This window comes from Lithobates pipiens, unplaced genomic scaffold (assembly GCF_037356315.1).
Source record: "Lithobates pipiens isolate NorthernLeopardFrog02 unplaced genomic scaffold, aLitPip1_a1.2 Scaffold_18, whole genome shotgun sequence".
Classification (NCBI taxonomy): Eukaryota; Metazoa; Chordata; class Amphibia; order Anura; family Ranidae; genus Lithobates; species Lithobates pipiens.
Genome location: NW_027507758.1, coordinates 583,085,369 through 583,157,457, shown reverse-complemented (window position 1 = coordinate 583,157,457; position 72,089 = coordinate 583,085,369). Strand labels below are relative to the sequence as shown.

At 40.9% G+C, this 72,089-nt stretch overlaps 1 long non-coding RNA gene across 1 annotated transcript; it reads right to left on the bottom strand.

The window, feature by feature from the left end:
• Window positions 1-22,774: 22,774 nt before the first annotated feature.
• On the bottom strand, window positions 22,775-47,837 carry LOC143989106 (uncharacterized). The gene is made up of 2 exons (XR_013276977.1): window positions 47,715-47,837; window positions 22,775-29,834 (listed from the first exon to the last, which is right to left on the bottom strand). It is a non-coding gene; the product is annotated as an uncharacterized LOC143989106 (long non-coding RNA).
• Between the last annotated feature and the right edge of the window lie 24,252 nt (window positions 47,838-72,089).

Below are 72,089 nucleotides of genomic sequence, written 5' to 3'. Positions count from 1 at the left end.
GGCAGCGGTCAGCAGTAGTGCACGTCAACCCTATGTATTGTGGACCGATAGCGGTCCTTACAGAACAGCAGACTGTACTGCACTCAGGCCTATGTACCGTAGCACCCTATACCAAGTTACCAGTCCTTATAAAAACTTTTGTGGACCAAGCAGGTTGTGTGTTAGTGATTAGCAGACTGTACGTCAGTCCCTATACCAATGAAGGACTGCTGCAGTATAGGGCAGCGGTCAGCAGTAGTGCACGGCAACCCTATGTATTGTGGACCGATAGCGGTCCTTACAGAACAGCAGACTGTACTGCACTCAGGCCTATGTACCGTAGCACCCTATACCAAGTTACCAGTCCTTATAAGAACTTTTGTGGACCAAGCAGGTTGTGTGTTAGTGATTAGCAGACTGTACGTCAGTCCCTATACCAATGAAGGACTGCTGCAGTATAGGGCAGCGGTCAGCAGTAGTGCACGGCAACCCTATGTATTGTGGACCGATAGCGGTCCTTACAGAACAGCAGACTGTACTGCACTCAGGCCTATGTACCGTAGCACCCTATACCAAGTTACCAGTCCTTATAAAAACTTTTGTGGACCAAGCAGGTTGTGTGTTAGTGATTAGCAGACTGTACGTCAGTCCCTATACCAATGAAGGACTGCTGCAGTATAGGGCAGCGGTCAGCAGTAGTGCACGGCAACCCTATGTATTGTGGACCGATAGCGGTCCTTACAGAACAGCAGACTGTACTGCACTCAGGCCTATGTACCGTAGCACCCTATACCAAGTTACCAGTCCTTATAAGAACTTTTGTGGACCAAGCAGGTTGTGTGTTAGTGATTAGCAGACTGTACGTCAGTCCCTATACCAATGAAGGACTGCTGCAGTATAGGGCAGCGGTCAGCAGTAGTGCACGGCAACCCTATGTATTGTGGACCGATAGCGGTCCTTACAGAACAGCAGACTGTACTGCACTCAGGCCTATGTACCGTAGCACCCTATACCAAGTTACCAGTCCTTATAAGAACTTTTGTGGACCAAGCAGGTTGTGTGTTAGTGTTTAGCAGACTGTGCGTCAGTCCCTATACCGCTGAAGGACTGCTGCAGTATAGGGCAGCGGTCAGCAGTAGTGCACGGCAACCCTATGTATTGTGGACCGATAGCGGTCCTTACAGAACAGCAGACTGTAACGCACTCAGGCCTATGTACCGTAGCACCCTATACCAAGTTACCAGTCCTTATAAGAACTTTTGTGGACCAAGCAGGTTGTGTGTTAGTGATTAGCAGACTGTACGTCAGTCCCTATACCAATGAAGGACTGCTGCAGTATAGGGCAGCGGTCAGCAGTAGTGCACGGCAACCCTATGTATTGTGGACCGATAGCGGTCCTTACAGAACAGCAGACTGTAACGCACTCAGGCCTATGTACCGTAGCACCCTATACCAAGTTACCAGTCCTTATAAGAACTTTTGTGGACCAAGCAGGTTGTGTGTTAGTGATTAGCAGACTGTACGTCAGTCCCTATACCAATGAAGGACTGCTGCAGTATAGGGCAGCGGTCAGCAGTAGTGCACGGCAACCCTATGTATTGTGGACCGATAGCGGTCCTTACAGAACAGCAGACTGTACTGCACTCAGGCCTATGTACCGTAGCACCCTATACCAAGTTACCAGTCCTTATAAAAACTTTTGTGGACCAAGCAGGTTGTGTGTTAGTGTTTAGCAGACTGTGCGTCAGTCCCTATACCGCTGAAGGACTGCTGCAGTATAGGGCAGCGGTCAGCAGTAGTGCACGGCAACCCTATGTATTGTGGACCGATAGCGGTCCTTACAGAACAGCAGACTGTAACGCACTCAGGCCTATGTACCGTAGCACCCTATACCAAGTTACCAGTCCTTATAAGAACTTTTGTGGACCAAGCAGGTTGTGTGTTAGTGATTAGCAGACTGTACGTCAGTCCCTATACCAATGAAGGACTGCTGCAGTATAGGGCAGCGGTCAGCAGTAGTGCACGGCAACCCTATGTATTGTGGACCGATAGCGGTCCTTACAGAACAGCAGACTGTACTGCACTCAGGCCTATGTACCGTAGCACCCTATACCAAGTTACCAGTCCTTATAAGAACTTTTGTGGACCAAGCAGGTTGTGTATTAGTGTTTAGCAGACTGTGCGTCAGTCCCTATACCGCTGAAGGACTGCTGCAGTATAGGGCAGCGGTCAGCAGTAGTGCACGGCAACCCTATGTATTGTGGACCGATAGCAGTCCTTACAGAACAGCAGACTGTACTGCACTCAGGCCTATGTACCGTAGCACCCTATACCAAGTTACCAGTCCTTATAAGAACTTTTGTGGACCAAGCAGGTTGTGTGTTAGTGTTTAGCAGACTGTGCGTCAGTCCCTATACCGCTGAAGGACTGCTGCAGTATAGGGCAGCGGTCAGCAGTAGTGCACGTCAACCCTATGTATTGTGGACCGATAGCGGTCCTTACAGAACAGCAGACTGTAACGCACTCAGGCCTATGTACCGTAGCACCCTATACCAAGTTACCAGTCCTTATAAGAACTTTTGTGGACCAAGCAGGTTGTGTATTAGTGTTTAGCAGACTGTGCGTCAGTCCCTATACCGCTGAAGGACTGCTGCAGTATAGGGCAGCGGTCAGCAGTAGTGCACGGCAACCCTATCTATTGTGGACCGATAGCGGTCCTTACAGAACAGCAGACTGTACCGCACCCAAGCCTATGTACCGTAGCACCCTAGACAGACCAAGTTACCAGTCCTGATAAAGAGCTTTGTGGAACAAGTGAGTTGTGAATGATTAGCAGACTGCAGCAGAAGGGCAGCAGTCAAGTATAATATTCTTTCTATATTTGGAAGAAAGAATATTATACGTGTACAAGCCTATTACCGTACCACTGATACCAGTCCTGAAAAGAACCTTTGTGGAACTAATAGTAACAGCAAGTCTTTAAAATTATCCTCACTGCCTGACACACTGCTTCCTGCCTGTCCCTATACAAATTGGCAAAAAAGAGTAGGCTGGAACGATTAGCTGGAACAGCTCTTTTGTGGACCTGATAGTAACAGCTAATGATGATGATGATGATGATGATGAAGAAAGACTAATCTGGCTGAGCTGTCCCTAAAATAGCAGCATACAGCGCTCTGTCCCTTTATCTAAACTGACAAAAGAAACTCAGGCTGCTGACCTAACACCTATACCAGTCCTGAAAAGAACTTTTGTGTACCAAATAGCTAGCGTTTTCTCTGTCCCTACTCCACACAGGATCCTTTCCCTACAGTGACAGAAGAAAGAATGTAAAATGGCCACCGGATCGGGTGTATTTATAGGTTAGGGGGAATGTCCAAGTGTCCATGAGCTGTCATGTCTCAATTGGTTGTCCTGTAACACATGATAAACGTGTCACGAAAGGTTAAAGTTCTTGTATACATTAAACACGTAAGTCCGCCGGGGCGAACGACGGAAAAAGGCGTTCGAACCCGCGGACGGCGAAAGTCGGAAATTCGCCGCGAAACGACCGCCGGGCGAACCGTTCGGCCATCACTATCCAGGAACGTTTTGAGTTCTGAAAAATAATAGTTCATAAGCAATACTAATGAAACTTAAAGTCCATATATTACTATCACTTCTGACAACATAGGCAAACTGAACTGCTATAAAACAATATGACTAAAACTTCCGGAAAAAGCAGGACCAATCAAAAGAAAAAACATCTAGCTGATCAGTTAATACATAGTTTTCCCATAGCCATTCTACTTTACGTGTGCTCGGTTTTTCATCTCATGCTTTCCATGCTTTTTTTTCTGAAAAACACTGAGAAAAAGTGGACCAGAATAGGTTTACACTTACCAAAGAGGAACAAAAGTTTCAATGTGTTTTTCAGGAGTATCTGCTATTTAAGAGATCTATAAAAGAAATCCAAAAAAGAAAAAAAACGTCCCTTTCCCACCCAGATCATCATTTCATCTATCACACATTGGGGAAATGTCAAAGTGTATCCTACTGTATGCAGGAGCAAAAAGAAAAATCTTACAAGTTGATCGCCTAAAATAAAGAAAATTGGAAAAAAAAAAGCACAACACACAGAAATAGGACATTATACAGTCACATAGTTACAAATCAAATACATAAAACTGAACTATACATCATGGCTAACAATGAGAAGACAGGGCCAATTTAATAAAAAGGAAAATCATCCGTTTATTCATACTACACAATATATTGATGTCAAAATGGTAACTATACCGCCTCATCAACAACATGCATAGTGGCATTACAGAAATATGATGACTGAACCATAAAGATGCTAAGTCTTTATCAGGGTGCTGAGATTTTTTACACACAATACATTTTACGATCAAAAATCTGTTGAAATTAATCCAGAAAAGCACCCAAACAACCTCCAAATTACAATTCATTAAACAGGGATATTCCATAAACCATCTGTTGTGCTTACTTGTCTGTGTGGTTAACGCTTTATGTCACATTTATTACAATGGCTTGAATACTTCACAAGGCATTCTGAAAAACCTGGAGAAAAAAATGGGGACAATACCCGTAAACTCACTCAAACTGAAGAACAAATCAGGAGTCCAACTTATTCAATAACTTCGGCTAGTAAATACATCTGTAAAGAAATCCAGAAAGCAGATCGTCCTTTCCCCATCCAGAAATTATTTGCCATCACTTGCCAATGTATTAACAAGGTTTATCCAAGAGAACAATATACAGATATGTTGCTGGAGATGAAACATTTTACGATAATGGTGAATATACCAGAGGGGGTTCAAATTTGTTTCTAAACTCTGAAAAATAAGGAAAAAAAAAGGCGGCATAGAAACAAATAGGGCATCCAAAGACTAATCACTTCAGACAATATAACTAAACTGCTATAAACAGCACAGTTAAAGCATCAAGAAAAGACAAGACCACTTTAGAAATGTAAAACATCTACCCGACTACTTGAAAAAAAAATACATAGAACTTCTCTATATAGCATCTGCCATTGTACTTGTGCTCTACAATATGCTTCACTCATGTTTGTGATAATTTCCCTGTTGGATTATTCAATTATTTTGAATATTTTTAAAAAAGCATTCTGAAAATCTGGACAAGAATACCCGACAACGCACTTACCAAGAAACTCCTCGATGTGTTTTTTCAGGAACAGCTGTTATAGCAGAGATATCTGAAGAAATCCAAAAAAGAAGAGACTGTCCTATTCCACCCAAAATCTAATTTAATTTGCCATCAAAAGTCTAGGAAATGTTGAAGTATATCCCAACGTAGACAAGTGGAAAAAGAAAATCCTTACATATAAGGGACATATTGAGAGGACTAGAAGAGATTCTCCAACCCCTACAAAAGAAAGATTGGGGAAAGAAAACAAAAAAAGGCAGACACAGAACTAGGACATATTACCAAATCATTTATTACAGACAAACTGAACTTCTGTATAAAGCATCATGGCTAAAACAAAATGAAAAGGCAAGACCAATTTAGTAAAAAAAGCATCCAATTAGTCATACTAAACTACATATTGATATGCGAAAAAGGCAACTATAATTATATATAAAGTATCAATTAAATTCTGGAATTCTGGAAATATGGAGATTGTCTGAGCCTCAGAAGTCCTCTGCAGGGGTGCCGAGATTTTCACGGATAATCTATTTTACGATCCTCAAGAATCTGTTGAAATGAATCCAGAAAAATATCCCAAAAACTCCCAAACAATTCTTTCATCCAGGCTACTCCATAAAGCGTCTGCCAGTGTACTGCAAGTGGTGTCAATTATCTACAGTAAAATAAGAACTCTGAGAAGAAACACAATGCATGCTGAAAAACTGAGAACAAAATTAAAAAATAAAAATCAAACAAGATAGTCTTTTCCCTCCTGCAGGTTCTTTCATTTGCCATCACTTGTCAAGTTAATGTTTATATCATTGAAAACATGAGGTGCATTTCAGAAGATAAAACATTTTATAGATAATGGTGGCTATACAGAAGGGGCTCCAGGAATTATTCTGAAAAAGCAGCAACGTAGAAGAAAAAAACAAAAAACAAACAGGACATACTAAGATCAACATCACTTAAGACAATATTGACTGCTATAAAAAGCACGGCTGAGGCATTAGAAAAGTAAAACATCTACCTGACCAGTTGCAAAAATAATTACATAGGACTATAAAAAGCATCTGTCATTGTACTTGCATGTTACGCGTGTTCCATTCCCTATCTCATGCTTTACAACGCATTCTGAAATAAACACTGAAAAATTGGACCAGAATATCTAGCAATTCAAAGCTAAAAAGAACAATGTTCCTAATGTGCCTTTCTGGAAGTACTGCCAGTAGAGAGAGTTGAAAATCCAAAAGACTGCCTTTTCACAAATGTTTTTCATTTAAACTCACAGGGAAGTGTTGAAGTATATTTCACAAGAAATCCTTACAATTACGGTGAACATATTGGGAGGGCTTGAAGACTTTTAACACCTAAAAAAAGAGGCAAGATGGGAAAAAAGGAACATGCACAGAAATAGGACATCATATTATTAAAATCAGACAATACAAACAGATTTTCTGTATACATCATGGGTAAAAGAACTATGTAGATGACATTTTAAAAATCCATCTAATCCATTGCACTAAACTACTTAATATGCTAAAATGGCAATTGATGAAAGCTTATATAATTATATGCTGGAATTACAGAAATATGGAGTGCGAGCCTCAGAAGTATTCTGCAGGTATACTGAGATTTTCTCTAATGGGATGCTGAGAAAATCAGTCTTTGTACTGGCAAGGGATCTGTTTTAAATCAATCCAAAAAAAAAAAAACCACCATTCAAATGACAATCCTTTCAAACAGGGCCATTCCATATAGAATCTGCCATTGTACTTGCAGTCTGTGCTGTCAGTGCTTCATCTCACACTTTTTTCTACTGCAGTTAATAGATTCCACAATGCATTCTGAAAAACACTGGAGAAAAAGGGGACACCATACCGGGAAACTACAATGTAATTTAACAAACCAGATCCCAAATGGGTTATCTAAAACTTCCACCAACAAAGACATTTGAAGAAACATAAAAAAATAACAAGTCATGAAGGTCATTTGCCATCAGTTGTCAAGGTAATAAGGTTTGTAGCGGTGACCATAAAAAAAGTGCATTTCAGGAAATTGTTAATAAGATTTTTATGATCATGGCAAATATACTGAAGGGGCTCTAGGAATGATTTTGAAGTCTGAAAAGGGAAAGAAAAAGGCACAGACACAAATTGGACATCCTAAGACAAACATCACTTTAGGCAATATAGGCAAAACTGAACTGTTAAAAACAGTATTGGCTGAAGAATTAAAGAAAAGAAAAAAAAAAACAGAACATAATTTTTTTTCTATCTACCTGTTCAGTTGTAAATAAAAACTACATGGGACTTCTCTATAAAGAATCTTCTTTCCATCTCATGCTTTCCAAGGCATCCTGAAAAGCACTGAAAAATTGGACCAGGATATCTAGCAACTCAAAGCTGAAGAACAAAAGTTCTCAAAAGCTATCTTTCAGGAACATTTGCTGGTAGAAATATCTGAAGAGAAAAAAAAAAAAAGGAAAGAAGTCCATCCTTACAATGATGGGCATACTGAAGGTGCTTCGTGAAGGTTTCCGATATCTTTAAACAGTAAAATTGGATGTCCGATTCCCATGTCTCTGCCTTGTTCCTAAGATTATATGGGGACTCAAGCTTCTTAAGGGGTTGTGAGATTTTCATGTATAACCCATCTTGTAGTGGCCAGGTACTGTTGAGATCAAGCAAGAATAAAATATTCCAACAGCCCCCAAATGACAACTCATTCAATACTCCATTTTCACACCCAAAAATCATTTAATTTGCCATCACGTGTCAAGGTATTAAATATTTAATCAAGGGAACAATATTAAGATATATTGCAGGAGACAATGTTTATGATAAAGGGAGGACACACTGGAAAGACCCAAGAATGTTTCAAATGTCTGAAAAAGATGCGAGGTGGAAAAAAAAGGGTACAAATGGGGTATCCTGAAATGATCACTTCAGACAATATAGACAAACTGAACTGCCATGAACAGCATTGTTAAAGCATCATGAAAGGGTGGGACCAACATAAACAGCCCTACCTGATCAGTTGCAAAGAAAAACAAATAGGGGGGTTCTCTATAAAGCATCTATCATTGCACGTCTGCTTTTACGTGCGCTCCACTTCTCATTGATTGCTGCCTGACGCATTCTGAAAAAACACTGAGGAAAAAAAGTGGACCAGAATGCCTGGCAACTCACCTAAGCTAGAGAACAAGCAAGTTTCCAATGTATCTTTCAGGAATTTCTGTTCGTGTAGAGATCTCAAAATATCTAAAGAAAAAAAAAGGGGGGGGGGACCATTCAAAATAATTTCCCACCCAAATTTTTTTTAATTTGCAATTACAAGTCAAAGGGAAAAAAAAAGTAAAAAAAGGGACATATTTAGCTTTAATAAGTTTTTGAACACCTAAAATGGTAGGAGGATGGAAAAAAAAAAAAAGGAACAAGCACAGAAATGGGACACATTATCAGATCAGACAGTTCAGGCAAACAACTTCTGCATCTTTTTTGATAAAATGAAAAAGCAACACCAATAAAATGGTAAAAAAAATCCATCTGAGCAGGCCTACTAAACTACATATTGATTTGATAAAATTACAAATATAATAAAGTAGCTCCCATGCAATTACATGGTGGTCCTCAAAGGTAATCCCTATGCAATCCTTATAGCTGGAAATAAATGAATTGACACTAACCATACAATTTTTTTTGTAATGCCTTGGCTGGAGATATATAGTATAAGGTGAGTTTCCAAATTTCAGTCTTTTGCAGAGGTGCTAAGATTTTCACAATATATCCATCTATCGGTCAAGATCTGTTGAAGCAATCCAGAAAAATATCCCAACAAACCAACATATGACAATTCATTATAAAAAAACAAAGAAAAACGCATCTACCATTGTACTTGTATCTCATGTGTCTTACATTAATCATCTTCCCAATGCATTCAAGTGCTCCCCAATGCATTCTAAAAGTGCATATAAAAAAGGGGACAGGATAATTGGAAACTCACCAAAACTGAACAAAAAGGAGTTCCCAACTTGTCTCAGAAAAAGCGCATATTAAAAAACATCTATAAAATAAATCCAAAGCGGACTATCCTTTTCCACCCAAAATTTTTATTTGAGTTCCCCACCACTTGTCAAGACAATGCTAATGGTTATCTCAGTGAATAGAAGAGTGCAGTGGAAAAGAAAATGTATAAAATAGTGGTGGATAACATACTGAAGCAACTTCAAGAATGGTTCAAAAGTCTGATAGATAAATAAGGTGGGAAAAAAAAACAGAAGACACAGAAATCGGGCATCCCAAGATCATCATTGCATCAAAAAAAATATAGGGAAAACTAAACATGGGTAGTAAAAAAATTGTGAGTGGCCTCTAAACCAGATATTGATAAATATATAAGGTCAGTTAGAAGTTTTATCATCCAGAACTTTTTAGAAATAAAAAGGGTTGGGAGTCTGATGCCCACCGAGGAACTGGGGGCGGGTTGGACTATCTCAGTACAATGCAATGAAAGTAAATTCCAGTACTTACGCCCTGTGTGTTGTCCATTCCTCATCTCACAGTTGTTCTTCATTGTGGTTCAAATGCTTCTAAAAGCATTCTAAAAAAAACTGAGAAAATGCAAAGAATACATGGCAGCTGACAGGAAAGTGAGGGACAAGCCTGTTCCCAACTAGACTTTTAGAAAATTCTACTAGTAAAAGACATCTGAAGAAATCCACAATGCATGCTGTCCTTTTCATAGCTAGAAATTTAGTTTGTTATCACGTCAAGGTAATATTAACATTTATCCAAGTGAATAATATTAAGGTATGTTGCAAGAGATAATGTTTATGATAAATAGGACACGCTGGAAGCCCCCAATGATGTTTCCAATGTCTGAAAAAGGTAGAAAAAAGGGCACAAGAGACATAGGGTATCCTGAGATGATGATCACTTCAGACAATATAGAGAAACTGAACTGCTGTGAGCAGCATTGTTCAAGCATGATCAAAGGGCAGGACAAGCTTAAAAAAAAATAAAAGAATACATATGGGTTCTCCATAAAGCATCTGCCATTGCACTTCCGCAACTTTGTGTATGCTCTATTTCTCATTGATTGCTGTCCGATGCATTCTGGAAAACACTGAAAGAAGTGGGCCAGAATACAAGTGGGCAACTCACCCAACCTAAAGAACAAGCAAGTTTCCAATTCGTCATTCAGGAATTTCTGCTAATGTATACCTGTTGCGATGCATACTAGCACATTATGCCTTTACCTTGCAAGGAGAAGATATTCATTCTTTTGTAGTTACGTGTATGGCCGCTTCAGGGGGGGGGGGGGGGGGACAAAAGAACAAAACAAACATACACCCATCTAAAAACAGTCTTACTAAATTACATAGCTATGTGATAAAATGGCAACTATAATGATAAACAAAGTACCTCCTCAGCAATTACGTGGTGGCCTTCACAAGTAATCCCTATGCTATCCTTGTAGCAGGAAATAAAGAATTGTTGACACTAATAATTTACAGACTATATATCTTTGGCCAAGGCACTCAAAAAAAAAAGGTGACTTTCCTGTCTTCAGAAGTCTTCTACAGAGGTGTTGAGATTTTTATGGAAATCCCATTTATCGGCCAAGATCTGTTGAAGCAATCCAGAAAAGTTGACAATTTATTCAGCATCATCATGCCAAAACAGCATCTGCTTGTGCCTATCAATGCATTCTGAAAAAAAAAAAGAAAAAAAAAAAAAGGGGGGGGGACAGAATTCTTGGAAACTCACCAAAATTTAACAAAAGGAGTTTCCAAATGGTCTCAGAAAAAGCTCCAACTGTCCTTTCCCAACCCAAAAATGTATTTTCCATCACTGGTCAAAACAATGCGAATGGTTATCCCAGTGAATATAAGGGTGTATTGCGAGAGATAAAATGTTTGAAAATAATGGACATACTGAAATAACTTCAAGAATGTTTCAAAGTCTGAAAAATAAAGGAGGTGGAAAAAAAAAAAATAGAACAGACACAGAAATGGGGCCTTCTAAGATAGTCACATTGAAATATATAGAGAAACGAAATGTGAGAAACATCATGGATAAAAGGTAAAAGTCAGAACCAACTTAGAAAAATAAAACATCTATCTGATCAGTTGTACAAAAGTACATATTGATTTGCAAGAATAGGAACTATAATTTTAAAAAGGACTCCCTGGTCAACTACAATGTTGGCATCCATAGGTGATAATATTTGGCCAGCTGTATATGAAGTATATGAATAATTGACACAAACCATGCAGATAAACGGTTTATCTTCTGTGGGTTTTATAAAAGTGTGTAGATTGTTCAAGCATCAGAAGTCTTCTGCAGGGGTGCTGTGCCATGAACTGTTGAAATCCATACAGAAAAATATCCCAACAACTTCCACATACCAAATAAAAAAAACAAAAAAAAAAAAACATAAAATTAGATATATTGAACCAGAATACCCACGCTGAAGAAAAAGATGTTCTCAACTTATCTTTCAGAAACGTTTGCTAGTTGAGATATCTTCAACTAATCTAGAAAACAAGACTTTCCTTTTCCCACCCAGAATTTCATTGGCCACCACAAGTCAAGGAAATGGTGAAGAATAACCGATCATACAGAAGAGAAACAAGAAAATCCTTACGGTCATGAAGGACATACTGGACGGGTATCTGGAATGTTTTGAATGACAAAAAAAAAACAATAAAATGAGGGAAAAATAAAAGACAGAAAAAGGACATCCAAATATGGGACTGTCCAAGCTTCAAACGTCTTCTGCAAGGGTACTGAGATTTTCATGGGTAAACCATCTTGATAGTGGCCAGATACTGTTGAGAAATAAGAAAAATATTCCAACAGCTCCCAAATGAAAATGTGTTCTAGCCTAAACCATCTACCATCGTACTTGCGCCCTGTGTGTCTTGTCCATTCCTCATATCACAGTTGTGTGGTGGAGATGCTTCCTGAATCTCTGCAGACATCCAAAACAGTAGATGTAGTAGAGTAGCAGATATAGCCAAGTAGATGGTCCTTTACCACCTAGAAATAATTTTAATGGTCAAGGTAATATTGTTTATCCCAGTGAACAAAATGGTGCACTAAGATAAAAATAAAATAAGGGTGGACAAAGCAGACACCACAGGAACTTAAAAAACTTCCCTGAAAACTGGAAAATAGTTATGGGATGATGGAAAGAATATAACATTACACAAATATAATTAGCACCTCCAAAAGGGTGAATCACCCCATTAGACATTGCAGGTAAACAATATAAAAGCAATTAACCACTTCCCGACCAGCGCACGACGATGTACGTCGACAGAATGGCACGGGCAGGCATATTGGCGTACATGTACGTCCAATATTCGTTGCCGCCGTGCCATCGGGAGCGCGCCGCCGGCGGCGCGCTCCCACGCTGGTCGGGGCCCCCGTGAGTCCGGTCGCGGGACCCGCGGACTCGATCGCCGCGGGCATCCCCGCGATCGTCTCACGGAGCGGCCAAATGGAGGAAATGCTGTATAAACAACATTTTCCCATTCTGCCTAGCAACTAGTGACGCTGATCTCTGCTCCATGTGATTGGAGCAGAGATCAGTGTACACTAAATGAAAGCCCAACCCCCCCCCCACAGTTAGTAACACACCCCTAGGAACACTTAACCCCTACACTGCCACCCACTGGTTAACCCTTTCACTGCCAGTGTCATTTACACAGGAATCACTGCATTTATATAGCAGTGATTACTGTATAAATGACAATGGTCCCAAAAATGTGTCAAAAATGTCCGATGGGTCCCCGACAATGTCGCAGTCACAATAAAAATCGCAATTCGCCGCCATTACTAGTAAAAAAAAAAAAAAAAAAAAATTATTAATAAAAATGCTATAAAACTATCCCTATTTTGTAAACGCTATAACTTTTGCGCAAACCAATCAATAATCGCTTATTGCGATTTTTTTTACCAAAAATATGTAGAAGAATACGTATCGGCCTAAATTGAGGGAAAAAAATGTTTTTTTATATATTTTTGGGGGATATTTATTATAACAAAAAGTAAAAAATAATGCGTTTTTTTCAAAATTGTCGCTCTATTTTTGTTTATAGCGCAAAAAATAAAAACCGCAGGGGTGATTAAATACCACCAAAAGAAAGCTCTATTTGTGGGAAAAAAAGGACGTCAATTTTGTTTGGGAGCCACGTCGCACGACCGCGCAATTGTCAGTTAAAGCGACGCAGTGCCGAATCGCAAAAAGTGGTCTGGTCTTTGACCAGCAAATTGGTCCGGTCTGAAAGTGGTTAAAATGTCAAAGGAAAAAGCACTGACCAGGATTATAAAAATAAAAAAAATCACATGCACATGATAGATCACCTGTAATTCTAAACAAAGCACTTTGTCATTCAGGGAATGAAGGTCTCCAAAAGGTTGCCACTGCATCTTTATGGTAGCTGTAGAATAATGTAAAGATGCAATAGAAATATACTGTACATATCAAACTTGGTTCCTTCTTCCAACAGGGCTCATTAAAGTCTTTTTCTCAGTTAAGTAATGAATTACAGCTTCCGAATTCTGAGCGATCTACATATATTCAAATAGAAAAGTGTCTGCTACACAATCCACAACTCAGAGCTTCAATCCCGGTTAAAATATGGTCTTTCCTCAATAACCATGCCACATCACAGAAAGGAGTAGCTACAATATACCCAATTCTAGGGGAAAAAAACATACCCAGCAAACTACCTTCCTTCCTTAAATGGGAACAAGATTTGGGGCAAGACTTTTCAATTAAACAATGGATGGCTTCTCTACGAAGCATATATAGGGCCACTGCATGTGTTACACTATGGGAACTGGCACAAAAAATTGTTCAAAGACAATACCTGACTCCACATATCCTAGCAAAATTCAAGGGGAACTCGTCACCTAATTGCTGGAGAAATTGTACCCAATTGGGGACCCTATTTCATATTATGTGGGACTGCCCAAGCTTACATAACTACTGGCAGGCAATCTCCCATTTACTCACTTCCGTAACAGGTATTGTCCTTCAACTTTCACCAGAACTAGCCATTCTGAATATGAATTTACATACGATTCCCAAACAATATCGTAAAGTAGTAACACATATACTTTTAGCTGCGAGACTATCCATAACTAGAAAATGGAAAACTGACTCTCTTCCTACTATGACAGAAGTTATAGAATTAACCCAACTCCACCACTCCTATGAATTGTTATTTCCTAATGACAAATCCCTATATATTAAGGAACAACAACTATGGGAACCTTGGAGTACATGGTACAAAAATTATACTTCCACAATTTAGATAATGCTGATTCTTTAATCATATAGAAGAAAGAACTCCTGTGCGTTTTAATATTTTTTTTTTGGATGGCTTTAAAAATAATTTCATAGCAAAGTGACAAATATATCACATATTTGTTTATCTGAATTGAGCTGCGGAGTAAGAATAGATCTTTATTTTCCTTCATAAAAGATAACTACTGTGTTTGAATTTCCTTTAGGATGTTGGCCTAGGTACTCCAAGACACAGATAGATCCCTGTGAGGGGTGTCTTGGGGTCCAGAAGTGGCCATTATCCATATCGCTATTTATAAATCTTACAATAATTATATTACGGACTTTATTATACAAATTCTAAGAGACTTACTCTTGTTCGAGTCCCTTTATGACTATGAATATTAGATACTTAGGAATACTACTTTATTCTTTATTGTGGATTATTTGTTTCTATGCTATATTATGCTGAGAAAACCCTGTCACTACATTATACTGTGTTATGTTACTTTTATTACTATATATTATTTTTTTTTGTTTTGTAACCCTTGTTGTAACTAACTCTGCTAAAAATCTCAATAAAAACATTTGAAAAGAAAAGAAATATACTGTACATTTCCTTTGACATTACAGAACTAGAGTTTACTGGCTTTAAGAGTCTTCTGTAAGAATTTAAGTTTCTTACGAATAATCCATCTATCTGCATCAAACTGATGAGATCTATCCATAAAATGTCCTAATAACCCCTAAATATCACAAACCATCTGACATGTGCCAGTGTACTGGCGCTCTGTGTGATCCATTAATTTTTATTTTAATGTAGACCATGCAGACCAGATGCAAACTTTCCTACACCCATCACAAAACATTTCATTTGCAATCACTTGTCAAAGTGTTTACCTATCTCAGTGTACATGTTGATGTAAATTGTAGGGAATTTGAAATATTTTAAATGGCAGCGATACCAAGTGCTCATTTAACAATGACATTGAAATCTATGTTTTTTCTAATGTGCTGTGCTGAATTCCTCCTTCAATCATCTTGTGAGCAGATTACCTTTAAAGCCAATTGGCCAGTGAAGTGCAGTGTTCTTATTGCGTTGTTGAGCATGCCATGTTTTTTGGCATTGCACTTCTTCAAACCTGATGTAATCTTCCACCAACATATTTATGGTTTGGTATGAGATTTCCCAGTGGTTAAAAAAAACAATCAAAACTTGTATTTCCTGACGCATCATGGCAGCACACACACTGGGTTGTGACTCCGCCTCCACAACCTGATAGGACTGGTTAGCTATAAGATCTGAAGAGGAGTCCACCGTTGCATTCTCCTTTTTTTCCTCACCTGAATAGGACATCACGTTTGCGATCGGTTAGCAATGGAGCCCCTTACCGCACTACCCCAGCTAGGTTCGGCCTCTCCTACCTGGAAGCCCCTGTCCGTACGGTCTCTAAATGAGCTATAATGCAGGGGGCCCCACTCTGGTGGTCTCAGGGGCAAGACAACAAAATCAACATACAAGATCTTTAAAAGACAAAACCTTAAAAAGGTTTTAATAGTTTGCAGCGGCCTCCCCCCCTATCTGTTTTGGTTCCTACTTACTTCCCAGGCATGCCTCTCTTTCTGCTTGTTTTTCGTTTTTCTCCTTTCTTCACTTTTTTTTCCTTTCTTGTCGCTCTGGGCACGCTGAGCCCTGTAGTTCCACAGCGCTGTGACCTCTCCATCATGGCGGCCGCGTTCGGCCGCTCAGGAAGTGATGTTTTCCCCTTGCCCTCTGCATTTGCCAGCATCCAAGATGGCGCGGGGCGGTGACGTCACTCCTCCGGCGACGGCGGGCTATTTAAAAACGGACTTTTTCGTTCTAAAGTGCTGCTTGTGCTTTCTACACCATCTACCACCCTGGTCTCTGCACACAGCCTGCTGCCTTGCAAGACAAGTCCTCCTTGATCTCTGGTAAGCCTTTTTCCATCATATTTATGTTACTTTAGCATTTATTTCTGTGTCAGCACCTTCTGCCCATACTCTGCATTGGCTCTTACACTGAAAACCTCTGTTCACAGGTGTACTCTATTCTTCCCTATGGAGACCGCTGCCTTAGTAGACCATCCCAGAACTACAAGGTAAGGGGACGTATGGATTGGTAAGTAGTGAAGAGGAGAAAAAGAGAGCACTGCCATTAATACCTTTCATTTTGGTAGCTCTGGCAGGTCATCGGGGTCATTCCATTCTAAAAGAAAGGAACGTTCCCCCTCAAGACACTCTCACTCTCGGCGTAGTCGGTCAAGGTCTTCCCGTCATCGCAGAGAAGCGTCATCCTCACACCGAGAGGAACACCATACCCGTCCTGCGGTTAATACCTGCTGGGTCTGTGGAGCGCAAGCATTACCTAGTAAGCTTGTTTGCCAAATCTGTCTGGAGGAAGCAACTCGAGACAAAGAAGCTGACGCTAGAGAAGCTTCCAATATTATAAGAGACTCGGTTAAAGAATCAATTTTGCAGGTGACAGCATATGATCCAATCAGGTCATCTAACTCAGCCTCAACTTCTCACACCCCTCAGGATCCAGATGACTCCCCAGAAGATGAGGAACCCCTGGCCCCTACAGTTTTCGACTTCGCATTAATAAACCCATTTGCGAAATCAGTTAAGGAGGCGATTGGTTGGGAAGAAGAGAGAGACGTCCCACCTAAGTTACGGAAATATTTCCCTAACCTAAAAAAAGACCCTGAGGTCTTCCCCTTTATTGAAGAGCCAGAGGAGCTCATAAAAGATGAATGGCAAAAACCAGAAAAGAAGTCTGGCTTGAATAACAGATTAGCAAAGCTCTATCCCCTAAAAGAGCCAGCAGTGAACCCTCTTATCTCCGCTCCCGTGGTAGACTCCTCACTGATGCGTTTAGCGCGCCATGTAACCCTACCAATAGAAGATGCCGTAACTTTTAAAGATGTGATGGATCGCAAGATCGATCTCGACCTTAAGAAAGCCTATTCAGCATCGGGGGGGGCCTGTAGGCCAGCAATTGCTCTAGCAGCGGTCGGTAGAGCCATCACCTCCTGGACGTCTGGCGTTGAAAAATTAATTGTAGAAGCAGCAGACCAAGACAAGATTATTTCATGGCAGCACACACACTGGGTTGTGACTCCGCCTCCACAACCTGATAGGACTGGTTAGCTATAAGATCTGAAGAGGAGTCCACCGTTGCATTCTCCTTTTTTTCCTCACCTGAATAGGACATCACGTTTGCGATCGGTTAGCAATGGAGCCCCTTACCGCACTACCCCAGCTAGGTTCGGCCTCTCCTACCTGGAAGCCCCTGTCCGTACGGTCTCTAAATGAGCTATAACGCAGGGGGCCCCACTCTGGTGGTCTCAGGGGCAAGACAACAAAATCAACATACAAGATCTTTAAAAGACAAAACCTTAAAAAGGTTTTAATAGTTTGCAGCGGTCTCCCCCCCTATCTGTTTTGGTTCCTACTTACTTCCCAGGCATGCCTCTCTTTCTGCTTGTTTTTCGTTTTTCTCCTTTCTTCACTTTTTTTTCCTTTCTTGTCGCTCTGGGCACGCTGAGCCCTGTAGTTCCACAGCGCTGTGACCTCTCCATCATGTCGGCCGCGTTCGGCCGCTCAGGAAGTGATGTTTTCCCCTTGCCCTCTGCATTTGCCAGCATCCAAGATGGCGCGGGGTGGCGCGGCCGGCCAGTGCGCATGCACGGCGGTGACGTCACTCCTCCGGCGACGGCGGGCTATTTAAAAACTGACTTTTTCGTTCTAAAGTGCTGCTACCGCTCCATTCAGGAAGTCAGAAAACCTCCTGGTCATTCCGCACGGCGCCAAAAAAGGTCAAGCGGCTTCTTCAAGGACAATATCTTCATGGCTGATTAAAGCCATCAAGAAAGCATATCTAGAACACCTTCCGATACCGGAAAACCTGAAAGCGCATTCAACGAGGGCGATGGCGACCTCATGGGCAGCGTACAGTAGAGTATCACCAGAGACTATTTGCAAGGCAGCAACTTGGTCATCAAAAACCACATTCATGTCGCACTATAGAATAGACCCGGCTCAATTAACTACGGTTGAGTTTGGGAGATCAATTATTCAATCAAATCCATCCATATCTTGTACTTGAGTAAATAAAAAACTTCTGAAAGGCACCCTCCCATGTAGCGAGTTATTTCCCAGTGTGTGTGCTGCCATGATGCGTCAGGAAAACTGAAAATTGCATACTCACCTTTCCGTAACTTTCCTTTCCTGACGCATCCCATGGCAGCACACTGAATCCCACCCCTCTAAGGTGATAGTTACTGAGAATGCAACGGTGGACTCCTCTTCAAATCTTATAGCTAACCAGTCCTATCAGGTTGTGGAGGCGGAGTCACAACCCAGTGTGTGTGCTGCCATGGGATGCGTCAGGAAAGGAAAATTACGGAAAGGTGAGTATACAATTTTCCGTTTTTTAGCATAACCATTTCTTGTTACCATTTTGACGATAATGTGTTTAATATTTTTTTGCAGTTGAACTTCAGACAAGATGAAAAAAATTAAATCAAATTAAGCATTGTATGCATCAATACAATCTTCTATATATTTTTGTCTAAAGAATCTGACTAAAATCAGACCTGCTGTCAAAATTGTGCAGTCCCTGGACAGCAGAGCTCAGCCTGAGAGGGAAAAAACAGCCCAAGGAGCCAATTGGTTGTGCTGCAGCACAAGAAACATGACAAAATGGGGGAGAACTCAGTGTAAGAGAAACTCAAGTCTGCTGCTTCTCCTCTCCCTGGCTAGGGGAGACCTTTAAACATTAGAGATGCAGAGAATAATCAGGTCTTCTCTGTTACCAAGCAGGGCTATGCAAAGGCACAGAGTTGTATACATTTAAAGACTGGATGGACAGAAATACAACCCTTTGGCATGCAAAATAGACCCCCAACAGGTATATATCTGCATGTTTAAATAGTTTATCTAGAGTTCAGATTTAACTAAATTTGCTATTTAGTCAGCTAGACTACACACATTGCAATCGGTTTCATAAGCACCAGTTTTTGATAAATATTCACCGTATATCACATTTTCATGTCACAATTACTGTAATGATCCAAGTCATGTTTTTTGTTGTAGATTGCCATTATTTTTTAAGATGTGTAACAAAGTAGACCCCTATTTATCCTGTGTATAAATTAGTGCAAACAAAAGATCACATTTTTGGCAAGGTACACAACTTTAGACAGCCTTCCCTTCTGTTTTTGTACCCATTTGCACAGAAGAGCTGGAGGTGAAACTAACCAATGTTCTTATATAGCAGGATCTCTCATATATGCATGCTGTAGATTGGGATCATCATATTACAATTATAACCTAAGTTTATTTATGAAGACTTCCATCCAAGGTTAACACTTTTTAATTGGGATAATGTGTAAACTCTGAATAAAAATGGAGTGGAAAGACCCCTTATGACTTAAAATGGAAGGTATTAAAATCAATGAGCATTTCTAATCCTTACACTGTTAGCATTAGTAAATGGATAGGAAGGAATTTCTCATATGCTTGTTAATTTTTATTTTATTCTTTACATTTGTCCAGTTTATTCCTGGTCTCCATGCCTAGGCAAATTATGTTTGACATCCCAGAAGTCTTCAGGTAAGGAGGAGGGGCTTTCTCAGGGGCTTTCTCAGCCAAGCACAACCTCTCCTGCTTACGTGCCTGAGCTAAGGACAGGTGGATTCCAGGAAGTAAATGCCACATAAATCATCTGCCCTAACTCAAGATGGCCACAGCCAGAAATGCCAGGGGAGTGTTTTTCAAAGCGATTTCTCAACAAAATAAAAATTAATTAAATCACATTTTTTGGTTTGTGGTGCTCAGATGAAGTGCAGTTCCACTTTAAGAAGAGACCTGCCTAAGTGCACGTTCCACAGGAAACAGGCTTATAATTTGTCAGAAAAACACTTTAGCCACATGCCAACATGATGGAATCAAATCTATACAACCCATCAGCATATTCAGGCATAAACAAGAAGCCGGTTTATAATTAAGAGATTTTTGAATGTTTATCCACATACTTATCTATACACTGAATGGTTAGCACTTCCTCCATTGGGCCTGCATTGTTTTTTTTTTTTACTATGGCCAGTTATAGTAGCAGGAAAGGGCCTAGTGCAATAGACAGCCTGCTACAATATTATCAATGCACTTTATATCTAAAACCCTCTATAGCATGAGGTCATTTTGCATGCAGAAGTGGTTACCATATATTGTAATCTGGTTTTGATGGGTTTCCCCCCTACTTTGGAGGTACCTACATACATTGGACTTTCCATAACAAACTGAAATCTTGTTTGCCATGTTTGAGACAGCTTTTTCGCTTCAAGCAACCCAGTAGGAAGGCTACTTAAAAGTATCATCACTTTGGGTAAACTGAAATGTAAAGAGTAGACCGACTAAAGATTAGGCTGAACTGCCCAGTTACATTGCTTGCAACAGTAGGCAACCTCTAAAAAAAGGGACCACCAACAAGAAGGCACTACAGTATTAAAATCCCCAACATGCATTAAAATGTCGTTACTTCAAAATAGTCTTTACAATAAAAGAAAATGATTTTGTTCTATTTGGTTTTTGAAAAATTGCAGTCTAGAAATGATTGGTGCATAGGTTTAATTTTGTAACACAATGATGGCAGTAGAGTCAATACATGTGGGGTACATGCCTAATCAGCCTTCATTACAATACACTCCCTTCACCATAGGGTTCGCTTCCCCAAGAAACATCGAGAAAGAATGTCTGAAATGGCATCCAATTAGTTAAGTGTTACCATAGTAGCCTATAGAACTTATCCTTGATGGCCACATGATTTAGTGCACAACGTCCTGGCAGCCAGACTGCCCGAGCACATATGTTACAGTTTGTCAAAAAGCCATGTAAATCGCTCACTACTTTTAGGTTTACATGCAGTTTAGCAACCATTAAAGTACTTACTGATTTTGAATTGACAACACCTTCCTATCTTTATAGTCCTGTAGCACCATGATATTAATTTACTGGATTCTCACTTTGAAATGCTCTAAATAGCCTTTTATCTTGGCAGGAAGTGTTCTGCCCTCCCACTTCAGTGCTTTATATTGGCATAGACCTTCAACACACTCTTAGCATTGCTGAGGAATGGAGGTCCAACCGGGTCAGTTGAGTACATACTGGATGGCAGTTTTATCTTTAGACACTGCAAACATGAAAATAGAGGCGACACAATGAAAATGGACACTTAGTGTCCGAATTATTTGTAATTTAATTTGTGTGAAACCAATATACCAAAGTTGGTGCAATGTTGCTGTGTAATTGAGCAAAGTTTATAGTGGTGTCATTGTTGATTTACCTGTTGATCCTGCCAGTTTCAGGCAACACCACTATCCCAGAAGCTCCCAATGCTGCAGGAGCATGATCTCCTTTCTATGCGAAGCTCAGGAAGCAGTGATCCATCCAGTGACACTGTGCTGGTTTCCTGACAGCTGATCTGACCAACTGCCAAGACAGGGCCATTTTGCTTTAGTAAAGTCATCGAAATCCTCAAGTAGCTTCTCCCCTGAGGGCAGGGATGGTATTACTAATAGCAAGTAAAAATAGATTTTTATTTTTCATTACAAAACCAGAAAAGTAATTGTTGTGTTGCTTACTCATCTCACGCAAACTATTTTTAGATTCCAGGTGTTTTTTTCCCACCATGATTAGTGTCTAGTCAGGCATGAATTACTACATTAGAAGCTGAAAAGCACACGTCATTGTACATCAGGGTCATAAGTGCCAGATCCACAACCAGGTTACAGTATCCAGTTACATTGTATTTTTAATTATATTATGTTGAATTGCCTTTGAGGCGGTGTGATTTGATTTACTGAATCATTTAATTCACTCAGGGGATGAAAGACCCAAGATAAAAAGTGTTCACACACATTACATTACTGTTTGCAGACAGTCTTTGAGACAGTTACGTTCGTTGATCTTTTAGTACACTCATCTGCCAGAGAAGCTGATAATACCCTTGTTCTCTTCTCCTTGAGATTGAGTAACCTGTCCTACAAAATAAAACCAGAAGTTTTCAGAAGTAAATGTCCTCACTTTGAGGAAATAGAATATGCAGAGTAAAGTCTGTCCACAAAAGCAAGGTTCACAGTCTTGTTGATAAGTTTGTCATTATAAATGAAACGCTGTACTTAACACAATCTTTTGCAGAATACAGTACTCCGGGGTTCAGGAACACACTGCAGTTTTTTCCGGCCCACTTCAATGTCTGACAAACACCTCTGAGCACAATGCACATGACCTTTAACAAAGATGCTGAAACAAGACATTCATCTGTAAAAATTTTAATTCAGAAAAATGTATTTGTACAATCACATAATATAGCAATATGATGAATCATATGGGTTACAAATTACAAAACCAGCAAAGAAAGATCTGACTTGAAAACCTCTCAGAACATTTTCTTTAGAGGCACCAGAAAACCACACAGATAAATGCCTGCAAAGACATTTAAAAGAAATTCCAAATGTTTTTGAATTAAGAAGCTTAGAAGGACTTAAAAGGTTCACTAGTGGGTGGTAACAGTACAAGTTAACTAGTGACCCAGGCAAATAAAGCAACGCTGAGTTAAGGATACCATTCACTGATAACTTGGAAAGTCTACAGGTTATGTAACCATCTAGAATAGTGCCCAGCACATAAATAAAATGCATCACATTTCTCAAGGGCAGTTTGTGTTGACATAGCATATAATATGAGGTTAACTTCCCGCAGAAGCATTAAGACTAATGGCCATCAGTCCTGAAATTTTTTTAACTTGGATTTACTACATAAAATAAATATGACTTCAAAAAATATAGTTCAATGTAATATTGAATTACAGAACACTGAGGATTTATACCGAGATTCTATATTACTTATTATATAGAGGGCAGTTGCTTTTTCATTTTTTACAAGGGAGGCAACTTCAATATTCTTACCAGATAGAGAATGCTTGGCTATTTCTTGACACCCAAAAACACTGGGATCGCTCTCCTGCTTATCAAAAAGCTGTGTCTGGCCATTTAAGAGTGCAGTATCTTCCCCAGGATGTGATATGAAGTATAGGAAGCTATAAGTTGACAGGAATAAACATACAAATATTTGCATGTTACCAGACTCCAGAACAACTTGCAACAAGGGTGTCTGGTGTAAGGTGGAGGCCTAGGGTTGGAATGAGTTACAATCACGAACATATAATGTAGGGAAAAGATCATGAAAAAGACCTAATTTACATAAACTCCCCATAATCGTATCTGCATAATTATTTTAACAAGATCTTTAATATATTAATAGTAAAAAACTGGAATAAGTCTTTACAACCTACAAAAAACACAATCATGCAACGAGTTACATACATTGGATTCTCAACACCCCACAATTGGTTAAAGCATAGGTTGGTCTCCAAAACGTCTGCCTGTAGATCTTCCACACGATCAGTCCTTTATGAAGGTATAGTCCATTTTTTCTCCATAAGTACGTTGATTCAACAAGCAATAGATCTTCCAAGTATAACACATGATCAGCCATCTTATTCCTGAATAAGAATCTTGCATTCACAGATATTGCTCACAAAATGGAAGTTGATGTGTAAAACTGCAATTTTACAAACTACTATAGATTCTGGACAAAACTATCAACTGTGTAAAGCTGGCTTGGATATTAACTTAGTAATACAGCCTCTTTACACCAAAACAGCTGTACTCAGCCTAAAATATTAGATTTCCTACTAAACATCTAGTGTCCTTTTTCCTGTGCCTTATTTCCTAGATGTACTGTTCATAAAAACTAGGATATCATCATTTACAAATCAGGAAATACAGGCAAACTGAACTAAATATACTGTAGTTCCTCTGTAAAGGCATTACAAAAATATGGACACTGTTCAAGTTTCAAAAGTCTTCTGCAGGAGTGCTGAGATTTTCATGGAAAATTCATCTTATGATCAGCAAGAATCTGTTGAAATCAATCCAGAAAAACATCCCAACCCCTAAATGACAACTCATTGCTGTTGTTGTACTTGCGGTCTTTGTGTGTTGTCCGTAGTGCTCAGTTGTATTTTGCCACAGTTGAAATATTTCACAACGCAATCTGAAAAATGAGAAAAAGACAGAATACCTGGAAACTTGCTGCAACTGAAGAACAAATCGGTTCCCAAATTGTCTATCCGAGACTTCTAGTGAAGGCATCTGTCAAGGAATCCAAGAAGCAGACTTTCCCTCCAATGAGTACTTTATTTGGAGCCATCACTCATCAAGGTAATATTAATGGAAATAAAAAAGGTGCAGTACAGCAGAACATTGTTAAATGTTTATGTGGACAACATACAGAAGGGGCTCCAGGAATGTTTCAAAGTCTGAATAATAAGGTGAAAAAAAAAGGCATAAACACAAAGAACATCCTAAGATCAAAATCACTTCAGACAATATAGGAAAACTTAACTGCCATAAAACAGAATGGCTAAAGCATCAAGAAAAAAGCAGGACCAAATAAAAACCTCTAACAGATAAGTAAAAAAATATATATACATAGGACTTCTCTATATAGCACATACCATTGTACTTTACATGTTCTCCATTTCTCATCTTGTGCTTTACAACGCATTGTGAAAAACACAGAAAAAGTGGACCAGAATACAAGTTGACTCACCAGAGCTGAACAGAGAAGTTCCCATGTGTTTTTCCAGTAGCATCTGCTATTCAAGACATCTGTAAAGAACTTCAAAAAGGAAAAACGGTCCTTTCCCATGCAAATATAATTTCATCTGCCATCACATGTTGGGGAAATGTTGAAGTATATCCCAATGTACACAGGAGTAAAAATAAAAATTCTTAAAATAATGGCAGAATATTGAGAGGGCTTCAATAAGTTTTCCATTGCCTAAATTAATACTGGAACAAAAAGCACAAACACAGAAATGACATTATACAATAACATTGTTCCCAAATCAGACAATATAGGCAAACAGAACTTCTCTATACATCATAATTAAAATATAATGAAAAGGCAGGACCACTTTAGCAAAGCAAAGGACATCCATCTGATCAGTTGTGCCAAAATGGCAACTCTAATTATGAAAGTACAATTTCATCAATAACACTGTGGTCATAAGGGGAGATAACTTTGCTTTCCGGGTAGCTTTATGAAAACTTTACATCAACTGACATTAAATTGACTGTATAGCCAAAAATATGGAAGCTTTTCAAGTTTCAGAAGTGTTTTACAGGGGTGCAGAGATTTTCTTGGACAATCCCAATTCATGATTGGCAAAGATCTGTTGAAATCAATCCAGAAAATATCTCGACTCCAAAAATGACAAGTCATCTAAACCGGGCATCTGCCATTGTACATTTAGTCTCTGTGCTGTCAGCTCTTCATCTCACAGTTGTATTTACCGTAGCTAAAATATTTCACACTGCATTCTGAACACTGAGAAAAAGGGAGACACAATACCTGGAAACTCACTACAACTAAAGAACCAACCAGCTCCCAAATGGTCTATCGAAAACTACTGGTGAACACATCTGAAATCCAAAACGGGCTTTTCCCTCCCAAATATATTATTGATGTTTATCCAAGAGAATATAAAAAAGGGTGCATTTCAGGAGATAAACATTTTTATAATAAGGAAATACTAAAGCGGCTCTAGGAATGTTTCTAATTCTGAAAAAAGAAAACACAGGCAACAAATGGAACACCCCAAGATCAAATTCACTTCAAACAATATAGACAAACTGAATCGCTATAAACAGCATGTCTAAAGCATCAAGAAAAAAAAAGCAGGACCAACTAAAATAAAAACCATCTCCAAGATCAATTATACAAAAAACACTACATAGGACTCCTCTATATAGCATCTGCCATTGTACTTGCACTTCTATGCACCTCCAAATGACAATTAAACAGGGCCATTCCATAAACCATTGTGTGTGGTTAATGCCTCATCTCAGTTATTACCTTAATGCAAATACTTCACAAGGCATTCTGAAAAACAGAAAAATTGGGACCGGATACCTTGAAATGCACTGAAACTGAAGAGCAAACCTGTTCCCAAATTGTCTTTCAGAAACTTCTGCTAGTAAAGACATCTGTAATGAACTCCAAAAAGCAGACTGTCCTTTTCCCACCCAGAAATGATTTCCATGTCATCATATTACTAAGGTTTACCCAAGAAAATACTAACGCATGTTACTGGGGATGAAAACATTTAGGATAATGGTGGATATACTGGAGGAGTTTCATAAGTTTCTAAAGTCTGAAAAAATAAGTAGGTGGGTGGAAAAACAATTACACACAAAACAGCACATATAAAAATTATCAACACTTTAGACAATATAGGCAAACTGAAATGCTATAAACATCATGGCTAAAACATCATGAAAAGGCAGGCCAGCGTTAGAAACATTACAAAAACTACCCAATTGAAAAAATGACATAGGACCACTCTATATAGAATCTGCCATTGTACTTGTGCCCTACATATGCTTCATTTCAATCATCTTCTAAAAAACTGAGAAAAAGTGGACAAGAATGCCTGGCAACTCACCAAAGCTGAAGAACAAAAAATTAATATTTCTTTTAGGAACACATCTGTGAAGAAATCCAAAAAAAAAAAAGACTGTCCTTTCCTACCCAAAACTCATTTGCCATCGCAAGTCTAGGAAATGTTGAAGTATATCCCAATGTACACAAGAGAAAAGAAAAGTCCTTACAAATTATGGTGGACTTATCGAGAGGGCTTGAAGATATTCTCCAACACCTACAAAAGAAGAAAGGTGGGAAAAAGGAACAGACACAAATAGGACATCATAACATCAAATCAGACAATACAAACTAAACTTCTGCATACATCAAGGCTAAAACATAACAGGCAGGAGCAATTTAGAAAGAAAAAAAAATTACATCTGATCAGTCGCACTAAACTACTTATTGATATGCTAAAATTACAATTATATTCAAAGTAAATTTTCATCAATTACATGCTGGAATCACAGAAATATAGAGACTGACCGAGCCTCAGAAGTCTTCTGCAGGAGCGCTTAGATTCACGGGTAATCCATTTTAGGTTTGTCAAGAATCTGTTAAAATCAATCCAGAAAAATATCCCAAAACTCCCAAATGACAATCCATTCAACAGGGTCATTCCATAAAACCATCTGCCATTGTAGTTGTGGTCTCTGTCTTGTCAGTTCTTCATCTCAGTCGTTTGTCTACTACATCTAAAACATTCTGCATTCTGAAAAAACACAGGAAAAGGGCACAAAGTACCTGGACACTCACTGCTACTGAAGAACAAACCAACTTCCAAATGGTTTTAGCCAAAGATCCAACTAGTGAAGACATCTGTGAAGAAATACAAATCTCAAAAGGTACATTCATTTGCTAGCACTTGCCAAGGTAATAACGTATTTCCCAGGGAATATTAAAAAATAAAAATGGATAGTGGTGGACATACTGAAGGGGATCAAGGAATGTTTCTAAAAAAGAATAAGATGGAAAAAAGAGACAAAAATAAGACATCCTATCATCACATCAGACAATATAGGCAAACTGAACTGCTGCTATAAGGATTATGGTTAAAACATCAAGAAAAAAAGCATCAAGTTGTACTAAACTACATAATGAAATGTTAAAATGGCAACTATAATTATAAACATAGTACCTCCTCATCAGTTACATGGTGGTCATAATGGATGATCACTATACTTACTATCCAGGTAGCTTTATATGAAAGTGTATTTGTATGGTTAGTGCCAACAATTCTTTGTCATCTGTGAAGGCATTGCAAAAATATGGAAACTGTCCAAACTTCAGAAGTCTTCTGCAGCAAAACTAACATTTTTGCAGAGAATTCATCTTCATAATCAGCAAGAATCTGTTGAAAGTAACACAGGAAAAAAAAAAAAAAAACATCCCAACTCCTTGCAAATGACTACCAATTTAAAATGGGCATTCTGTAAACTATCTGCTGTTGTACTTGCGGTTTGTGTGTGTTGTGAGTAATACTTCACACTGCATTCTGAAAAAACACAGAGGAAAGGGGACAGAATATCTGCAAACTCACTGTAACAGAACAAATCAACTCCCAAAAGGTTTATCCAAAATTTCTATTAGTGAAGACATCTTGAAGAAATTCAAACAGACTTTCCCCTCCTCCCAATGGTACATTTGCCATCACTCGCCAAGGTAATAAGGTTATCCCAGGGAACAATGTAAAAGGTGCATTACAGAAGATAAATATTTTTGATAGTGGTGGACATACTGAAGAGGCTCCAGGAAGGTTTCTGAAAAAATAAGGGGGGGAAAAAAAATGCATAGACAAAAATAGGACATCGAAAGATCAACACCACTTTAGACAATATAGGCAAACTGAACTACTATAAGCACCATGCCTAAAGCATCAAAAGGTGGGACCAGTTTTGCAAACAAAAACATCTGACGAGTTGTACTAAACTACATAGTGTGCTAAAATGGCTATTATAAACAAAGTACCTCCTCATCAATTACGCTGAGAGGCATAATGGTTGATTGCTATACTATTTGGGTAGCTTTACATTAAAAAATGTTGGCACTAACCATACAAACACACTATGTCCTGAGGGCATTACAAAAATATGGAAAATATTTCATGGATAATTCATCTTACAATCGGCAAGAAATTGTTGAAATCAATCCATAAAAATATCCCAACTCCAAATTGACAACTCATTTAAAATGGGTATTCCATAAACCACCTACTGTTGTACTTGTGGGTCTGTGTGTTGTCAGTTCGTCTCAGTTGTATTTTATCACAGTTATCATATTTCACAACGCAATCTAAAAAACACAGAGGGAAAAAAAAAGGGATAGCACACCTGGAAACTCACTGCAACTGAAGAACAAATCAGTTGCCAAATGGTTGATCCAAAACTTCTACTAATGAAGACATCTGTGAAGAAATCCAAAAAGACGACTGTCTTGTGCCTTTCAAAAAGTACTTTGCCATAAATTATCAAGGCAGTATTGAGGTTTATCCAAGAGAATATAAAAGGCACATTTCAGGAGATCAAAAATGTGATAATGGTGGATATACTGAACAGGCTCCAGGAAGGTTTTTAAATCTGAAAAAAATGTAAGGTAGAAGACACAGGCACAAATAGGACATCCTATGATCAAATACACTTCAGACAACATAAGCAAACTGAACTGCTATAAACAGCATGGCTAAAGCATAAAAAAACAAAAAAAAAAATTACATGACATCTCTATATAGTATTGGTCATTGTGCTTGATCTTGGCATGTGCCCCATTTCTCCTCTTACACTTGACAATGCATTCGAAAAACATTGAAAAAAGCAAAACTAGAAAACCTGCCAAATTACTGAAGTAGAAGAACATACATGTTCCCAATGTGTTTTTCAGGAAGGTCTGCTAGTAGAGATATCTGTGAAGAAATCCAAAAATGACTACCCCTTTCCCACTGAAAAGTTATTTTATTTATAATCACGGGCAAGTGTTGACACATATCCCACAAGAAAAAAAAATCCTTACAATTATAGTGGACAGATTGAAAGGGTTTAAAAGATGTTTTCTAACACCTACAAAAGTAGTGATATGGAGAAAAAAAAAAAGGAAGAAGCACAGAAATAGGGCATCATAACATTATCAAATCAGACAATACAGGCAAACAACTACATCATGGCTAAAGAATAAAGATGAATTTAGTAAAAAGGAAAAACTTCCATCTTATCAGTCCCACAAAATTATATATTGATATGATAATATGATAACTATACCTCATGGTGTCATTACAGAAATATGGTGATGATCCAAACTTTAAAGGTCTTTAGCAGGGGTGCTGAGATTTCTATGGATAATCCATTTTACAATTTCGAGATCTGTTGAAATCAATCCCAAAATGTATCCCAACAACCTCCAAATTACAATTTATTAAACAGGGCCATTTTCATTAATGCCTCATCTCAGTTATTACCGCAACCAAATGCTTCTCATTGTTTTTCAGAATACCTTGTGAAAAGGGGGGACAAAATACCTGGAAAACACAATGAAACTATACAAACCGGTTCCCAAATGGGCTTTCAGAAACTTTTGCTAGCAAAAACATCTCTAAAGAAATCCAAAAAGCAGGCTGTCCTTTCCCACCCAGAAATCATTTAATTTGCCAACACTTGGGTTTGTATTAAGGTTTATCCAAGAGAATATTACTAAACGTATTACCAGAGATAAAGAAGTTTATGATGGCGGATATAGCAGAGGAGCTTCAAATAAGTTTCTAAAGTCTGAAACATAAGTAGGTGGAACAAAAAACAGACACAAAATAGGACATCGAAAGATCATCACTTTAGACAACATAGGCAAACTTAAATATATATACGTCACAAAAAGGCAGGACCATGTTAGAAAAGTTAAAACTAGCACCAGATTAATTGAACAAAATGACATACAAGATTTCTCTATATATTAGCATCTGCCATTGTACATGTGTTCTACAATATGCTTCATTTTCTCATTTCATGCTTTCAAACATCTTCTGAAAAAAAATGAGAAAAAGCAGACAAGAATACCTGGCAACTCACCAAAGCGGAAGAACTAAAAACTTCAACGTGTTTTTTCAAGTGCATCTACGAGTAGAGATATCTGTGAAGAAATCCAGAAGAGATCCAAAAAGAGAAGACTGTCCTTTCCCACACAAAATTCATTTCATTTGCCATCACAAGTCTAGGAAATGTTGACGTATATCCCAATGTACACGAGAGAAAATAAAGTTCTTACAAAAAAGGTGGCCATATTGTACTTGCGGTCTCTGGGTGCGGTCAGTTTTCCAATCAGTCATTTTTCTACTGCATCTAAAACACTTCATGGTACATTCTGAAAAACACTGAGGGAAAAAAAAAAAGGAAGGGGGACAGAGTACCTGGGAACTCACTGCAACTTTAGAATAAACCAGTTCCCGAAATTTCTACTAGTGAATACTTCTGAAGAGAAAAAAAATGCTAAAAAGGCAACTATAGTTATATACAAAGTACCTCTTCCTCAGTTACGCTTTGGCCATAACAGGTGATCACTTTGCTATCAGGGTAGCTTTATGTGAAAGAATTGTTGGCAATAACCATGCAAGATATGGAAACTGCCCTAGCATCAGAAGTCTTCTGTAGAGGAACTGAGATTTTCACAGAAAATCCATCTTACGATCAGCAAGAATCTGTTGAAATCAATACAGAAAAAAATTCCCAACTCCCAAAATGACAATTCATTCAGGGCCATTCCATAAACCATCTGCCGTTGTACTTGCAGTGTGTGTTGTCAATTATATTTTACCGCTGCTACAATACTTTATCAGGCAATCTGAAAAACCCTGAGAAAAATGGGATATAATACCTGTAAGCTCACTGCAACTGAAGAACAAATAGATTTCCAAATGTTGGTCTAGCTAAAACTTCTACTAGTGAAGGCATCTGTGAAGAAAGTAAAAAACCGAAACAGACTCTTTTCCCTCCTGAAGGTATTCTCATTTACCATCACTTATCAAGGTAATCATATTTACCCAGGGAAACAAAGGTGCATTACAGCAGAACGTTTTAAAAAGTTTATAATTTGGACATTTGGGCTCCAGGAATGTTTCCAAGTCTGAAAAATAGGGTGAAAAAAAAGGCAGACACAAATAGGACATCCTACTATCACCATTACAATATATTACAATAATATACAATATATTACAATATAGGCAAAATGAATGGCAAATAACATGGCTAAAGTATTATAAAAAGGCAGGACCATGGAAAAAGGTAAAACAGCCATTTGATTTATTGAAACAAAATTACACAGAACTTCTCAGTATAGAATCTGCCATTGTACATGTGCTCAACATATGCTTCATTTCATTTTTTTTTTAAACATTCTGAAAAACACTGGAGAAAAAGTGGGCAAGAAAACCTGGCAACTCACCAAAGCTGAAGAACAGAAGCTTTCAGAGTGTTTCTCAGGAATATCTGCTAGCGATATCTGTGACAAAATTTCAAAAAAGACTGTCCTTTCCCACCCAAAACTGAATTCATTTGTCATCACAAGACTAGGAAATGTTGAAGTACATCCCAAAAGCAAAAAAGAAAAGCCTTACACAGTAATGGTGGACATATTAAGAGGGCTTGAAGACATTCTCTAACACCTACAAAAGAATGTGTGAAGAAAAATGTCACAGACACAGAAATAGGACATATCAAAAAAGACAATACAGACAAACTGAACTTTATCAGTATACATCATGGATAAAATAATCAAAAGACAAGACTAATTTAGTAAAAAACAAAAACCACAACATCTCATCAGTCCTAGTACCTTACATATTGATTCGCTAAAACAGTGACTATAATTATATAAATAGTTCTCAACTACATGCTGAAATTGCAGAAATTTGGAGACTGGCTCAGCCTCAGAAGTCTTCTACAGGAGTGCTGAGATTTTTTACGGATAATCCATTTTATGATCCTCAATCTGTTGAAATCAATCCAGAAAATATTCCAACTCCCAAATGACAATTTATTCAACATGACCATTCTATAAAGCATCTGCCATTGTACTTTAGGTCTGTCAATTTTTCATCTCAGTTTTTTTTTTACAGCAGCTAAAATACTTCACAGTGAATTCTGAAAAACACAGAAAAAAAAAAAAGGGGGACAAAGTACCTGGAACATCACTGTAAATAGGACATCCTAAGAATAGCATCACTTCTAACATAGGCGAAACTACATTTCTATAACTTGCATGGCTAAAGCATCTAGAAAAAGCAGAACTAATTTAGTAAATGAAAACCTCCATCTGATCATTTGTGCTAAATATCATATTGATATGCTAAAATGGCAACAATAAACAAAGTGCCACCTCATCAATTACATTGTGGCCTAAACAGGTGATTATACTATCCGGATAGCTTTATATGAAAAAGAATTGTTGGCACTAACCATACAAATACACTGTATGTCCTCTGGACACTGAAGTCTTCTGCAGGGGTGCCAAGACTTTTATGGATAATCTATTTTACGATCAGCAAGAATCTGTTGAAATCAATCAAGAAAAATATCCCAAAAACCTCCAAAATGACAAATAATTTAATATGGCCATTCTATAAACCATCTTCTGTTGCCAGTTCTTCATCTCACAGTTGTATTTTACCGCAGTTACAATGAAAACAAAAATATATGGCTGAAGCATTGGGAAAAAGCAGAACAAACCAAAAGAAAAACATCTACCAGATCAGTTGTTAAAAAATACATAAGGACTTCATTATATAGCGCATGCCATTGTACTTTACGTGTGCTTGGTTTCTCATCTCACACTTTCTGATGCATTCTGAAAAACACTGAGGAAAAAGTGGACCAGAATACACATACACTCAAAGCTGAATAAAAGTTCACATGTGTTTTTTAGGAGTATCTATTTAAGAAATCTGAAATGGAAAAAATAAAAAAATAAAAAAAGGTTCTTTCCCACCCAGATATAATTTCATCTGCTATCACACGTTGGGTAAAATGTTGTAATATATCCTAATGTACACAGGAGTAAAGAAAATAATGATGTACTATTGAGGGGGCTTCGAGAAGTTTTCCATCACCTAAAAAATAATTACATTTGCGAAAAAAAGGCACAAACACAGAAATAGGACATTATACAGTAACCTCATTCTCAAATCAGACAATACAGGCGAACTGAACATCTCTATACATCATGGCTAAAACAATGAAAAGGCAGGACCAGTTTAGTAAAGCAAAAAACATCCATCTGATCAGTTGTGTAAAAATAGAAACTCTACTTATAAACTAAGTATCAATTACATTGTGGCCATAATGGCAGATCACTTTGCTATCTGAGTAACTGCATACCAATGAATTGACATTAACCCTCCTGTATATCCAAAAACATGGAAAGTGTCCAAGTTTCCGAAGTCTTCTGCAGGGGTGCCGAGATTGTTGGATAATCACTTTATGATTGGCAAGGATCTGTTGAAATTAAGCCAGAAAAATACCCCAGCTTCCCCCAAATGACAATTCATTCAAACAGGGTCAATCTAGAAGGCATCTTCCATTGTTCTTGCAGTCTGTGTGTGGTCAGCTCTCAATTCCACAATTGTATTTTTTAGTGCAGCTAAAATAGCTCACAGTGCATTTTGAAAAACACTGAAGAAAAAAAAAAAAAAAAAAAAAAAGAGGAGAGAAAATACCTGACAACTCAAAGATGAAGAGCAGAACATTTTCCAGTGATTTTCAGGAATATCTGCTAATAGACATCTGTGAAGACATTTCAAAAAGATGGTCCTTTCCCACCCAAAAGTACTTTAATTTGCCATCAAAAATCTAGGAAATGTTGAAGTATATCCCAATGTACAGAAGCACAAAAAAGAAAATCCTTACAATTAAATGGTGGACATACTGAGAGGGCTTGGAGATATTCTCGAACACCTACAAAAGAAGAAAGATGGGAAAGAGACAAACAGAACAGACAAAATGATCTTCTGTATACAAACATAATTAAAAAGATAAGACACATTTAGCAAAAAACAAAAAAACAAAAACACATCCATCTGATCAGTCGTACTAAACTGCATATTGATATGCTAAAATAGCAACTATAAAATTGTACACAAAAGGTCTCATTAATTACGTGCTGGAATTATAGTACGGAGACTGTCCGAGCCTCAGAAGTCTTCTGCAGGAGTGCCGAGATTATCATGGAAAATCTGTTACGATCATCATGAATCTGTTACAATCAACGTAGAGAAATATCCCAACTCCCAAATTACAATCTTTTAAACAGGACCATTCCATAAAGCATCTGTCATTGTACTTGCAGTCTGTGTGCCGTCAGTTTTTCATCAGTCATTTTTCTACTGCATCTAAAAACAATTCACAGTGCATTCTGAAAAACACCAAGAAAAATGGGACACGGAATACCTGGAAACTCACTGCAACTGAAGAGCAAACCAACTCCCAGATGGTTCACCTGAAATTTCTACTAGTGAGGACATCTGTGAAGAAATTCAAAGAACGGTCTTTTCTCTCCCAACACTTGTCATGCTAATTATGAGGTTTATCCAAGGGAACATCATAAAAGGTGCATTACAGGAGCTAACCTTTTGATAATGGTGGACATACTGACTGAAGGTGCTCCAGGAATGTTTCTAAAAGCTGAAAAATAAGATGGAAAAAAGCAAACAAGACATCCTAAAATCATTATAATTATAGACAAACTGACCCTCAGATAGAGATTATGAAAGTTGAATTAAACTGCATACTGATCTACTAAAATGTCAACTATTTACAAAGTACCTCATCAATTACATTGTGGCCATAATGGGTGATTACTATACTATCACAGCAGCTTCATGCAAAAAAGATCTGGCACCAACTATGCAAATATATTGTATGTCCTCTGTGAGAGCATTACTACAATAAAAGGAAACTGTCCAAACTCCAGAAATCTTCTGCAGGGGAACCGAGATGTTCACAGAAAATCCATCTTACAATCGTCAAGAATCTGTTGAAATCAATCCAGAAAAATATCCCAACTCTTCCCAAACGACAACTCATTTAAAATGGGTATTCCATAAACCTTCTGCTGTTGTATTTGCAGCTTGGGTGTTGTCATTTCTTTGTCTTATACTTCTATTTTAACAGTTACAACACTTCACAATGCAATCTGAAAAACTGAGAAAAAAATGGTAGGATACCTGTGAACTCGCTGCAACTGAACAATTGGGTTCCCAAATGGTGTATCCGAAACATCTACTGGTGAAGACATCTGTAAAGAAATTCAAAGAACAGACTGTCTTTTCCCTCCCAACATTTGCCATCACTTGCCAAGGTAATGATGTTTATCCCAAGGAACAATATAAAATAGGTGCATTACAGGCAATAACCTTTTGATAATGGTGGACATAGTGAAGAGGCTCCAGGAATGTTTCTAAAAATCTGAAAAATTAAGTGACGAAAAGGCATAGACACAAATAGGACATTCTGAAGATCATCACAATTTTAGATAATATAGGCAAACTGAACTGATATAAGCACCATGACTAAAAGCATCAAGAACTTTGTACTAAACATACTTGTATACTAAAATGGCAACTATATTTACAAAGCATTAACTATGCAAATATACTATGTGTCCTCTATGAAGGAGTTACTAAAATATGGAAACTGTCCATACTTCGGAAGTCTTCTGCAGGGGAACCGAGATTTTCACAGAAAATCCATCTTACGATCGTCAAGAATCTGTTGAAAATCAATCCATAAAAATACCCCAACTCCTCCCAAATGACAGCTCATTTAAAATGGGTATTCTATAAACCATCTGCTGTTGTACTTTGGGTTTCTATGCGTTATCCGTTCCCCAGCTCATAGCTCTATTTTACTGCAGTTACAACGCTTCACAACGCAATCTGAAAAACATTGAGAAAAAAAAAAAAAAAGACAGAATAGTTGGAAACTCACTGGAACGGAGGATCAAATCAGTTCTCAAATGGTGTATCCAAATCTTCTACTAGTGAAGACATCTGTGAAGACATCCAAAAACCAAATGACTCTTTTCCCTCCTCAATGTACTTTCATTTGCAATCACTTGTCAAGGTAATATTAACGTTTATTCAGAGAAATATAAAGGTGCATTTTAATAGATAACAATGTAATGTTAATGTAGGACATGCGGAAGGGTCTCCAGGAATGTTTCAAGGTCTGGAAAAGAAGTGGGAAAAAAGGTATAGACACATAGCATATCACAAGAAAATATATTATCTGCTGGAGTAAAGACAATGTATACAGGAATAATTACTATAATAGGGCACATTCAAGACAGAAAATAGTCCATAAGCAATACTAATGAAACTTAAAGTACATATATTAAAATAATGGTGGCAGCTATCCTCTGCTTCATGCCACAGAGCTGGCTTTCTCAAAGGAGAGAGGTATAGGAAGCACCACCTGATTATAGTATTAGTTTAAATAATTTAATAGCAAAGACTCAAAAAACGCACAGGAAGTAGGTTAAAATATGTGTATCTGTAGTAAAAAGAGTCATTCGGGTCTCTCCCGGCCAGAAATACTGCACTGGATAGGCTACGCGCTCGGATTATCAGCTCCTTCTACTGGCCTAAGGCTCTTGTAGTCCCATGGCCAGTGCATCTACTTAAATGGACCTGTAAAGACATTTATCCTTAGGCCAGTAGAAAGAGCTGATGCTCCATGCATATAGCCTATCCAGTGCAGTGTTAACGGCCATTGTCCCGCTTTCAGTGACATAATGTGTGCATTCTATGCTGGTTTTGTTGGACTTCCTGGTGACCACAGAACTCTCTACTCCAGCAGGCCATGGACACAGTGCAAGGACATCAGGAGAGACTTGAATGACACACTACAGATGAGCATATTTGAACTTACTTCCTGTGAGTGTTGTGCATCTTTACTATTAAATCTTTACACCAATACTACACTCAGGTGGTGCTTTCTGTCTGTTCCTCTTTTGCTACATATAGGATATCCAAAGATCAACATTACTTCAGACAAAATATGCAAACTGAACTCCTATAAAATAGAAAAAGAAGGCCCAGCATCTACCCGATCAGTTGTTTAAAAAAAAAAAAAAAAAGAAGACCTACACAGCACATAACTATAAAGCTTCTGTCTTAGTACTGGTAACGGTGGACATATTGAGAGGGCTTGAAGACAATTCCTTAACACCTACAAAAGAAGAAAGATGGAAAAAGGGCACAGATACAGGAATAAAGACATAACATCTTGATCAAATCAGACAAACTGGATACAACATTGTATACATCATGGATTAAACATAATGAAAAGGCAGGAACAATTTAGTAAGAAAAAAATAAAAAAATAAAAAAATAAATCTGACCAGTCGCACTAAATGACATATTGATGAGTATAGACAAAGTGAGTTCTAATTATATGCTAGAATTAGAGATGTGGAGACTGTCCGAGCCTCAAAGGTCTTCTGCAAGGGTGCCAAGATTTTCACGGAACCACCATCATACGATCCTCAATCTGTTGAAATCAATCCAGAAAATATCCCAACAACTTCCAAATGACAATTTATTCAACAGGGCCATTGTAGAAGGCATTTGCTGTTGTACTTGCGGTCTCTGAGTGTGGTCAGTTCATCTCAATTGTTATTTCTTCTGCTTTTAAAAAACTTGTCAATGTAATAAAGAGGTCTTAGCGGAATAAATATATACAAAGGAGCATTACAGGAGATATCCATTTTTGATAGTGGTGGAGATAGTTAAGGTGCTCCAAGAAGGTTTCTAAAATCTGAAAAATAAGGTGGAAAAATGCATAGACACAAATGGGACAGCCTAAGATGGTCATAACTTCAGACAATATAGGCAAACTGAACTGCTAATAAGCATAAATCATCCAGAAAGCTGTACTAAAGTACATATTGATATGCTAAGCTAAAAAGGCAACTATAATTATAAACAAAGTACCTCCTTATTAATTAGATTGTGGCCGTAACTGGTGATAACTTTGCTATCCAGGTAGCTTTATATGAAAAGGAATTGTTGGCACTAACCATGCAAAATATAGAATATGTCCTCTGTGAAGGCATTAAAATATGGTAACTCTTCAAACTCCAGAAGTCTTCTGCAGGGGAACTGAGATTGCCACACAAATGATATATCCAAAACTTCTACTAGTGAAGACATCTGAAGAAAACCAAAAAGCAGATTCTTTTTTCCCCTCCTGAGAGAACTTTCATTTGCTATCACTTATCAAGGTAATATTAATATTTATCCAGGAAAGCAAATATAAAGGTGTATTACAGCAGAAAGTTGTAAAAAGGTTTATAATGTGGACATACGGATAGGCTCCAGAGAGTTTTTCCAAGTCTGAAAAAGGTGGAAAACAGGCAGAGACACAAATACAACATCCTAAAGGTCACCATAACTTCAGACGATATAGTCAAAATGAACGGCTATAAAACAGTACAGCTAAAGCATCAGGAAAAGCAGAACAAAACAGCTACCTGATCAGTTAATTATATAGGACTTCTCTATAGCACATGCCATTGTACTTTAAGTGTGTATGCGCCATTTCCCACCTCATGCTTTCCATCGAATTCTGAAAAACACAGAAAAAGTGGAGCAGAATACGCATACACTCACCAAAGCTGAGCAAAGAAGTTCCCATGTATGTTTTTCAAGAGCATTTAAGATATCTGTAAAGAAATCCAAATAAGAAAACACACCCCACCTAGATATCATTTCATCTCATATCACACGGAGAAATGTTGGAAGTATATCCCAATGTACACAGTAGTAAAAAGAAAATTCTTACAATAATGGTGGCATATTCAAGTTTTGTCGCCTAAAAAAGAATATTAGGGAAAAAAGGCACAAACACAGAAATAGGACATTATACAGCAACATAGTTATCAAATCAGACAATACTCAGACCAGCCCCCTTCTGGCACCAACAACCATGCCACGTTCAAAGTCACTTAAAATCCCCTTTCTTCATCATTTTGATGCTCTGTTTATACTTCAGCACATAGTCACATCTAGAGGTTACATTGAGTTGCTGCCATGTGATTGACTGATTGGCAATTTGTGTTACCTAGCAATTGAACAGGTGTACCTAATAAACTGACAGGTCAGTGTAAAATATGAAGACATTTGAATAAATCCAAAATGCAAACTGTACTTTCATTTACCATCACTTGTCCAGGTATAATGATTAAGGTTTATCCAAGAGAAAATATATACATGCATTTCAGTAAAGTAACATTTTTATGATAATGGTGGACATACTGACGTGGCTCAAGGAATGTTTCTAAATCTGAAAAAAAATTAAGGTAGAAAACAGAGGCACAAATAGGACATCCTAAGATCAGCATCAGTTCACATAACATAGGCAAGCTGAAACACTATAAACAGCATGTCTAAAGCAAAAACCAAGACAAGAAAAAGCAGAACCAGCTTAGAGAAAAAGAAAAACCATCTACCTTCTCTTTATATTATCTGCCATTGTTCTTGTTCTCTACGTGTGGGCCATTTCTCATCTCACACTTGCCAATGCATTCTAAAATACACTGAGAAAAGTGGACTAGAACACCTGGCAAATCACCTAAGTTCCCAATGTGTCTTTCAGGAAGGTCTGCTGGTAGAGATAGCTGAAGAAATTCAAAGAGAAGACTGCCCTTTCTCACCAAAATTATTTAATTTGCATTCACAGGGAAGTGTTGACATATAAACCACAAGAAAAAAAAATGTTTTCAAATAATGGAGGACTTATTGAGAGGGCTTGAAGGGGTTTTCTAACACCTACAAAAGAAGATAAAAAAAAAAAAAACACAACACGGCAGCACAGACATGGGACAGAACATTATTAAAAATCAGATGATAAAAGCAAACTGAACTTCTACAAATCGCAGCTAAAATAATAAAAATAAATTCATCTGGCCAATCATTCTAAACTATATATTCATATACCAACATGGAAATGATACCCCAACTACATGGTAGGATTACAGAATTACGGTAACTGCCCGAAAATCAATATCCTTCTGCAGGGGTGGTGAGAATTTTACAGATAATCCATCTTAAATTTGTAAGGATCAGTTGAAATCAATCCAGAAAAATATCCCAAAAACCCTCAAAATGACAACTCATTAAAAAGGGGCCATTGCGTAAAGCATATGATGTTGTGGTCAATTCCTCATCTCACAGTTGCTACTGCCGCAGTTCAAATACTACCCAAGGCATTCTGAAAAACACTGCGAAAAGGGGGACAGAATAGCTGGCAACTCACCAAAATGGGACAAAATAAAATTGGTTACCAACTTATTTTTTTTAGAAACTTCTGCTAGTAAAGGCATCTGAGGAAATCCAAAAGCAGACTGTCCTTTCCCACCCAGAAATCACTACATTTGCCATCACATATAAAGGTATGTTTCAAGGGTTAAAAGCGTTAAATGTTGGATATATCAGGAGGGCTTCAAATATTTTTTTGGAAAGTCTGAAAAATAAGATGGAACAAGGCATACACACAAACAGGACATCCTAAAATCATTTTAGACAATATAGGCAAACTGAACTTCTACAAACAGCACGGCTTAAGCATCAAGTAAAGACAGGACCATGTTAGTTAGAAAAGTAAAGGTTTACCTGATTATAGTATTGTACACGTGCTCTACATATGCTTAATTTCTCATTTCATGCTTTCAAACACATTCTGAAAAAAACTGGAGGAAAAGTGGACAAGAATACCTGCAACTCACCAAAGCTGTAGAACTAAAACTTCCCACCTTGTTTTCTAGGAAAATCTGCTTGTAGAGATGTGTAAAAAAAAAATCCAAAGAAAAGAACTGTTCTTTCCCAGCCAAAAAACATTTGCCATCAAGTCTAGGAAATGTTGAAGTATATCCCAATGTACATGAGAGAAAACAAATCCTTACAAATGGTGGACATATTGAGAGGGCGTAAAGACATACTCCAACACCTACAAAAGAAGAAAGGTGCAGAAAAAAAATGCAGACACAGAAATTGGACATAACATCTTTATCAAAATCAAACCAAAAACTTTGTATACATCATGGATAAAACAATGGAAAAAAAAAGCAAGAACAATTCAATAAGAAAAGCAAAAAACATCCATCTGATCAGTCGCACTAAACTACATATTGATATGCTAAAATGGCAACTATAATTATACAGAAATTAAAGTTCCCATTATATGCTATAATTACAGAAATATGGAGAATGTCTGAGCCTCTGAAGTCTTCTGCAGGGGTGTGGAGATTTTAATGGACAGTCAGTTTTACTATCATCAAGAATCTGTTGAAATCAATCCAGAAAATACTGCAACAACTCCCAAATGACAATTTATTCAAAAGGGTCAATGCATAAAACATCGGACGTACTTGCAGAATGTGTGTTGTCAGGTCCTCATCTCAGTTTTACTTCTTTCACAGTGCAATCTGAAAAACACTGGGGGAAAAAAAAAAAAGGGACAGAGTACCTAGAAAACCAATGAAACTGAAGAACAAACCAGTTCCTTCATGGTCTTAAACCTCTACTAGTGAAGACATCTGAAGAAATTCAAAAACAGATCTTTTCCCTCCAAAACATTTATTTGCTATCACTTAAGTTAATAAGGTTTATCTCAGGGAATGTAAAGGTGCATTACAGGAGATAAAACATTTTGATAGTGGTGGACATTATGAAGGGGCTCCAGGAAGGTTTCTAAAATCTGGAAAAAAAAGTAAGGTGGGAGAAATGCCTAGACAAATAGACATCCTAAGAGTGTCATCACTTCAGACAATATAGGCAAACTGAACTGCTAAAAAGTACCATGACCAGCATCAAGAAAGCTGAACTAAAATATATACTGATATGCTAAAAAGGCAACTATAAGTATATACAAAGTACCTCCTCAATTACATTTTGGCCATAACAGGTGATCACTTTGCGATCCAGGTAGCTTTATATGAAAGAATTGTTGGCACTAACCATGCAAAATATGGAAACTGCCCTAGCATCGGATGTATTCTGCAGAGGAACTGAGAATTCCACAGAAAATCCATCTTCAGATCAGCAAGAATCTGTTGAAATCAATGTAGAAAAAATTTCCCAACTCCCAAATGACAATTCATTCAGGGCCATTCCATAAACCAGCTACTGATGTACTTCCAGTCTGTGTTGTCAGTTATATTTTACTGCAGTTACTATAGTACTTCACAAGGCAATTTGAAAAACACTGGAGAAAAAAGGGGCTAGAATACCTGTAAACTTGCTGCAGCTGAAGAAAAAATTGGTCCATCTGAAACGTCTACTAGTGAATGAATCTGAAGAAATAAAATAAAAAAAAACAGACTGTCTTTTCCCTCCTGAAGGTACTCTCATTTGCCATTACTTATCAAGGTAATATTTATCCAGGGAAATATAAAGCAGAATGTTGTAAAAAGGTTTGTAATTTGGACATATGGAAGGGGCTCCAGGAATGTTTCCAAGTCTGAAAAATATGTAAGGTGGAAGAAGAAAAAAAAAAAAAACAAGCAGACACACAAATAGGACCATCTGAAAATAATTAAATTAACTACTATACATAGCATGGCTAAAGTATTATATAAAAAGGCAGTTTTCCATGGTAAAAAATCTACCATATTTATTGAAAAACAAAATACACAGAAACTTCAGTATAGCATCTGCCAATGTACCTTCGCTCTACATATGCTTCATTTCTCATTTAAGTTTTTAAACACATTCTGAAAAAAACACTGAACAAAAAGACAAAATACCTGGGAACTCAACAAAGCCGATTAACAGAAAATTTCCCAGAGTAGTTTTCAGGAATATCTACTAGTAGAGATATTTGTAAAGCAATTTCAAAAAGAAGACTGTCCTTTACAACCCAAAAATTATCTCATTTGTCATCACAAGTTTAACAAATGTTGAAGTATTTCTCAATGTACAAGAGCAAAAAAGAAAATACTTACAACAATAGACATATTGAGAGGGCCTGAAGATATTCTCCAACACCTACAAAAGAAGAAAAATGGGGAAAAAAAACCCAAAAAAACAGGACACCGCAACATCAAATCAGACAATACAAGCTTATCTTCTCTATACAAACAATTAAAAAGGCAGGCACATTTGGTAAAAAAATAAAAATACATCAATAAAAATATCTAATCTGTCATGCCAAACTACATATTAATATGTAAAAATGTCAATTATACAAAGTTCTCATTACATACTGGAATGACAGAAATATGGAGCCTGTCTGAGCCTCAGATCTTTTGCAGCGGTGCTGAGATTTTCACAAATAACCTGTTTTACGATCATCAAGAAACTAGACTAAATCCAGAAAAATCTCCCAACAACTCCCAAATGGCAATCTATTCAACAGGGCTATTCCATAATGCATCTGCCACTGTACATGCGGTTTTGTGTGTTGTCAGTTCTTCATCTCAGTTTTGCTAATGCATCTAAAAACTCTACGGTAGATTCTGAAAAACACTGAGAAAAAAGGGGATAGAATACCTGGAAACTCACTACAAGGGAAGAAATGTTGGTCTATGTGAAAACTCTACTAGTGAAGACAGCTTCACAAAAAATCCAAAGCAGACTGTCTTTTCCCTCCAAAAAGAACTTCCATTTGCTATCACTTGTTGAGGTAATATTAAATATTAATGCTCGGAAACAAAGGTGCATTAACAGTAAAATGTGTATAATTTGAACATACGGAAGGGGCATCAGAAAGTTTTCCAAGTCTGAAAAATAAGCTGGAAAAAAAGCATAGATGCAAATAGAAAATTCTAAGTCACCATCACTTCTGACAATACAGGCAAACTCAACTGCTATAAAACAGTATGACTAAAACATCTGGAAAAAGCAGGACCAATCAAAAAAAACCATCTACCTGATCAGTTAATACATAGGATTTCCTATAGCCATTGTACTTTACGTGTGCTTGGTTTTTCATCTCATGCTTTTCATCCGCATTTTGAAAAACACAGAGAAAAAGCGGACCAGAAGATGTGTACACTTACCAAAGAGGAACAAAAGTTCCAATGTGTTTTTCAGGAGTATCTGCTATTTAAGAGATCTATAAAAGAAATCCAAAAAAGAAAAAAACGGCCCTTTCCAACCCAGATCATCATTTCATCTATCACACGATATTCTCCAACACTTACAAAAGAAGAAAAGTGGGAAAAAGGAACAAACACAGAAATAGGACATCATAACATCAAATAAGACAATACAAACTAAACTTCTGTATACATCATGGCTAAAACATAACAGGCAGGAGCAATTTAGATAGAAAAAAATTACATCTGATCAGTCACATTAAACTACATATTGATATGCTAAAATGACAATTATATTTAAAGTAAATTTTCATCAATTACATGCTGGAATCACAGAAATATAGAGACTGTCCGAGCCTCAGAAGTCTTCTGCAGGAGCGCTGAGATTCACGGGTAATCCATTTTAGGTTTGTCAAGAATCTTTTAAAATCAATCCAGAAAAATATCCCAACAACTCCCAAATGACAATCCATTCAACAGGGTCATTCCCTAAAACCGTCTGCCATTGTAGTTGTGGTCTCTGTGTCTTGTCGGTTCTTCATCTCAGTCGTTTGTCTACTGCATCTAAAACATTCTGAAAAAACACAGGAAAAGGGGACAAAGTACCTGGACACTCACTGCTACTGAAGAACAAACCAAATTCCAAACGGTTTTATCCAAAGCTTCAACTAGTGAAGACATCTGTGAAAAAATATAAATCTCCAAAAAGGTACATTCATTTGCTAGCACTTGCCAAGGTAATATCGTATATCCCAGGGAATATTAAAAAAAATTAAATGGATAGTGGTGGACATACTGAAGGGGCTCAAGGAACGTCTCTAAAAAAAAATAAGATGGAAAAAATGCAGACACAAATAGGACATCCTAGCATCACATCAGACAATATAGGCAAACTGAACTGCTATAAGGATTATGGCTAAAACATCAAGAAAAAAAAGCATCAAGTTGTACTATACTACAAAATGAAATGTTAAAATGGCAACTATAATTATAAACATAGTAACTACTCATCAAATACATTGTGGTCATAATGGATGATCACTATACTTACTATCCGAGTAGCTTTATATGAAAGTGTATTTGTATGGTTAGTGTCAACAATTCTTTATGTCATCTGTGAAGGCATTGCAAAAATATGGAAACTGTCCAAACTTCAGAAGCAGGAAAACTAACATTTTTGCAGAGAATTCATCTTCATGATCAGCAAGAATCTGTTGAAATCAACGCAGAAAAAACCCCATCCCAACTGCTTGCAAACGTCATCTTATTTAAAATGAGTATTCTGTAAACCATCTGCTGTTGTACTTGCGGTTTGTGTGTGTTGTGAGCTCTAAAATACTTCACACTGCATTCTGAAAAAACACAGAGGAAAGGGGACAGAATATCTGCAAACTCACTGTAACAGAACAAATCAACTCCCAAATGGTTTATCCAAAATTTCTATTAGTGAAGACATCTTGAAGAAATTCAAACAGACTTTCCCCTCCTCCCGATGGTACATTTGCCATCACTCGTCAAGGTAATAAGGTTATCCCAGGGAACAATGTAAAAGGTGCATTACAGAAGATAAATATTTTTGATAGTGGTGGACATACTGAAGGGGCTCCAGGAAGGTTTCTGAAAAAATAAGGGGGGGAAAAAATGCATAGACAAAAATAGGACATCAAAAGATCAACACCACTTTAGACAATATAGGCAAACTGAACTACTATAAGCACCATGCCTAAAGCATCAAAAGGTGGGACCAGTTTTGCAAACAAAAACACTACATAGTGTGCTAAAATGGCTATTATAAACAAAGTACCTCCTCATTAATTACACTGAGGCACAATGGTTGATTGCTATACTATTTGGGTAGCTTTACATTAAAAACTGTTGGCACTAACCATACAAACACACTATGTCCTGAGGGCATTACAAAAATATGGAAAATATTTCATGGGTAATCCATCTTACAATCAGCACGAAATTGCTGAAATCAATCCAAAAAAACATCCCAACTCCAAATTGACAACTCTTTTAAAATGGGTATTCCATAAACCACCTGCTGTTGTACTTGTGGGTCTGTGAGTTGTCAGGTCGTCTCAGTTGTATTTGATCACAGTTATTATATTTCTCAACGCAATCTAAAAAACAGAGGGAAAAAAAGGGATAGCACACCTGGAAACTCACTGCAACTGAAGAACAAATCAGTTCCCAAATGGTCTATCCAAAACTTCTACTAATGAAGACATCTGTGAAGAAATCCAAAAAGACGACTGTCTTGTGCCTTACAAAAAGTACTTTGCCATAACTTATCAAGGCAATATTGAGGTTTATCCAAGAGAAGGCGCATTTCAGGAGATCAAAAATGTGATAATGGTGGATATACTGAACAGGCTCCAGGAAGGTTTTTAAATATGAAAAAAAATGTAAGGTAGAAGACACAGGCACAAATAGGACATCCTATGATCAAATACACTTCAGACAACATAAGCAAACTGAACTACTATAAACAGCATGGCTAAAGCATAAAAAAAAAAAAAAAATACATATGACATCTCTATATAGTATCGGTCATTGTATGTGCTCCATTTCTCCTCTTACACTTGGCAATGCATTCGAAAAACATAAAAAAAAAAGCAAAACTAGAAAACCTGGCAAATTACTGAAGTAGAAGAACAAACATGTTCCCAATGTGTTTTTCAGGAAGGTCTGCTAGTAGAGATATCTGTAAAGAAATCCAAAAATGACTACCCCTTTCCCACTGAAAAGTTATTTTATTTATAATCACAGGCAAGTGTTGACGCATATCCCACAAGAAAAAAAGATAATCCTTACAATTATAGTGGACAGATTGAGAGGGTTTGAAGATGTTTTCTAACTCCTACAAAAGTAGTGATATGGAGGGAAAAAAAAAAAAGGAAGAAGCACCGAAATAAGGCATCACAACATGATCAAATCAGACAATACAGGCAAACGACTACATCATGGCTAAAGAAAAAAGACGAGTTTAGTAAAAAGGAAAAACTTCCATCTTATCAGTCCCACAAAATTATATATTGATATGATAATATGATAACTATACCTCATGGTGTCATTACAGAAATATGGCGATGATCCAAACTTTAAAGGTCTTTAGCAGGGGTGCTGAGATTTCTATGGATAATCCATCTTACATTTCGAGATCTGTTGGAATGAATCCCGAAATGTATCCCAACAACCTCCAAATTACAATTTATTAAACAGGGCAATTTTCATTAATGCCTCATCTCAGTTATTGCCGCAACCCAAATGCTTCTCCTTTTTCAGAATACCTTGTGAAAAGGGGGGACAAAATACCTGGAAAACACAATGAAACTGAACAAACCGGTTCCCAAATGGGCTTTCGGAAACTTTTGCTAGCAAAAACATCTGTAAAGAAATCCAAAAAGCAGGCTGTCCTTTCCCACCCAGAAATCCTTTAATTTGCCAACACTTGGGTTTGTATTAAGGTTTATCCAAGAGAATATTACTATGCGTATTACCAGAGATAAAGATGTTTATGATGGTGGATATACCAGAGGAGCTTCAAATAAGTTTCTAAAGTCTGAAACATAAGTAGGTGGAGCAAAAAACAGGCACAAAATAGGACATTGAAAGATCATCACTTTAGACAACATAGGCAAACTCAAATATATATACGTCACAAAAAGGCAGGACCACGTTAGAAAAGTTAAAACTACCACCAGATTAATTGAATAAAACGACATAGAAGACTTCTTTATATGCTAGCATCTGCCATTGTACGTGTTCTACAACATGCTTAATTTTCTCATTTCATGCTTTCAAAGATCTTCTGAAAAACCCTGAGAAAAAGCAGACAAGAATACCTGGCAACTCACCAAAGCGGAAGAACTAAAAACTTCAACGTGTTTTTTCAAGTGCATCTATGAGTAGAGATATCTGTGAAGAAATCCAAAAGAGATCCAAAAGAGAAGACTGTCCTTTCCCACCCAAAATTCATTTCATTTGCCATCACAAGTCTAGGAAATGTTGATGTATATCCCAATGTACACGAGAGAAAAAGTTCTTACAAAAAAAGGTGGCCATATTGTACTTGCGGTCTCTGTGTGCAGTCAGTTTTCTACTGCATCTAAAACACTTCATGGTACATTCTGAAAAACACTGAGGGGGAAAAAAAAGGGGGACAGAGTACTTGGGAACTCACTGCAACTTTAGAATAAACCAGTTCCTGAAATTTCTACTAGTGAATACATCTGAAGAAATAAAAAAATAAAAAAAAACACAAAACTGATCTTTTCCATCTAAAAGAACATTTGCATTCGCTTGCCAAGGTAATAATGGTGTTAATCTCAGGGAACGATATAAAGCTGCATTACAAAAAAGGTTGATGGTGGTGGACATCTGGAAGGGGCTCCAGGAAATTGGTTTCTAAAATCTGCAAAGTAAAGTGGAAAAATGCATAGACACAAGACATCCTAAGATAGTCATCACTTCAGACAATATAGGCAAACAAATGCTATAAGCACCATAAATATAGCATCAAGAAAGATGTATTAAACTACATATTGATATGCTAAAAAGGCAACTATAGTTATATACAAAGTACCTCTTCCTCAGTTACGCTTTGGCCATAACAGGTGATCACTTTGCTATCAGGGTAGCTTTATGTTAAAGACTTGTTGGCACTAACCATGCAAAATATGGAAACTGTCCTAGCATCAGAAGTCTTCTGCAGAGGAACTGAGATTTTCACAGAAAATCCATATTACGATCAGCAAGAATCTGTTGAAATCAATGCAGAAAAAAATTCCCAACTCCCAAAATGACAATTCATTCAGGGCCATTCCATAAACCATCTGCTGTTGTACTTGCAAGTGTGTGTTGTCAATTATATTTTACCACTGCTACAATACTTTACCAGGCAATCTGAAAAACCCTGAGAAAAAGGGGATATAATACCTGGAAGCTCACTGCAATTGAAGAACAAATAGATTTCCAAATGTTGGTCTAGCTAAAACTTCTACTAGTGACAGCATCTGTGAAGAAAGTAAAAAACCGAAACAGACTCTTTTCCCTCCTTAAGGTATTCTCATTTACCATCACTTATCAAGGTAATCATATTTACCCAGGGAAACAAAGGTGCATTACAGCAGAACGTTTTAAAAAAGTTTATAATTTGGACATACAAAAGGGGCTCCAGGAATGTTTCCAAATCTGAAAAATATGGTGAAAAAAAAGGCAGACACATAGGACATCCTACTACCACCATTACAATATATTACAATATACGCAAAATGAATGGCAAATAGCATGGCTAAAGTATTATAAAAAGGCAGGACCATGGTAAAAGGTAAAACATCCATCTGATCTATTGAAACAAAATTACACAGAACTTCTCAGTATAGAATCTGCCATTGTACATGTGCTCAACATATGCTTCATTTCATGTTTTTAAACATATTCTGAAAAACACTGGAGAAAAAGTGGGCAAGAAAACCTGGAAACTGACCAAAGCTAAAGAACAGAAGCTTTCAGAGTGTTTCTCAGGAATATCTGCGAAGAAATTTCAAAAAGACTGTCCTTTCCCACCCAAAACTGAACTCATTTGTCATCACAAGACTAGGAAATGTTGAAGTACATCCAAAGAGCAAAAAAGAAAAGCTTTACACAGTAATGGTGGACATATTGAGAGGGCTTGAAGACATTCTCTAACACCTACAAAAAAATGCGAGAAGAAAAACGTCACAGACACAGAAACAGGACATATCAAAGCAGACAATACAGACAAACTGAACTTTATCAGTATACATCATGGATAAAAGAATGAAAAGACAAGACTAATTTAGTAAAAAAAACAAAAACCACAACATCTCATCAGTCCTAATACCTTACATATTGATTCGCTAAAATAGTGACTATAATTATATAAATAGTTCTTAACTACATGCTGGAATTGCAGAAATTTGGAGACTGGCTGAGCCTCAGAAGTCTTCTACAGGAGTGCTGAGATTTTTTACGGATAATCCATTTTATGATCCTCAATCTGTTGAAATCCAGAAAATATTCCAACTCCCAAATGACAATTTATTCAACATGACCATTCTATAAAGCATCTGCCATTGTACTTTAGGTCTCTTGTCAATTTTTCATCAGTTTTTTTTGTACAGCAGCTAAAATACTTAAGTGAATTCTGAAAAACACAGAAAAAAAAAGGGGGGGGCAAAGTACCTGAAAACTCACTGTGAATAGGACATCCTAAGAACAGCATCACTTCTAACATAAGCAAAACTACATTTCTATAACTTGCATGGCTAAAGCATCTAGAAAAAGCAGAACAAATTTAGTAAATGAAAACCTCCATCTGATCATTTGTGCTAAACATTATATTGATATGCTAAAATGGCAACGATAAACAAAGTACCACCTTATCAATTACATTGTGGCCTAAACAGGTGATTATACTATCCGGATAGCTTTATATGAAAAAGAATTGTTGGCACTAACCATACAAATACACTGTATTTCCTATGGACACTGAAGTCTTCTGTAGGGGTGCCGAGATATTTATGGACAATCCATTTTATGATCAGCAAGAATCTGTTGAAATCAATCAAGAAAAATATCCCACAAACCTCCAAATGACAAATCATTTAATATGGTCATTCCATAAACCATCTTCTGTTGTACTTGCGATCTCTGTATGTTGTCAGTTCTTCATCTCACAGTTGTATTACCGCAGTTACAATGAAAAAAAAAATACGGCTGAAGCATTGGGAAAAAGCAGAACAAACCAAAAGAAAAAAACATCCACCAGATCAGTTGTTAAAAACTACATAAGGACTTCATTATATGGCGCATGCCATTGTACGCTACGTGTGCTTGGTTTCTCATCTCACGCTTTGATGCATTCTGAAAAACATAGAAAAAGTTGTCCAGAACACACTCAAAGCTGAACAAAAGTTCCCATGCATTTTTTAGGAGTATCGGCTATTTAAGAAATCTGAAATAAGGTTCTTTCCCACCCAGATATAATTTTATCTGCTATCACACGTTGGGTAAAATATAATATATCCTAATGTACACAGGAGTAAAGAAAATAATGGTGTACTATTGAGAGGGCTTCGAGAAGTTTTCTATCACCTAAAAAATAATTACATTTGGGGAAAAAAAAGGCACAAACACAGAAATAGGACATTATACAGTAACCTCATTCTCAAACCAGACAATACAGACAAACTAAACATCTCTATAGATCATGGCTAAAAATGACGAATAGGCAGGACCAGTGTCACGTACCTGGTTAGAGAGCCCCAACGTGCAGGGAGCGGCGCCTCGTGAGCCTCCGGCTCTCGAGCCCCTGGTGATGGAGACAGGGGTTCAGGAGCCCGGAGGACACAAGTGCCTGGCCGGATAGCAGATAGCGGGTACAGCCGGAACAGATGGTAGACTGGAACGGCAGGTGCAACCGGCGCTGGATGTCGGTCTAGGACTGCTGAACAGCTGGCACAAGTGGACCGGCAAGGAGGCAGAATTAACGGGTGCCGGACTTCAGGCAGACAGGCGTAGTCAATCAGGCTGGGTCGGCAACGATCTGGCAGCGGAGGTACAGGAGCGGAAGGCAGAAGCGTAGTCAATCAGGCTGGGTCGGCAACAATCTGGCAGCGGAGGTACAGGAGCGGAAGGCAGAAGCGTAGTCAATCAGGCAAAAGGTCAAAGGCAGGCGGAAAGCAGGCAAGGTCCAGGAACAGGTTGGGTATAATATCAGGAACACGATCACAAACAAATAGCAGAAGTCTCAGGAACGCTGTAGACCGAACAGCACCGAGGAGCAGGAGCTGTGGCCTTAAATAGTCTATTGGGCGCCAGGATTGGTCGTACGTCCCGTTCGCGTACCCCCGCGGGTGGCCGTGGTTACGCTCGTGACCCCGCGCACGTCCGTACGGTGCGAGCGCCCGCTTGTGTCGCCGCGCACCTGCGAACGTCTGTTGGAAACTGCGTGCACCCGCGCGTGTTTGTTCGCGCCAACCCGCGTCCGAGGGCGTCGGAGATCCCTTCGTACAGGAACCCTGCAGGTACGTCTCCTCTGTACGATCGGGGTAGCGGAACGACCGTGACATTGCCCCCCCCCAAGGGGCAACCTCCGGATGCCCAACTGTGTCATCCTATCTGGATGAGACCTCTTGAAGGCTTGGATTAGTTTTTCAGCATGTAGGTTGGACTCTGGTTCCCACGAATTCTCCTCAGGGCCATAGCCCTTCCACTTAACCAAGAACTGGGTCTGGTTCTGTCTCCTCCTGCAGTCCAGAATGGCCTCGACCTCGTACTCTAGTTCCCCATCAATTGTCACGGGCTCGGGAGGGTTGGTATTCCGGTCAACAAAGGGATCAGGAACCGCAGGCTTCAGTAGCGAGACATGAAAGACCGGGTGTATCCGAAACGACTCCGGGAGTTTCAGCTCAACGGCCACGTCATTCAGTTTCCTTATAATGGGAAATGGACCCACAAACTTCGGGCCCAGCTTCTTGGATGGGCAGGCTAGCTTCAAATTTAGTGTAGACAACCAGACCTGGTCCCCGACCTGGAGGTCAAGTTCCCCTCTTCTCCTCTTGTCAAAGGCCTCTTTATAGCATTTCTGGGTCTTCGCCAGGGTCTCTTGAAGAAACTTGTTGTTGTTCAAAAAAAAATTAAGGTCCTCCAGGACTGCAGGTACTGAACATTCGGGTAGGCTACTGGACAAAAAAGACGGATGGAAACCAAAATTTGCGAAAAATGGTGACTGTTTAGTGGCAGAATGAGTAGAATTACTCTGCAAGCGGTAAAAGTGATGCCCAATCGTCCTGAGAGAAGGAGGAGAAACAACGCAGATATTGCTCCAACGTCTGGTTGGTTCGCTCGGTCTGGCCATTGGTTTGAGGGTGATAGGCCGAAGAGAGACGAAGCTCAATTTTCAGAGCTTCACAAAGAGATTTCCAGAACCTGGACGTAAACTGTACTCCTCTGTCAGAGGTAATGTCAGCAGGAATACCGTGGAGCCTTACTACTTCCTTAATAAAGGCTCTGGCCGTTTCTGTGGCCGACGGGGTCCCCCTCATAGGTATGAAGTGGGCCATCTTGGTAAACCTGTCTACCACTACCAGGATAGAGGAGAAGCCTTCAGAGAGGGGCAGATCCACTATAAAATCCATAGATATCATCTTCCATGGTCTGTCCGGGATGGGTAATGGTCTCAACAAGCCCCAAGCCCCTAATTTGCTACCTTTATTCCTGATGCAGGTGGTGCATGCCTCCACATATTCCCTGCAATGCTTCTTCATCTGGGGCCACCAAAACGTGCGCTGGAGCAAGTCCGTGGTCTTGAACACCCCAAAGTGACCGGCCAGTGGATGGTCGTGACAGGAACTGAGGACCGCCGTACGTATCTCTTGGGGGACGAAGATTCTGTCCTGATGCCAGAGAAGACCGTCCCTGGAGGTTAAGGAGATGTCTGGTGGGATGGCTGGATCACTGGAAGCCTGTTTAATTTGGGATAGGAGACCTTCCTGGAGCAGAAGGAAGTTTCCTGGAGGCAGGATGGTGTCGGGGGTAGGGAGTTCCACAGCTTCGTTGTACATCCGGGAAAGAGCATCAGGCTTCACATTCTTTGACCCGGGCCGGTACGTGATGTGGAACACAAATCTAGAAAAGAAAAGTGCCCACCGGGCCTGTCGAGGTTTCAGTCGCTTGGCTGCTTTCAAGTATTCGAGATTTTTGTGGTCGGTATAGACCAGGATTGGATGAGAAGCGCCTTCAAGGAGATAGCGCCATTCCTCCAATGCTGCCTTGATTGCTAGGAGCTCTCGGTCACCGACATCATAGTTGCGCTCGGCTTCCGAGAGTTTGCGGGAGAAGAAAGCCACCGGGTACAGAAGTGACTTAGGTCCCTGTCTCTGGGAAAGTACTGCCCCAACGGCCACTTCCGAAGCATCCACCTCCAGGATATAAGGCAGCGAAGCGTCGGGGTGTTTTAGGATTGAGGCAGAGACAAACAGGTTTTTCAGGGTTTCGAAGGCCTCCTGAGCCCTAGGGGTCCACTGAAATTTCTGGTTCTGTTTGGTCAGTTCAGTGATGGGGGAAATAATGGAAGAAAATCCCCTGATGAACTTCCTGTAAAAGTTCGCGAATCCCACGAAGCGTTGGACCCCTTTTTTGTCCGAGGGAGCGGGCCAGTCTACGATAGCTGAAATCTTCTGGGGGTCCATTTCTATGCCGTTTACAGAAATGATCAAGCCCAGGAATTGGATGCTTTGCTGTTCGAAAACGCACTTTTCTGGTTTGGCGTAAAGGCCATGGAGGCGGAGACGGGCTAGGACACTCTTCACATGCTCCCGGTGTTCATCTAAAGAGGAAGAGAAGATCAAGATGTCATCAAGATATATAACAACAAACAAATCAAGGTACTCTCTGAAGACATCGTTGACAAAGTGTTGAAATGTAGCGGGAGCGTTACAAAGTCCAAAGGGCATAACTCGGTATTCGTAATGTCCGAAGCGGGTACGGAAGGCGGTCTTCCATTCGTCGCCTCTACGAATGCGAATGAGGTTGTAAGCGCCCCGTAAGTCCAACTTGGAGAACACCTTGGCCGACCCCAGTCTCTGAAATAACTCGGGCACTAACGGTAGGGGGTAACGGTTCTTAATTGTGACTTTGTTGAGCGCTCGGTAGTCCACACAGGGCCGTAAGGAATGGTCTTTCTTCTGAACAAAGAAAATCCCTGCGCCTGCTGGGGAAGTGGATGGTCGTATGAAGCCCTTCTTCAGGTTGTCGTCCAGGTAAGTTTTCAAAGCACCCAGCTCGGTTTCAGACAAGGGGAAGATCCTCCCGAACGGAATCTCTGCTCCAGGGAGTAGGTCAATAGGGCAATCGTATTGTCTGTGGGGAGGTAGACTCTCTGCGCCCTTTTTACTGAACACATCTAAAAACTGGTGGTAAGCTTCGGGCACAGCCTGTCGGAGCTCGGTGTCTGTCTCCATGCAGAGCAGAGAAGAAGAGGCAGGATCCGTATTGGTGGCTGGGAAGCAGTTTTGATAACAATACGCCGATGGGAATTCTACTTCTCCAGTGAACCAGTTAATCAGAGGGTTGTGGGCCTTCAACCAGGGCATGCCCAGGATCACGGGAAACAGGGGGGATTTGATGATGTCCAGACTCAGGAGTTCCTGGTGAACTCCGGCAATGGTGACAAAAAGCGGGGACGTCTCCTGGGTAACAGGTCCGGATTTAAGGGAGGAGCCATCGGCTAGAAAGATCGAAAGTCCCTTTACCCTAGGCCGAAGAGGGATGTTGTTTCTCAGGGCAAACGACAAGTCCATGAAGCCGCTGCAAGCTCCAGAGTCTATGATGGCGTCAACGCTGAGAGTCTCTCCGGAAAACTGTAGGAGAAGAGGTACAACCAGGTGAGAGGTGGTATTGGCGCTGGGCAGAGTGGTAGGAGAAGCAGAAGGTGCAAGAAGGCACTTACGTGACTTGGCGGGGCAGGTGCGAACATAATGTCCAGATTCCCCACAGTAAAGGCAAAGGTTGCCAGTTCTTCGGCGTTGGCGCTCCTCGGGCGTCAAGGAGGGACGAAGAAGACCCAATTGCATAGGCTCCGAAGGATCCAGAGAAGGTGGAGCAGGAAGGACCGGAGGATTGGGACTTGGAACCCGTGGCATCATCCAGACTGGGCGAGAAGTGGAAGTCGAGCGCTCTAAACGACGCTCTCTCAAACGCCTGTCGATCTGAATCGAGAGGTCGATGAGGGCTTCGAGGGTTTCAGGGATTCCCACGCGAGCCAGTTCATCCTTCAATGCTTCCGAGAGTCCCATGCGGAACTGGTAGCGGAGGGCTGAGTTATTCCACTCTGTGTCGGCACTCCAACGCCTGAACTCAGACACATAGTCCTCTACTGGCCTGCGACCTTGTTGGAGTGCATGCAAAGCTGCTTCTGCAGTGGCGGCAAGTTGCGGGTCCTCATACAGTTGGGACATGGCTTGGAAGAAAACGTTCAAAGAGTCCAAAGAGGGGTCCTTTCGTTCGAGGAGACGATGTGCCCAGGCCTGAGGTTCGTCGGTTAATAGAGAAATGACGAACCCCACCTTTGTCGCCTCGAGAGAAAAAGTCCGGGGTTGGAGGGCAAAAAAGAGCTCGCAGGAGTTCCGGAAGGCCCTGAACTTGTTCCGGTGACCGGAGAAGCGATCTGGTGTAGGTACCCTTGGTTCTGGCGGCAACATAACCACTGACGGTGGACCTGGAGTCCCAGAGGCAGCCGGGGCTGCGGCAGACAGGGCCTGGACCCGTTCCTCCAAGCGTCCGTAGCCTTCTTGTAGGCTTTTCACGGCCTGGGTGAGGCCGGCTAGATGATGACAGAGTTCATCCATGGGAGATGCTCCCTGCGAGGGCTCAGACATCTTGGCTGTTCGGTACTGTCACGTACCTGGTTAGAGAGCCCCAACGTGCAGGGAGCGGCGCCTCGTGAGCCTCCGGCTCTCGAGCCCCTGGTGATGGAGACAGGGGTTCAGGAGCCCGGAGGACACAAGTGCCTGGCCGGATAGCAGATAGCGGGTACAGCCGGAACAGATGGTAGACTGGAACGGCAGGTGCAACCGGCGCTGGATGTCGGTCTAGGACTGCTGAACAGCTGGCACAAGTGGACCGGCAAGGAGGCAGAGGTAACGGGTGCCGGACTTCAGGCAGACAGGCGTAGTCAATCAGGCTGGGTCGGCAACGATCTGGCAGCGGAGGTACAGGAGCGGAAGGCAGAAGCGTAGTCAATCAGGCTGGGTCGGCAACAATCTGGCAGCGGAGGTACAGGAGCGGAAGGCAGAAGCGTAGTCAATCAGGCAAAAGGTCAAAGGCAGGCGGAAAGCAGGCAAGGTCCAGGAACAGGTTGGGTATAATATCAGGAACACGATCACAAACAAATAGCAGAAGTCTCAGGAACGCTGTAGACCGAACAGCACCGAGGAGCAGGAGCTGTGGCCTTAAATAGTCTATTGGGCGCCAGGATTGGTCGTACGTCCCGTTCGCGTACCCCCGCGGGTGGCCGTGGTTACGCTCGTGACCCCGCGCACGTCCGTACGGTGCGAGCGCCCGCTTGTGTCGCCGCGTACCTGCGAACGTCTGTTGGAAACTGCGTGCACCCGCGCGTGTTTGTTCGCGCCAACCCGCGTCCGAGGGCGTCGGAGATCCCTTCGTACAGGAACCCTGCAGGTACGTCTCCTCTGTACGATCGGGGTAGCGGAACAACCGTGACAACCAGTTTAGTAAAGGAAAAAACATCTATCTGACCAGCAGTGTCAAAAATGGCAACTCTAATTATAAACTAAGTATCAATTACATTGTGGCCATAACAGGAGATCACTTTACTATCTGGGTAACTGCATAAGAATGAATTGACATTAACCGCACTGTATATCCAAAAACATGGAAAGTGTCCAAGTTTCCGAAGTCTTCTGCAGGTGTGCCGAGATTGTTGGATAATCACTTTATGATTGGCAAGGATCTGTTGAAATCAAGCCAGAAAAATACCCCGGCTTCCCCCAAATGACAATTCATTCAAACAGGGCTAATCTAGAAGGCATCTTCCATTGTTCTTGCAGTCTGTGTGTGGTCAGTTCTCAATCTCACAGTTGTATTTTTTAGTGCAGCCAAAATAGCTCACAGTGCATTTTGAAAAACACTGAAGAAAAAAAAAGAAAGAAAATACCTGACAACTCAAAGATGAAGAGCAGAACATTTTCCAGGAATATCTGCTAGTAGACATCTGTGAAGACATATGTGAAGACATTTCAAAAAGATTGTCCTTTCCCACCCAAAAGTACTTTAATTTGCCATCACAAATCTAGGAAATGTTGAAGGATATCCCAATGTACAGAAGCACAAAAAAGAAAATCCTTACAATTAAATGGTGGACATAGTGAGAGGGCTTGGAGACATTCTCGAACACCTACAAAAGAAGAAAGATGGGGAAAAAGACAAAACACAGAACAGACAAACTGATCTTCTGTATACAAACATAATTAAAAAGGTAAGACACATTTAGTAAAAAAAAAAAAAAAAACATCCATATGATCAGTCATATAAAACGACATATTGATATGCTAAAATGGCAACTATAAAATTGTACACAAAAGGTCTCATCAATTACATGCTGGAATTATAGTATGGAGACTGTCCGAGCCTCAGAAGTCTTATGCAGGAGTGCCGAGATTATCACGGAAAATCTGTTACGATCATCATGAATCTGTTACAATCAACGTAGAGAAATATCCCAACTCCCAAATGACAATCTTTTCAACAGGACCATTCCATAAAGCATCTGTCATTGGTACTTGCAGTCTGTGTGCCGTCAGTTTTTCATCAGTCATTTTTCTACTGCATCTAAAAACACTTCACAGTGCATTCTGAAAAACACCAAGAAAAATGGTACACGGAATACCTGGAAACTCACTGCAACTGAAGAACAAACCAACTCCCAGATGGTTCACCTGAAATTTCTACTAGTGAAGACATCTGTGAAGAAATTCAAAGAACAGTCTTTTCTCTCCCAACATTTGCAATCACTTGCCATGCCAATAATGTGGTTTATCCAATGGAACATCATAAAGGTGCATTACAGGCGCTAACCTTTTGACAATGGTGGGCATACTGACTGAAGGTGCTCCAGGAAGGTTTCCAACAGCTGAAAAATAAGATGGCAAAAAGGCAAACAGGACATCCTAAAATCATTACAATTATAGACAAACTAAAGCCGCGTACACACGGGCGGACTGTCTGGTCTACTTAGTCCGCCGAAACACATTTTAGCGGACAGTCCGCTTGTGTGTGGGCTTCAGCGGACTTTTTCAGCGTGCAGTCTGGCGGACTAAGTATTTCGGAATGTTGGAAATACTGTCCCGCTGGACTCGCATTTCGGCGGACAATCCGCCCGTGTGTGTGCCAGTCCGCCGTACTTTTGAAATGAGCGGACTTTTCCCGCCCGGAGAAAAGTCTGCTCATTTCGAGCGGGTATTCAGGTAGGCGGGGCCCGCGACGGACACGTGACATGTCACATGGGTTGGTCACATGGGTTGATGTCACATGGGGACTATGACATCGTAAGGGGCGGGGTCACCATGTGACCAACCCATGTGACATAAAGCCCTGTGACACCACCCCATTGTCCCTATATAAGTGGCCGCGCAGTGCGTCCCTGGCATTCCGGCCGGAGAGATCGTCGAGGCAACATCTCCTGAAGAAGAAGAAGAAGAACGGAAGGCGGCGGCGACAGAAGACCGGGCCACCGCCTGTAAAAGAGCTATAAGAAGGCACGGTGGCCCGGCAGAAGAACCGAAGAGGGGGACAAGACCCCCGAAGTCGGGAGAAGAGGCCGGCGGCGAGGAAGAAAGCCGGACTCCTCCGCTAGCAAAAGAGCTACAAGAAAATAGCGGAGGAGTCCGGCGAGAAGACCCCCGAAGACGGAAGACCCCCGGAGCTGTGCAATAAAATATTTTAACCCTGTGTTGTGTTTTTTTTGTACTTTTTTTCACAGGTGAATGGGTAGGGGTACATTGTACCCCATACTCATTCACATAGGGTGGGGGGCCGGTATCCGGGGGCCCCCTTATTAAAGGGGGCTCCCGGATTCCGATAAGCTCCCCGCCCGCAGACCCCGACAACCAATGGCCAGGGTTGTCGGGAGGAGGCCCTTGTCCTCATCAACATGGGGACAAGGTGCTTTGGGGTGGGGGGGCCGCGCGGCCTGGTACGGCTCAGGAGGGGGGGCGCTTGCTCGCCCCCCTTTCCTGGCCGGCCGGGTAGCATGCTCGTACAAGGGTCTGTTGTGGACTTGGGGGGGACCCCCACGCCGATTTTTTTCGGCGTTGGGGTTCCCCTTTAAGTCCATACCAGGCGGCGGGGTCATCGACGTCTCCTTCGCGGGCCCCGCCTACCTGGAGACGCGCTCGAAATGAGCGGACTTACCTCCGCGTGTGTGGGCGAGTCCGTTCATTTCAAAAGTAGGGCGGATAGTATGGCGGACTTAGTCCGCCGTATTAGTCCGCTCAAAAAGTGCCGTGTGTGGGCAAGTCCGTTCATTCGAAAGTATGACGGACTGTCCGTCGGATTGTCTGACGGACTAAGTTGGCCAGACAGTCCGCCACGTGTGTACGCGGCTTAACTCTTGAGATTGTATGTCCTCTAAGAGCATTACTAAAATTAGGAAACGGTTCCCCTGCAGAAGATTTCTGGAGTTTGGACAGAGATGTTCACAGAAAATCCATCTTACAATAATCAAGAATCTGTTGAAATCAATCCAGAAAATATCCCAACTCTTCCCAAACGACAACTCATTTAAAATGGGTATTCCATAAACCTTCTGCTGTTGTATTTGCAGCTTGGGTGTTGTCATTTCTTTGTCTTATACTTCTATTTTAACAGTTGCAACACTTCACAATGCAATCTGAAAAACTGAGAAAAAGGGTAGGATACCTGTGAACTCCCTGCAACTGAACAATTGGGTTCCCAAATGGTGTATCCAAAAAACATCTACTGGTGAAGACATCTGTAAAGAAATTCAAAGAACAGACTGTGTTTTCCCTCCAACATTTGCCATCACTTGCCAAGGTAATGATGTTTATCCCAAGGAACAATATAAAATAGGTGCATTACAGGCGATAACCTTTTGATAATGGTGGACATAGTGAAGAGGCTCCAGGAACGTTTCTAAAAATCTGAAAAATAGAGTGACGAAAAGGCATAGACACAAATAGGACATTCTGAAGATCACCACAATTTTAGATAATATAGGCAAACTGAACTGATATAAGCACCATGACTAAAGCATCAAGAACTTTGTACTAAACATACTTATATACTAAAATGGCAACTATATTTAAAAGCATTAACTATGCAAACATACTGCATGTCCTCTATGAAGGAATTACTAAAATATGGAAACTGTTCATACTTCAGAAGCCTGCTGCAGAGGAACTGAGATTTCAACAGAAAATCCATCTTACGATCGTCAAGAATCTGTTGAAATCAATCCAGAAAAATACCCCAATTCCTCCCAAATGACAGCTCATTTAAAATGGGTATTCTATAAACCATCTGCTGTTGTACTTGCGGTTTCTGTGCGTTATCCGTTCCCCAGCTCATAGCTCTATTTTACTGCAGTTACAACACGTCACAACGCAATCTGAAAAACACTGAGAAAAAAAAAAAAAGAATACTTGGAAACTCACTGGAACGGAGGATCAAATCAGTTCTCAAATGGTGTATCCAAATCTTCTACTAGTGAAGACATCTGTGAAGACATCTGTGAAGACATCCAAAAACCAAATGACTCTTTTCCCTCCTCAATGTACTTTCATTTGCCATCACTTGTCAAGGTAATATTAACGTTTATTCAGAGAACTATAAAGGTGTATTTCAATGTAATGTTAAGGACATGCGGAAGGGGCTCCAGGAATGTTTCAAGGTCTGAAAAATAAGTTTGAAAAAAGGCATAGACACATAGCATATCACAAGAAAATATAGTATCTGCTGACGTAAAGACAATTTATACATGAATAATTACTATAATAGGGCACATTCAAGACAGAAAATAGTCCATAAGCAATACTAATGAAACTTAAAGTCTATATATTAAAATAATGGTGGCAGCTATGCTCAGAGAAAGCCAGCTCTGTGGCATGAAGCAAAGGAGAGAGGGATAGGAAGCACCACCTGATTATAGTATTAGTTTAAATTATTTAATAGCAAAGACTCAAAAGACTCACAGGAAGTAGGTTAAAATATGCTCATCTGTAGTAAAAAGGGCTGGATAGGCTACGTGCTTGGATTATAAACTCCTTCTACTGGCCTAAGGCTCTTGTAGTCCCATGGCCAGTGCATCTACTTAAATGGACCTGTAAAGACATTTATCCTTAGGCCAGTAGAAGGAACTGATGCTCCAAGCATATAGCCTATCCAGTGCAGTGTTACCGGCCATTGCCCCACTTTCGGTGACATAATTTGTGCATTCCATGCTGGTTTTGTTGGACTTCCTGGTGGCCACGGACCTCTCTACCCCAGCAGGCCATGGATACAGTGCAAGGACATCAGGAGAGACTTGAGTGATACACATTACTACAGATGAGCATATTTTAACTTGCTTCCTGTGAGTGTTTTGTATCTTTACTATTAAATCGTTTACACCAAAACTACACTAAGGTGGCACTTTGTCTGTTCCTCCTTTGCTACATATAGGATATCCAAAGATCAACATTACTTCAGACAATATATGCAAACTGAACTGCTATAAAATAGAAAAAGAAGGCCCAGCGTCTACCTGATCCGTTGTAAAATAAAGACCTACACAGCACATAACTATAAAGCCTCTGTCTTAGTACCGGTAACGGTGGATATATTGAGAGGGCTTTAAGACAATTCTTTAACACCTACAAAAGAAGATAGGGGGAAAAAAAAAAGGCACAGATACAGAAATAAAGACATAACATCTTTATCAAATCAGACAAATTGTATAAAACTTTGTATACATCATGGATTAAACATAATGAAAAGGCAGGAACAATTTAGTAAGAAAAATAAATAAATCTGACCAGTCGCACTAAACGACATATTGTATGTATGAGTATAGACAAAGTAAGTTCTAATCAATTATATGCTAGAATTAGAGATGTGGAGACTGTCCGAGCCTCAAAAGTCTTCTGCAAGGGTGCCAAGATTTTCACGGAACCACCATCATACGATCCTCAATCTGTAGAAATCAATCCAGAAAATATCCCAACAACTTCCAAATGACAATTTATTCAACAGGGCCATTGTAGAAGGCATTTGCTGTTGTACTTGCGGTCTCTGAGTGTGGTCAGTTCATCTCAATTGTTATTTCTTCTGTATTTAAAACACTCCATGCTACATTCTGAAAAACACTGGAGAAAAAAAAAGGGAGAGTACCTGCAACTGAACAAACCAGTTCCTAAATGGTCTAGCTAAAACTTCTACCAGTGAAGACATCTGAAGAAATTCATAAGACAATCTTTTCCCTTCAAAACAACATTTGCCATCACTAATAAAGAGGTCTTAGAGAATAAAATATATAAAAAGGAGCATTACAGGAGATATACATTTTTGATAGTGGTTGTCACGGTCGTTCCGCTACCCCGATCGTACAGAGGAGACGTACCTGCAGGGTTCCTGTACGAAGGGATCTCCGACGCCCTCGGACGCGGGTTGGCGCGAACAAACACGCGCGGGTGCACGCAGTTTCCAACAGACGTTCGCAGGTGCGCGGCGACACAAGCGGGCGCTCGCACCGTACGGACGTGCGCGGGGTCACGAGCGTAACCACGGCCACCCGCGGGGGTACGCGAACGGGACGTACGACCAATCCTGGCGCCCAATAGACTATTTAAGGCCACAGCTCCTGCTCCTCGGTGCTGTTCGGTCTACAGCGTTCCTGAGACTTCTGCTATTTGTTTGTGATCGTGTTCCTGATATTATACCCAACCTGTTCCTGGACCTTGCCTGCTTTCCGCCTGCCTTTGACCTTTTGCCTGATTGACTACGCTTCTGCCTTCCGCTCCTGTACCTCCGCTGCCAGATTGTTGCCGACCCAGCCTGATTGACTACGCTTCTGCCTTCCGCTCCTGTACCTCCGCTGCCAGATCGTTGCCGACCCAGCCTGATTGACTACGCCTGTCTGCCTGAAGTCCGGCACCCGTTACCTCTGCCTCCTTGCCGGTCCACTTGTGCCAGCTGTTCAGCAGTCCTAGACCGACATCCAGCGCCGGTTGCACCTGCCGTTCCAGTCTACCATCTGTTCCGGCTGTACCCGCTATCTGCTATCCGGCCAGGCACTTGTGTCCTCCGGGCTCCTGAACCCCTGTCTCCATCACCAGGGGCTCGAGAGCCGGAGGCTCACGAGGCGCCGCTCCCTGCACGTTGGGGCTCTCTAACCAGGTACGTGACAGTACCGAACAGCCAAGATGTCTGAGCCCTCGCAGGGAGCATCTCCCATGGATGAACTCTGTCATCATCTAGCCGGCCTCACCCAGGCCGTGAAAAGCCTACAAGAAGGCTACGGACGCTTGGAGGAACGGGTCCAGGCCCTGTCTGCCGCAGCCCCGGCTGCCTCTGGGACTCCAGGTCCACCGTCAGTGGTTATGTTGCCGCCAGAACCAAGGGTACCTACACCAGATCGCTTCTCCGGTCACCGGAACAAGTTCAGGGCCTTCCGGAACTCCTGCGAGCTCTTTTTTGCCCTCCAACCCCGGACTTTTTCTCTCGAGGCGACAAAGGTGGGGTTCGTCATTTCTCTATTAACCGACGAACCTCAGGCCTGGGCACATCGTCTCCTCGAACGAAAGGACCCCTCTTTGGACTCTTTGAACGTTTTCTTCCAAGCCATGTCCCAACTGTATGAGGACCCGCAACTTGCCGCCACTGCAGAAGCAGCTTTGCATGCACTCCAACAAGGTCGCAGGCCAGTAGAGGACTATGTGTCTGAGTTCAGGCGTTGGAGTGCCGACACAGAGTGGAATAACTCAGCCCTCCGCTACCAGTTCCGCATGGGACTCTCGGAAGCATTGAAGGATGAACTGGCTCGCGTGGGAATCCCTGAAACCCTCGAAGCCCTCATCGACCTCTCGATTCAGATCGACAGGCGTTTGAGAGAGCGTCGTTTAGAGCGCTCGACTTCCACTTCTCGCCCAGTCTGGATGATGCCACGGGTTCCAAGTCCCAATCCTCCGGTCCTTCCTGCTCCACCTTCTCTGGATCCTTCGGAGCCTATGCAATTGGGTCTTCTTCGTCCCTCCTTGACGCCCGAGGAGCGCCAACGCCGAAGAACTGGCAACCTTTGCCTTTACTGTGGGGAATCTGGACATTATGTTCGCACCTGCCCCGCCAAGTCACGTAAGTGCCTTCTTGCACCTTCTGCTTCTCCTACCACTCTGCCCAGCGCCAATACCACCTCTCACCTGGTTGTACCTCTTCTCCTACAGTTTTCCGGAGAGACTCTCAGCGTTGACGCCATCATAGACTCTGGAGCTTGCAGCGGCTTCATGGACTTGTCGTTTGCCCTGAGAAACAACATCCCTCTTCGGCCTAGGGTAAAGGGACTTTCGATCTTTCTAGCCGATGGCTCCTCCCTTAAATCCGGACCTGTTACCCAGGAGACGTCCCCGCTTTTTGTCACCATTGCCGGAGTTCACCAGGAACTCCTGAGTCTGGACATCATCAAATCCCCCCTGTTTCCCGTGATCCTGGGCATGCCCTGGTTGAAGGCCCACAACCCTCTGATTAACTGGTTCACTGGAGAAGTAGAATTCCCATCGGCGTATTGTCATCAAAACTGCTTCCCAGCCACCAATACGGATCCTGCCTCTTCTTCTCTGCTCTGCATGGAGACAGACACCGAGCTCCGACAGGCTGTGCCCGAAGCTTACCACCAGTTTTTAGATGTGTTCAGTAAAAAGGGCGCAGAGAGTCTACCTCCCCACAGACAATACGATTGCCCTATTGACCTACTCCCTGGAGCAGAGATTCCGTTCGGGAGGATCTTCCCCTTGTCTGAAACCGAGCTGGGTGCTTTGAAAACTTACCTGGACGACAACCTGAAGAAGGGCTTCATACGACCATCCACTTCCCCAGCAGGCGCAGGGATTTTCTTTGTTCAGAAGAAAGACCATTCCTTACGGCCCTGTGTGGACTACCGAGCGCTCAACAAAGTCACAATTAAGAACCGTTACCCCCTACCGTTAGTGCCCGAGTTATTTCAGAGACTGGGGTCGGCCAAGGTGTTCTCCAAGTTGGACTTACGGGGCGCTTACAACCTCATTCGCATTCGTAGAGGCGACGAATGGAAGACCGCCTTCCGTACCCGCTTCGGACATTACGAATACCGAGTTATGCCCTTTGGACTTTGTAACGCTCCCGCTACATTTCAACACTTTGTCAACGATGTCTTCAGAGAGTACCTTGATTTGTTTGTTGTTATATATCTTGATGACATCTTGATCTTCTCTTCCTCTTTAGATGAACACCGGGAGCATGTGAAGAGTGTCCTAGCCCGTCTCCGCCTCCATGGCCTTTACGCCAAACCAGAAAAGTGCGTTTTCGAACAGCAAAGCATCCAATTCCTGGGCTTGATCATTTCTGTAAACGGCATAGAAATGGACCCCCAGAAGATTTCAGCTATCGTAGACTGGCCCGCTCCCTCGGACAAAAAAGGGGTCCAACGCTTCGTGGGATTCGCGAACTTTTACAGGAAGTTCATCAGGGGATTTTCTTCCATTATTTCCCCCATCACTGAACTGACCAAACAGAACCAGAAATTTCAGTGGACCCCTAGGGCTCAGGAGGCCTTCGAAACCCTGAAAAACCTGTTTGTCTCTGCCTCAATCCTAAAACACCCCGACGCTTCGCTGCCTTATATCCTGGAGGTGGATGCTTCGGAAGTGGCCGTTGGGGCAGTACTTTCCCAGAGACAGGGACCTAAGTCACTTCTGTACCCGGTGGCTTTCTTCTCCCGCAAACTCTCGGAAGCCGAGCGCAACTATGATGTCGGTGACCGAGAGCTCCTAGCAATCAAGGCAGCATTGGAGGAATGGCGCTATCTCCTTGAAGGCGCTTCTCATCCAATCCTGGTCTATACCGACCACAAAAATCTCGAATACTTGAAAGCAGCCAAGCGACTGAAACCTCGACAGGCCCGGTGGGCACTTTTCTTTTCTAGATTTGTGTTCCACATCACATACCGGCCCGGGTCAAAGAATGTGAAGCCTGATGCTCTTTCCCGGATGTACAACGAAGCTGTGGAACTCCCTACCCCCGACACCATCCTGCCTCCAGGAAACTTCCTTCTGCTCCAGGAAGGTCTCCTATCCCAAATTAAACAGGCTTCCAGTGATCCAGCCATCCCACCAGACATCTCCTTAACCTCCAGGGACGGTCTTCTCTGGCATCAGGACAGAATCTTCGTCCCCCAAGAGATACGTACGGCGGTCCTCAGTTCCTGTCACGACCATCCACTGGCCGGTCACTTTGGGGTGTTCAAGACCACGGACTTGCTCCAGCGCACGTTTTGGTGGCCCCAGATGAAGAAGCATTGCAGGGAATATGTGGAGGCATGCACCACCTGCATCAGGAATAAAGGTAGCAAATTAGGGGCTTGGGGCTTGTTGAGACCATTACCCATCCCGGACAGACCATGGAAGATGATATCTATGGATTTTATAGTGGATCTGCCCCTCTCTGAAGGCTTCTCCTCTATCCTGGTAGTGGTAGACAGGTTTACCAAGATGGCCCACTTCATACCTATGAGGGGGACCCCGTCGGCCACAGAAACGGCCAGAGCCTTTATTAAGGAAGTAGTAAGGCTCCACGGTATTCCTGCTGACATTACCTCTGACAGAGGAGTACAGTTTACGTCCAGGTTCTGGAAAGCTCTTTGTGAAGCTCTGAAAATTGAGCTTCGTCTCTCTTCGGCCTATCACCCTCAAACCAATGGCCAGACCGAGCGAACCAACCAGACGTTGGAGCAATATCTGCGTTGTTTCTCCTCCTTCTCTCAGGACGATTGGGCATCACTTTTACCGCTTGCAGAGTTTGCTTACAATAATTCTACTCATTCTGCCACTAAACAGTCACCATTTTTCGCAAATTTTGGTTTCCATCCGTCTTTTTTGTCCAGTAGCCTACCCGAATGTTCAGTACCTGCAGTCCTGGAGGACCTTAATTTTTTTTTGAACAACAACAAGTTTCTTCAAGAGACCCTGGCGAAGACCCAGAAATGCTATAAAGAGGCCTTTGACAAGAGGAGAAGAGGGGAACTTGACCTCCAGGTCGGGGACCAGGTCTGGTTGTCTACACTAAATTTGAAGCTAGCCTGCCCATCCAAGAAGCTGGGCCCGAAGTTTGTGGGTCCATTTCCCATTATAAGGAAACTGAATGACGTGGCCGTTGAGCTGAAACTCCCGGAGTCGTTTCGGATACACCCGGTCTTTCATGTCTCGCTACTGAAGCCTGCGGTTCCTGATCCCTTTGTTGACCGGAATACCAACCCTCCCGAGCCCGTGACAATTGATGGGGAACTAGAGTACGAGGTCGAGGCCATTCTGGACTGCAGGAGGAGACAGAACCAGACCCAGTTCTTGGTTGAGTGGAAGGGCTATGGCCCTGAGGAGAATTCGTGGGAACCAGAGTCCAACCTACATGCTGAAAAACTAATCCAAGCCTTCAAGAGGTCTCATCCAGATAGGATGACACAGTTGGGCATCCGGAGGTTGCCCCTTGGGGGGGGGCAATGTCACGGTCGTTCCGCTACCCCGATCGTACAGAGGAGACGTACCTGCAGGGTTCCTGTACGAAGGGATCTCCGACGCCCTCGGACGCGGGTTGGCGCGAACAAACACGCGCGGGTGCACGCAGTTTCCAACAGACGTTCGCAGGTGCGCGGCGACACAAGCGGGCGCTCGCACCGTACGGACGTGCGCGGGGTCACGAGCGTAACCACGGCCACCCGCGGGGGTACGCGAACGGGACGTACGACCAATCCTGGCGCCCAATAGACTATTTAAGGCCACAGCTCCTGCTCCTCGGTGCTGTTCGGTCTACAGCGTTCCTGAGACTTCTGCTATTTGTTTGTGATCGTGTTCCTGATATTATACCCAACCTGTTCCTGGACCTTGCCTGCTTTCCGCCTGCCTTTGACCTTTTGCCTGATTGACTACGCTTCTGCCTTCCGCTCCTGTACCTCCGCTGCCAGATTGTTGCCGACCCAGCCTGATTGACTACGCTTCTGCCTTCCGCTCCTGTACCTCCGCTGCCAGATCGTTGCCGACCCAGCCTGATTGACTACGCCTGTCTGCCTGAAGTCCGGCACCCGTTACCTCTGCCTCCTTGCCGGTCCACTTGTGCCAGCTGTTCAGCAGTCCTAGACCGACATCCAGCGCCGGTTGCACCTGCCGTTCCAGTCTACCATCTGTTCCGGCTGTACCCGCTATCTGCTATCCGGCCAGGCACTTGTGTCCTCCGGGCTCCTGAACCCCTGTCTCCATCACCAGGGGCTCGAGAGCCGGAGGCTCACGAGGCGCCGCTCCCTGCACGTTGGGGCTCTCTAACCAGGTACGTGACAGTGGTGGAGATAGTTAAGGTGCTCCAAGAAGGTTTCTAAAATCTGAAAAATAAGGTGGAAAAATGCATAGACACAAATGGGACAGCCTAAGATGATCATAACTTCAGACAATATAGGCAAACTAAACTGCTAATAAGCATAATGGCTAAATCATCCAGAAAGTTGTACTAAACTACATATCGATATGCTAAGCTAAAAAGGCAACTACAATTCTAAACAAAGTACCTCCTTATTAGATGGTGGCCGTAACTGGGGATTACTTTGCTATCCAGGTAGCTCTATATGAAAAGGAATTGTTGGCACTAACCATGCAAAATATAGAATGTCCTCTGTGAAGGCATTAAAATATGGCAACTCCTCAAACTCCAGAAGTCTTCTGCAGTGGAACGGAGATTGCCACACAAATGATCTATCCAAAACTTCTACTGGTGAAGACATCTGAAGAAAACCAAAAAGCAGATTCTCTTTTCCCTCCTGAGAGAACTTTCACTTGCTATCACTTATCATAGTAATATTAATATTTTTCCAGGAAAGCAAATATAAAGGTGTATTACAGCAGAAAGTTGTAAAAAGGTTTATAATGTGGACATACGGATAGGCTCCAGAGTTTTTCCAAGTCTGAAAAAGGTGGAAAACAGGCAGACACACAAATACAACATCCTATGGTCACCATCACTTCAGACAATATAGTCAAAATAAACGGCTATAAAACAGTACAGCTAAAGCATCAGGAAAAGCAGAACAAAACAGCTACCTGATCAGTTAATTATATAGGACTTCTCTATAGCACATGCCTTTGTACTTTGTGTGTATGCTCCATTTCCCACCTCATGCTTTCCATCGAATTCTGAAAAACACAGAAAAAGTGGGAGCAGAATACGCATACACTCACCAAAGCTGAGCAAAGAAGTTCCCATGTGTGTTTTTCAAGAGCATTTAAGATATCTGTAAAGAAATCCAAAAAAGAAAACACAAAAAACACACCCCACCTAGATATCATTTCATCTCATATCACACGAAGAAATGTTGGAAGTATATCCCAATGTACACAGTAGTAAAAAGAAAATTCTTACAATAATGGTGGCATATTCAAGTTTTGTCGCCTAAAAATGATTAGGGAAAAAAGGCACAAACACAGAAATATGATGCTGTATAATGTCCTAGTTATCAAATCAGACAATACTCAGAACAGCCCTTCTGGCATCAACAACCATGCCACGTTCAAAGTCCCTTAACCGCTTCCCGCCCGCCCTATAGCCGAATGACGGCCTTAGGGCGGGCGGCTTCCCTCGCCTGGCCGTCCCTGGATGGCCTGGTGTTTACTTCCGCAATGCGCGCCGCCGCGGGCGCGCATCGCGGAAGTTCTGTGTTTGCCGTGTCCCCCGGGGACAGGCAAACACAGATCGCTGTAAACGCCCAATCACAGCGGCCGTTTACAGCGTGATCGGCGTGTCCAATGGGAGATGATCTCATATGTAAACATATGAGATCATCTCTCAGCGCCGCTCTCCCTCCTCACACAGACAGCGTGTGAGAGGGGAGAGAAGAACGGCTGCAGCAGCCGTCAGTGTACAAAAGAAAAAAAAAGAAAAAAAAAGTTTAAAAAAAAGTGCCATCCTCCCCCAGAGCCATCCTCCCCCAGTGCCACCCCCCCAGTGCCATCCTGCCCCAGTGCCATCCTGCCCCAGTGCCATCCTGCCCCAGTGCCATCCGCCCCAGTGCCATCCACCCCAGTGCAATCCACCCCACCCCAGTGCCACCTGCCCGCAGTGCTATCTGTCCCCAGTGCCACCTGTTGTCAGTGCCATTTGTCCCCAGTGCCATCTGTCATCAGTGCCACGTATAAGTGGCATCTGTCATCAGTGCCACGTGTTATTAGTGCCACATAGTG